Source organism: Nicotiana tabacum, chromosome 23, assembly GCF_000715075.1.
Source record: "Nicotiana tabacum cultivar K326 chromosome 23, ASM71507v2, whole genome shotgun sequence".
Lineage (NCBI taxonomy): Eukaryota > Viridiplantae > Streptophyta > Magnoliopsida > Solanales > Solanaceae > Nicotiana > Nicotiana tabacum.
In genome coordinates this window covers 123,467,177-123,539,265 of record NC_134102.1, presented here as the reverse complement: position 1 = coordinate 123,539,265, position 72,089 = coordinate 123,467,177, and the positions used below count along the sequence as shown (strand labels likewise).

At 39.8% G+C, this 72,089-nt stretch overlaps 2 protein-coding genes across 2 annotated transcripts; one reads left to right on the top strand and one right to left on the bottom strand.

Moving 5' to 3' along the window:
• The first annotated feature begins 55,288 nt into the window (after positions 1–55,288).
• On the top strand, positions 55,289–59,425 carry LOC107829164 (putative glycosyltransferase At5g03795). The gene is made up of 5 exons (XM_075246994.1): positions 55,289–56,889; positions 56,988–57,118; positions 57,376–57,724; positions 57,815–58,658; positions 58,743–59,425. The coding sequence occupies exons 1-4, from the start codon at positions 56,476–56,478 to the stop codon at positions 58,502–58,504; spliced, it is 1,584 nt and encodes a 527-aa protein (XP_075103095.1). The 5' UTR covers positions 55,289–56,475; the 3' UTR covers positions 58,505–58,658; positions 58,743–59,425.
• A 1,426-nt stretch (positions 59,426–60,851) lies between these two features.
• Positions 60,852–66,495, bottom strand: LOC107829165 (uncharacterized). Its single transcript, XM_016656626.2, is given in 6 exon segments — positions 60,852–61,809; positions 61,899–62,015; positions 62,884–63,030; positions 63,929–64,999; positions 65,001–65,137; positions 66,071–66,495. Coding segments are annotated over 6 exon segments (2,403 nt in total). The 5' UTR covers positions 66,366–66,495; the 3' UTR covers positions 60,852–61,173.
• Between the last annotated feature and the right edge of the window lie 5,594 nt (positions 66,496–72,089).

Genomic DNA, 72,089 nt, shown 5'->3' with positions numbered 1-72,089 from the left:
CAAGGGTCTTGCTAGTTGGGTGATAATTTCCCCTTTGCTTCATCCTGATGCATGAATATTCATTTCAGCACCAAGTGCCCCGGTGTGAATTTCCTTGATCTAACCTTTTTGTTGAAAGCCCTTCTCATTCTGTTCTGGTAGAGTTGACCGTGACACACTGCGTTCATTCTCTTGCTATCAATGAGATCCAGTTGTTCATATCAGTTTCGTATCCATTCCGCGTCGCTAAGTTCGGCCTTTTGTATGATCCTTAAGGAAGGAATCTCCACTTCGGCATGGATCACGACTTATACCATAGACCAGTAGATAGGGGGTTGCCCTAGTTGATGTACAAACTATGGTGCGATATCCGAGTAAAGAAAACGGTAGCTTCTTGTGCCATTGTTTGTAGCCGTCAACCAATTTCTTCAATATCTTCTTGATGTTCTTGTTGGAGGCTTCTACGGCTCCATTCATTTGCGGCATGTATGCTATAGAATTCCAATGCTTGATCTTGAATGTTTAACACATAGCTTTCATCAGGTCACTATTTAGATTGGCAGCATTGTCAGTAATGATTGACTCAAGTACTCCAAATTGACAAACAATGCGATCCCAGACAAAATCTGCTACGATCTTCTTAGTCACAGCCTTATAGGACGCGACTTCAACCCATTTTGTGAAGTAGTCTATAGCCACCAAAATGAACCCGTGTCAATTTGAAGCAGCAAGTTCAATTGGTCTGATGGCATCCATGCCCCAAGCAGAGAAAGACCAGGGTGAATTCGTTGCATTGAGTTCATTGGGAGACACTCGTATCATATCAGCATATATCTGGCATTGGTGACACTTTTAAACATATTTGATGCAGTCTGTCTCCATATCCATCCATAAAAACATGCTCTTAATATCTTCTTGGCCAAAACAAAATCGTTCATGTAAGGTCCGCAAGTTCCGGCATGTATTTCTTCGAATAATCTAGATGTTTCCTTGGCATCGATGCATTGCAACAATCCCAAATCAGGAGTCCTTCTATACAGAATTCCTTCGGTTAGAAAGAAATGGTTGACCAATCTTTGAAGCGTGCACTTCTGAGTGTGTGTGGCATTCTCTGGGTATTCTCCATTTTCCAAGTATTCTTTGATATCGTGGAACCATGGATTTTCGTGAAACTCTTCTTCAACATGAGCACAATAAGCTGGCTGCTTTTGAATTCCTATTAGGATATGATCGATGAAATTCTTGTCTGGATATTGTATCATGGAAGACAAGGTGGCTAATGCATCAGCGAACAAATTCTGGATCCTTGGAACATGTTTGAATTCTATATTTGTGAACCTCTTGATAAATTGTTGTACACAATGCAAGTATGGCAATATTTTAATGTTCTTGGCATCCCATTCTCCTAGTACCTGGTGTACCAACAGATCAGAATCTCCGATTACCAGAAACTACTGAACGTTCATGTCGATGGCCAACCTGAGTCCCAAGATGTAGGCCTTATATTCTGCCATATTGTTGGTGTACGGGAACCTGAGTTTTGCGGATACCCGGTAATGTTGATCGATTTCTAATACTACAACAACTCTGATACCCACTCTCTTGAAGTTTGCTGCTCCGTCGAAGAACATCCTCCAACCGTCGTATGCTTCGGTAATATCTTCTCCTACAAACGACACTTCCTCATCAGGAAAATACATCTTCAATGGTTCGTATTTTCTATCTACGGGATTCTCCGCTAAGTGATCAGCCACCGCTTGCCCCTTGACTGCCTTCTGATTCACATAGATAATGTCAAACTCACTCAGCAATATCTGCCACTTTGCTAACTTACCTGTAGGTATGGGTTTCTGAAAGATGTATTTTAGTGGATCCATCCTTGATATGAGATATGTAGTGTACGCACAGAAATAATGTCTCAACTTCTGGGTTATCCGTGTCAAAGCACAGCAGGTGCGTTCCAACAGAGAATACCAGGCCTCGTAAGGTATGAACTTCTTGCTAAGATAGTATATTGCTTGCTCTTTCCTCCCAGGTTCATCATATTGTCCCAAAATGCAGCTAAAGGCTCCATCCAACATGGACAGATAAAGCAACAGAGGTTTTCCTAGTTCTGGCGGGACCAACACAGGCGGTTTAGATAAATACTCCTTGATTTTGTCGAAGGCCTTCTGGCATTCTTTAGTCTAGCTTGTCGCAACATCTTTCCTCAGCATCCTGAAGATCGGCTCACATATCACCGTTGATTGTGCTATAAAATAGATGATATAATTGAGGCGTCCTAGAAAACTCATCATATCCTTCTTATTCTTTGGCAGTGGAAGGTCCTGGATAGCTTTGATTTTTGATGAGTCTAACTCAATACCTTGACGGCTGACGATGAAACCTAGCAACTTTCTAGCAGGGACTCTGAAGGCACATTTTGCGGGGTTCAACTTCAAATTGTATTTTCGAAGTCGGTCGAAAAATGTTTTCAGGTCTGCTATGTGATCCGAACTCTTTTTGGATTTGATGATAGCATCATCCATGTACACCTATATTTCCTTGTGTATCATGTCATGGAAGATAGTCATCATGGCCTTCATGTAGGTGGACCCAGCATTATTCAAACCAAACGACATCATTTTGTAATAATATATTCCCCATGGTGTGATAAAGGCTGTCTTTTCGGCATCATCTTCATCCATCCAGATCTAGTGATATCCTGCGAAGCAATCCACAAAGGATTGGAGTTCATGCTTGGCGCAATTGTTAATCAATATGTGTATGTTAGGCAATGGAAAATCATCCTTAGGACTTGCTCTGTTCAGATCTCGGTAATCGACACATACTCTAACTTTCCCATCTTTCTTCGGAACATGCACAATGTTTGCTAACCAGGTCGGGTATTTGACCACTCGAAGAACCTTGGCTTTGATTTTCTTGGTGAACTCCTCTTTTATCTTCAGACTCATATTTGGCTTGAACTTTCTAAGCTTCTGCTTTACCTGTGGACACATTAGATTGGTAGGTAGCTTGTGAGCTACTATGGATGTGCTTAACCCAGTCATATCATCGTAGTACCATGTGAAAATATCCTCATATTTCTTTAGGAACCTGATATACTCTTCCTTCTCCGACGATGATAGATGAATACTTATATGAGTTTCTTTGACTGCTTTAGAATCCCTAAGTTAATGGCCTCGGTTTCCTCCAAATTAGACTTTAGTTTGTTTTTAAAATTCTCTACTTCTTTGACAATTTTCTCATGTATTATATCATCTTCCAGATCTTCCAAATCATTGTGCTTATGTTGCGTTATCTCATTATATGTCACAGTCGTAGGTTCATCAAGATATGTAATAATCACGCCAGGTACTCGGCGAGCCAGGGATGGTGCAGTGGTCCAATTCTTGAGAACAACTCCTTCTCCCACTATCTGAATGGTAAGGTCTTCCTCCTCCACAATTACACTACAATCCATGTCTTTCTCGTCCAGAAACAGCTTTCTCATACCGGCCAAAATCTCATTTTTCTCGGATCCTCATATCATGTCAGCTTAACGGGATGTCTGGTGTAAAGATGGTATGGATTGTTCCAGCGGATAGTAATTGGCACACCATGGCAGTATCCAATCCTGATACTCTTGCATGATATATTCATACCCGAGTTCAAAGGTCGTGCCATGATACTGTGGTTGTATGGGTTTTGTGATCCCTTGAATCTTTCGGCCAAGTATCTTTCCTGGTTCATATCTCGTCCACATCAATATTCTTTCTATCTTGTTACTCCACCATCTATCCTTTTCAATTGTGTTAACCTGCTCAATACGGTGATATGTTTCTCCGCCCAACTTCCTCCTATTTTTGATGACTGAAATGGTCTGGTTGGTGTAGATAGGGTTGCTTCTGTCTCCATTAATGATCACCTCCTGATGATTCCACTCAAACTTCACTGCCTGGTGCAGAGTAGAAGCCACTGCCCCAGCTGCATGTATCCATGGTCGTTCCAACAATAGGTTGTAAGTAGCTGATATATCTAGCACTTGGAATTCGACATCAAACCAAGTCAGACCCATCTGTAGTTCAAGGTTGATTTCTCCTATAGTGGCTCTTTAAGATCCATAAAATGCTTTCACATTCATTCTTCCCATCCGTATCTCATGTAGGCCTTTACCTAATCTTTTTCGAGTGGTCAGCGGGAATATATTCAGGCTCGAACCTTCATCTATCAGGACCCTGGCAATGAACTTGTCCTTAAATTGCACTGTGATGTGTAATGCTTTATTGTGACTCAACCCTTTTGGTGGTAACTCATCCTCGTGGAAAGTAATTTTGTGACTCTCTAGTATCTGTCCAACCATGTTAGTCATCTCTCCACTAGTGATGCCGGCGGGTACATAAGATTCACTTAACACTTTCATCAAGGCATTCTTGTGTGCGTCTGAATTTTGCAACAGTGATAAAATGGATATCTGGGTAGGATTCTTGTTCAAGTGGTTAACAACAGAGTATTCCCTTGCTTGTATCTTCCTCCAAAGATCATCAGTGCATGTCTCAACAACAGGCGGCTTAGATGCAGCTTTTTTGCTCATTCCTCCCAGATTGTCAGGTGTGTAAACTCTACCAATTCTAGTCATACCTTGAGCGACACATGTTTCTTCTATCTTGGCTTTTCCCTTTCTTCTTGCTTCCGTAATATAATCCCATGGGATGACATCAGACTTGTAAGATGGTGTGGGAGCTACCATTACAGTGAAAGGTGTAGCTACCTCGACCTCAAATGGTGCCTGGGTTTGTACCATAATTGGCGTAAGGGTGACTGGAGATATTTTAGGAGTATCTCCCTATCGAATGAGTCCTATGGATCCTTCCTGATCCCATTGCTCGTCAATTTCTATCACGTTCACTCCCTCACTCCTATGATCCGGGAGAGGGTTATTGTGGATATTCGGTGTGACTTCCTTTGCTTGTATAACCTTAGTGTGTATCAGTATCTAAATTTTGTATTTTAACATGTGACACTCCTTAATGGTATGACCCTTCATGCCTGAGTGATAAACACAAGTTCTGCTGGGATTGATCCACTGGGAAGGTTTCTCGATAGTAACAACAGGAATATGGGTGACGTAACTAGCAGCCTTCAGTCTCTTATATAGTTGTGCTATGAGTTCAGCAATTGGGGTGTATTGTCTGGGATTTCTGCGGTCGAAGTTTGGGCGTGGCTTTGGGTAGTTTTGGTAGGCGGGTGGAGGTGTTTGGTATGTGAGGGGAGACTTAGGGCCCTGGGATACCATCAGAGCACCCACTTCTTTCTTTTTTGAGAAACCTTCTGATTGCAGGCTTTATTTGTGGCTTGCAGTACCTCGAAATTAGTCACCATCCTACTCTTGATTCCTTCTTCTATCCTCTCTCCTAACTTGATGATGTCTGAGAACCTGTGATTCTCGATGACCATCAACCGTTCATAATACTGTGTATCTTGAGCTCTAACAAAGAACTTGTTCATTTGTTCTTCTTCAAGTGTTGGCCTTACCTTTGCGCCCTCTGATCTCCAATGAGTAGCATACTCGCGTAAGGTTTTTTTCGGCTTCTTCTTAAGGTTTTGAATATAGAAAATGTCTGGCGCGTTCTCTGTATTTAACCCAAATCGGTCCATAAAATCCGATGCCATACTTACCCAATTTGCCCACTTTTTGGGTTTTGAGTGATATACCAAGACAAAGTGACTCCTGTAAGGCTTCACATGAACAATTTCATGCAGATTTGTTCATTCTTACCCACTCCTACGAGCTTGTCACAGTAGGTTCTTAGATGCACCTTCGGATCACCAGTTCCATCAAACTTCTCAAACTTGGGAGGTTTGTAACCCTCCGACAGTTCTACATTTGGCTGGATACACAAATCTTCGTAATTTAAACCTTCAACACATTTCCCACCTTCGACACTCTAGACTCTCCTTGTAAGTTTCTTGAGTTCCTCTGCCATGTTTCGAATGAGCATGTCCTTCTCAGTTGGCTCAGGTATGTATAGGGTTTGCTGTGGGGAATGGGGTAAGGTTTCCATATATATCAGATTGCTTTGATGAGTTCCTGGAACTTGGGTATATGGGTGATTATTGGTTGTGTTTTGGGGATCGGGAGTAGGTTGTAGTGCATTTTGGGGAGTGTGATAAGTAGCGGTTTGTGGGTATTGAGTTGGGTGATGGTGGTGCTTTTGAGGGGTTTGCACTGGTGGTGGGTTAAGGTTTTGAGGAGGTGCGAGATTATGATACTGGTGCGGTGCGGGAGGATTTGGAGCTATGGGTGGTGGATTCTGGTTTTGTGTATTTTGTGGTGGTGTTTGGTTTTGAGTGGTTGGATTTTGCTTGTTGATGTCCTGGAGTGCTTCTACCATTTGAAGTTTCAACATTTTCTGCCGCAGTAGCATTATCTTTCTGGATACCACTTAAATCATCCCTCTTCCCTTTTCCCTTGCCTTTGTTTTTGGATTGCTAGGTGGAGGAGGAGGTGGAGGACCTATGGATCTAGTATGGTATGATGATGATGTCAGTATGCACGAACCAACCTTTAGGAATGGGAATAAATAAAAGAAATAAAAACAAAAAGGTAACCACGTCAGTAAGGCGAAGTAAAAAAGTGTTTGCAATATTTAAACATGTTTCACAAAAGTCATGCAATAATTTGCGTCCTAATTTGGGGACTTCATTGTTCCTGAGGTAGGACTAAGAGACACATAGACTTGGAGAAAATAGATGCCAACGTTTGCTTCATTTCATTAGTGCGAAAATAAGCCAAAACAATTTTTTACTAAATCGACAATAATAATAATAAAATCACTAATGGCATTAGGCCTTATTACATCGAAATATAATCTAAACTAGAAAGAAGTAAATAACATCTCTCCTAATCTACTTGGTCCCTGAAGGACCTTCTCCATGCTTGTCTCTCTTGACCCCATCAATCATGTTTTCCAGATTGCGCATGTCCAGTAATAAGTAAGCCTTTTCCAGCTTTCCTCCTTCATCGTCGTCCATGCCTTGACAATCCCAAAGTCTCTTTCTCATATTCCCTTCTAGCTCCATCAGTCCTTGCTCCAAGTATTCAAACTTTTCAGTCGACTTAGTGGCCATCTATTTCCATTCTCTTATTGCCTCCATGTTCACTTTATGCTTTTCTAGATGCTTAGCCTCGGACTCGAACACCCTTTTGCGTAGACTCTTGTACTTCACTTGTGCCTCAACCACTTCATCTATGATCCTATCCTTCAGATTGACTCCTGGTTTGACGTCACCATCTATGTCGTCTTCTAACCATGATAGATAGTAGTATATATGGCCGACGTGATATCTGTCTGGCTCAATAGTTTCTCCTTCCACGGTGATCTTTTGGTTCCATATGTGTTGCGCTTCGAACTTAAATGGGATGACATCTTCCTTGAAATCTGCCTTGTACCTAACCATGTTGGAAACCTAAGGTATGACTTGTTTTCTTCCAGCTTGCCTCATTACCCTTATAGGAGCATAAAGGTAGATGCCTCGCAGCCCGATCAGTACCAAGTGAGTAGTTCCTTTTGATCTGATGATGAACTCACTACTAGGAAACCATTCAAACATCCAATGCACCTACTCGTCTGCCAGATTGCTGAAGAAATGCACCCAGCCTACAATATTTCCAGGCTTTGCAAACTTGTCTGGAATGAACGTCATTTTCTTTGGGTGATGGTTGGCTATGTATTCATTTAGTGGCCTTCGCAGAAGCTCTTGATGATACTCTCCCTTCTGAAAGTGTTCCAGCAGCCAAACTTGTAGCAATAGATTATAACCTTCAAAGTGTCTGAACCCATGCTTGCACTGATCCAGAGCACGGTGCATCTCATCTAAGATCATGGGGATGATAGTGTAAGTTTGTCCTTCCATGCCATCCATTAAGGTCCTGGCGAGGTGACCATGGCTAAGCGAGTATGAATCCTTCCTCCTTGCATCGGAAAGATCAACAATCCCAAAAAGCAGACAATGAAAACATAAACCCGGCGGTGCACTCATCCCAAAGAGGTAATGGCTAGTTCATCATGATGAAGGCGATATGATTTTCTATGCCCATAATGCACATAGAGAAACTCATAAGGGATGTATGATTTCTTTAGACAGAGCAGTTCATCGTTCTTCTTAAAACCCAATATTTTCAGAAAACCTCGTGGAGTACGATTTTCTAGCACTAGTAGTCCCGAACTATCCCATGCTAACTTGGTGAAACCCCATATTTATTCCAGGAGAGGAGTCATTTATATATTACCAAATCAAAAAACAACTCTTTTCTCGTCCCAGAATATTTTGGCGGCCTCGATCAGTTCCCTATTTGGTCGAAAGTTCAGCAAAGATGGCAGGTCACCAAGTACTCTCCTCACATGATTTATATCACAAGGTGCAAGGTCTTTCCACCAGTCAATTAGCAAAGGCGGGATATTTTGGACCATACCAAACCTGGGGATGTCATGCTTCATTTTCTACAAACAAACAAAGGTTAGCCTTTCCCCCCTCCAGATTTGACTACTTACGCAATAATGATCAACATGTTGGCACATTTTCTCCAAGTAATGCACATAACAAGATGGCGTTCTTTGGGATTATGGAAATCCCATCGGACTTTGGACAAGGTTTATCTAAGCGGGTTGTTACGTTAATGACGCCTCAATCCATACTAGGTTTAGCATGATGCATGTACATTTCAAATTAGAGTGGGGTTTCTAGAAGAGTCTAGATCGGTACACTCAAGTGGACAACTTGAGAGAGAAAGGCATGGGACCGTCGACTGTAACGGTGATCGACTAGTCTACCGCAAATAAGCCTTTCTGATTTAAAAGGATAATTTCAGGAAAGCGCAAACACTTATCAAGCACAGCTATGTTAATAATAAGTACGAGTGGAGTGTGATGTGGAGCATGCTTTATGCAGAAATAGTAACACGTTGCCAAGTATTTGCATGATAAAAGTTCATAAAAACAGTAAATAGCACGGTAAAGATGAAAAAGAAGAGAAAAGAAGAGAAAGACAAAAGAGAGAAGTTAGTTTAACTCAAGAAAATGTGCGAGAACGTAATGAAGCAAATTGGGAAATAGGGACGGAAGAGTCATGATATATCAGTCTTAGACAAGATGAAAGAAGCGGGGAGAGGGCGTGCATGTCATAGCAATAAAGGGAAAGAGAGAGGGGGTGTTCATCTCATAGCAATTTAGACAAATAAAGGAGAATAAGGGAAAGGATGTGCATGTCATAACAATTTAGACAAAGAAAGTAAAATAAGGGAAGGAATGTGCATGTCATAGCAATTTAGACAAATAAAGGAAAGTAAGGGAAAGGATGTGTGATCTCATCCAATTTCACACCTCAAATCAAGATTATGAAATGATCGATTGCAATAGTTGTACCCAATAAGAGTCGGGGTCGATTTCCACAGGAAGCTATGTATGGGAGTTAGAAGTATATATTGTAGTATGTGAGTTTGAACTACCTTAATTTACACTTCCACAAATTGGGGTTGATTCTATGTCTACTTTAAAACTAAGATTGCAAAGTTAATAAGTAAAACTAAGAGAATTGTTTTTGCTGTTTTTCAAGTTTTGTAAAATCCTAGGGCTATGACCATCACCTAGGTGTTTGCCTAATGAGATATAAACATTAATGCTTGTTTTATTGATGTGTATTATAGCTATCAACTCTCAATTACCCACTCAATACCTCTCGGTCAGAGAGTGATTTTGCCCAATTTGGCTTTCTCAAGTCCAAATGGGTATTGCACGAAACGGTTGATAAAAGCTCAAGTCGGGTTATTACTATCTCTAGGTCGAACCCTTTAATTGGTATTATCAATCTCTCGATTGACCCAATTTCTTGTTAGCCAAGTTTTTCTAGACTAAGTCTCTCTTTCTCAAGTAAAGACTAACTCAAATAGGCATGAACTAATGTTTGCAGCCATTAATTCCACAAATTAAAGCATGAAATAGGCTAAATAATAAACACCCAACCATAAACAAACATTAAATTAAACACCCATAAGGTTTACATACAAGGGTTGGGTCACAACCCTAGTAAAAATCTAGCTACTCATGCTTGAAATTGAAGAAATAGAAGAAGCAGTGCTAATTAAACTTATATTGTAAAATTAAAATGATAACATCTATGTTAAAATATCCCAAAATATGAAAAACTACTAAAAGAAGCAAAGAGAAACGGCTACTGTAGCTGCTGATGTCAAAAGTTGACCTAATTTCGTGAAACTCTTCTATTTATACAAAGCTGACAATTTCGGATAAAAATGCCTCTCGGGAGGTTCAGCAACCGCACAATTCCATGTGTGGTCCGTAGATTTCTTTAATTTGTCAGGAACTGGAGGTCTGCAGCCGTATAATTCTGATCTGCGGCCACGAGGCATTCTTTCTGCGGTCCGCAGATTTGTAACTGCGGTCGCAACTTGGTTATGCGGTCCGCACTTTTACTTCTGCGGCTGCAAGGCACTTCTTCTGCGGTCGCACAATTCTAGTGCGGTCCGCACTTCTGAGGGACTTGGAACTTGGGAATTTGCACATTCTCTGAACTTTGTTCCTAGCCCAGCTTTTGCGGCCGCACAATTCATGTGCGGTCCGCACTTTGCACAAAAGTTTGCTGGACTTTCCTTCATCATCTGCGGCCACAGATGAAATTCTGCGGTCCGCACTTTTTGAGCTTCTGTGCCTTTTGAGTTGGATTTTATCTCGGGAGTCCATCTTCCAATATTCCTGTAATTTAGCACATTTCATCAGTTTCGGTAATACAACTCAATGCTTTTAGACTAAAACAAAAGCTAAAAGGTGCTAATAAGTAGTCAAAATTCCCACTTATCAACTCCCCCAAACTTAAGTCTTTGCTTGTCTTCAAGAAAATAAAATCGTCCCCACCTCCACAAGTTAAGGGCCATTACAACCAATCAAAGGTGGGTCATTCACACATCAATTAGTAACAACAATTACCCACACTACTTCCGTATTATCAACAAGGCGAAAAGTTAAACTTTTATGCACATATAGTTATAATGCGACACTTGAGCATCAAGAGTTGACTTTATTCATCGTGGAAGCTTGCTCTTTCATGTAGGTCATTGTGGATCCCAAACTCCTCCTCCTCTACTCTCCGCTTGCCTATCTCACTTAAGAATTTTAGCACTCAATCCAAAGATTTGTGAAAGGTTCACTCATCTCTCTCAAGAGAATGTCGCAAGTACGACTTTAAGTACCATAGGCTTGCCCCTCATGTAGATCGTTACTAATGTAAGCTCACTCGGCTTGAAATCACGTAGGGCTTTTTCGGAATACAATGAAGGCTTTTGGACTAAGATTGGATATGCTATGATAGAGCGGGTTCATCTTTCCTTAAGCACTCCATTTTGTTTTCTCGGCTCATGCTTTGCCAATTCTTTGAGGCATTTTCTTTTTCTTGGGGGAACTAGAGAGACTTAGCATCATTCTTTCTTGGTTATGACATTCATTTTCTCCCTCTTTGATTTCTCCATGCTTTGTACCGTTACGTTTCCTTGAACCCCTTCAACTCCTTCACTTATTCACTTTCTTTTGCATTTTTTTTGCCTTTCCTTCTCATCATTTATTTTCTCTTTTTTTTTCCTTGATACCTCTTTCAAGCTCCTCATCTCTCCCCCAAACTTACATTTTTAGCCAATTATTTTACAAGAGTGTTAAGGAAAGCTCGGGTGCCAAGAGAGGGTCACGACAAAATGGGTACATGCTTGTAACATGGTTATCAAATAAGGCTCAAATGGGTTGACTAGGGATAAAAACATTGGTAGGTAATGGAGAATTCAAGCGGGTCAAGGAAAGCCTACAATCCCTTCTGATTTCGCCTTGAAACACATTCGAGGCAAGTTCTAGACCATTCGCACGGGTACTTGGACTTGCAACAAAAACATCTCACCTCTCACGCAACTAGATTGTTAAAGAGGATAGAGTCGAGGGCCCACAACGACCACATTCAAGATTGAAAATCACTATGATTCGATTAAACGACTCGATGATTGCCTAAGTCAACACAAGAGTCACAAAGTCACTAACTAGAGCTATTTCTTTCCAGAAGACTTGTTTTTAACCATAAGCACGTAGTTAACTGTGTTGGTATCAAGTGAATCATGTTTGACTCTTCGAGCATGACTTAATTAGGTCTTTTTATTCATTACTACCACTATTATTACCTAAATACCAAAATGAACTCAGTCCCTTAAGAAGGTTGTCATGCCATCCATCGTTGGGAAGAGTCACTCGGTTCACACAAAAACTACCTTTGGAAAGAACTGTGGCATTAAGAAAACCAAAGGCTTATTATCTACTAAAACACAAAAAGAAGCTATTAAATCAAAAAGAAGCTACTAATTAAAAAAGAACCTAGTTAGTTAAATACTAACTAATAAGAGAACACATGTAAAGAAGCAACAAAGGAAAAACTATCGAAAGCATAACTAATATACATAATGAAAGAAGATATATACATAATGAGGGAGGAAAAAAGAGAATATATACAGAATAAGGAAAAAGAAGAAAATACTGTCAGTTATTACAAACCAATTGTCTCAGAATCATCAAAATATATCAAATAAACTCCACCCCCCGAATAAAAATAAGCATTGTCCCCAATGCTTAACAAAATAAGAGTAAAGGAAGGGTAGAAGTGAAGAAAACTCCCTATGGCTACTTGGCCATCTCTGTGTCCATAGCAGTGTTACCGACCTCAGCCTCACCCAACTGGATCTCATCATTCTCAACTCCAGGAGTGGCTGGGTTGATAAACATCTAACGTACTACCTCAGCAGTGTCAGTAGTAAGGTCTGGCTGATCAGACTGGCCAGCTAGTGCTATAGGATCTGGGCCTGGGTGGTGCGGGTCAATCAACATGTCAAATGGAATGTCCCCTGCTGCCGCAAGCTTAGTAACTTGTCTCTGGAGCTTGTCCACTCACTTCTTGGAGGCCTGGTACTTCCGCATCTTCTTCACTTCTTGCCCAGCTTTTCTATTACTGACCCATGCTGCACCAAAGTGGCCATGATTGTGTTCTGATTCTCCAAGAGCTTCTTCAAAGTTTCTTCAACTGTGTGGGGGGGGGGGGGATCTAGGGTGCCGGAATGGAGGACTGTGCTGCAACCTTACTGGATATGTCATACAGCTTGTAGTAGTTGTCTGCATCCAGTGTTTGAGGCTTGCCAGTGTCTGGGAGACTCGCAGTGTAGATAGTGGAGCAGTGGGCATCGACACCGGCTTCAAAGCAGAGGTGGAGCCTGTAGTGGGGGAAGCTGGAGGCACTGAGGCTGGAGGTGAGGGTAATAGTTGTTGCACTGGCTGAAGGCTTGGCTGACGTAGATGGCATGTCGACTGTCTCTGTAGCTACCACCGATGGCTCATCAGACTAGCCTATGGTGGTAGTCGGCTGACCTTTTTTCTTAGGGTTGTGTGCATCCATCAACGAATACCATGGGAAGGGCTTCTTCGCTAGCACCTTGGTATCAAAATCTATCGGCTCCACCCGTGCATCCATAAGATACTCAGTAATGGTGTTGGGATACGGATATGAGGTATCAGCTCGCCTGGCGACCAAAGATATGTTGGCCGACATCACGGCACCCACATTGATCGGGTACCCGGTCATGATGGAGGCGACTAGAACTGCCTGCTGGATAGGAATATTTGTCTCATTCTGACACGGTTTGAGTCGGTTACATACAAAGGTTGGCCACCCCTTCGCCTCAAAACTCAGGGTGTTTTGTGAATAGATACCCCTGCGGTAATCCATGGTGGTGGTGGCCTAGGAGCAACCAAAATCTCAGCTAGCCATGGACGAGCTGCATCTCCCATTGCCAACTTCTCCAAATACTGTGCGGGCTCAACATCATCAAACCCCAAGTAGGTATTCAATGTGTGCTGGGCAAAACTCACCTTCAGGTTCCTCACTTTAGTTATCTTTGTCCCTTTCTTGATGTGCGCCACATTGGCGTAGAACTCCTGGATAAGATATTCCTTTTCATCCACTACGCTCTGGGTGAACCACATCCACCCCTTCCGCTCTTGGAACTGCCTCAAGACTGTCGGGTTATACTTTTCTAGATCTTGTAATTGGAACTGTCGCTCAAGAGTGAGCGACCTCACCGGCCACCACCCACGAAAGCTAGTGAAGGCAGCCAGACTGAAGAACCGGTCCTCCCAGACCTCTTTCTTCTTCGACCGCTCAAGGCCGGCAACTGTAGTATCTCCCCCTCGGCCATCATCTGGGATGTCATCAACTGTAGTCGTTGGTGCCTCAGGGACAGGTGTAGAGGAGGGATCGGAAGCCTGACTAGAACTTTTCGAACCCTCGGAGGTGCTATGTGATGTGGAAGGCTCGTCCTGTAGTTGATATCTGCCTGATGTCTTTGATTGGACAGCCGGCAGCTCTTGAACTGAGTTTCCCTCCGATGCTTCCCTAGACGGGGCATACGAACTGGATTCAGAGTGCTCTGCATTTCTCCCTCAGCCGGTTGTAGCCTTCTTTGTGATTATTTTTTAGAGGGTGAGAAGTAAATCACTCTTGCCTCGACCCCTAGAAGGTTCACCCCTTCCCTTTGAAGTATCACCTCTGCCTCGAGATCTAACTATTTTCATTACCAAGAAACAACAATTGTTAGTAGTAATTCAAGTGCAAACATACAAGAACACATCAGAGAGACAATGAACAATGCAGTGTAAAACCTGCTTGCAGGGTCGGGGAGTGCGGTCCGCAGAATTATCATTGCGGCCGCAGACTGAGCATTGCGGACTGCACTATTTAATCTTGCGGCCGCAGAATTGGATTTTTTGTCCACACAATTGTCAGTGTGACCGCAGAATTGGATTGCGGTCCGCACAATTGTCATTGTGGACGCAACTCAGATACCACCAATATGCCAATTCTCTGATAACAAAGAATGGGTTGTTTTGCGGCCGCAATCACTTTTCTGCCGTCCGCATATTTTCCATTGCGGCCGCACATATGAGTCATCAAATTGACAACTCTCTGATAACAGAGAACTAGTTGTTCTGTGGCCGCGATGGGATTTCTGCGGTCCGCACATTTTTCATTGCGGTCGCAGAATCATGCTTGACTAAAGTACCCTAATTTCAACTTCAGCGGACCACACAATTTCTTGTGCGGCAGCAGATTTCAACATAATTACGATCAGAGTTTTAGGGTTTGCAATTTTTGCACAAATTTGACATGGTGTTAGTGTATAATCATGAAAACCTATTTACCCATTCCCTATAGAGAAAGTACTAGTTGACCCACTACAGTTTTAACCCCACATGGTTGTATAATTGAATTCTACTGACAATTGGCCTAAAACTAACTAACACGTTGTAAATTAAACTAAAATTTGAAAAATTCTAAAAGTAATTGAGGCATACCAGATTTGAAGTTGTTCAAATGAGTGATCACAGATGTTGAGTGTGTGTGGCAGATGATTTACCAGATGATTTTAATGTTTTAGACTTGTGAATGCTTAGAGAGGAAAAAAAGTAACAGTAGCCCTAGGCCTTATATTTATACTGGACGATTTTGACTGAGGGAAAGAGAGTTGAGTGCGGCCACAGAATTCCCATTGCGGTTCGGACTCTTGTTACCTGGGCGATCAAATGCCCTTTTGTGCTGCGGTCCGCAGAATTTTCTGTGCGGCCGTAGAATTTTTTGCGGACCGCGAATTTTGTCTTGCAGCCGCAATTTGGCCATTTCTCTGACAAACCAACTTTAGAGAGTTGTCATTTTTCCCTTTCAAATTGTGCATTCCGCAATGTAATTGTGCGGCCGCAGATCACCTTTTGTTGTAGCAACCAAAATTTTGCGGTCCACACAATACATTTGCAGTCCGCAATTCTTCCACACTTAGCCAATTTTTGGGTATAATTTGTGTAAAGTACACTCATTCCTGCAACATACTTCAAAACCAGTTAGAACCAAAATAACACCCAACTACAAAAGACGAAAAGAAAAGAAAAAGAAACATGGGTTGCCTCCCAAGAAACGTCTGATTTAACGTCGCGGCACGACGCAGATTACCATCATTTGAAATGAATCACTGCCACAACGTGGCCATCATTAACCTTTCCCAAATAGTGCTTTACCCGATGACCATTGACTCGGAAAAGCTCATTGTTTTTTTTCTTCAAGTCCAATGCACCAAAAGGCGTTACACCCACAATTTCAAAGGGACCACTCCATTTAGATTTCAGCTTTCCGGGAAACATCTTCAACCGTCAGTTGAACAACAAAACAAGATCGTCCGCCTTGAACTTCCTGTTCTGAATGTATTTGTCATAGAGGTATTTCATCTTCTCTTTGTACAAGGAAAAACTTGCATAGGCATGGTACCGGAACTCATCCAATTCATTCAAATGTGCAACTCGCAAGTTAGCAGCTGCATCCCAATCAAGATTCAATTTCTTTAAAGCCCACATGGCTTTTTGCTCAAGTTCTACCAGAAGATGACAAGCTTTTCCAAACACCAACCGGTATGGAGACATCTCGATAGGAGTTTTGAAAGCAGTCTGATAAGCCCATAGTGCATCATCAAGATTCTTTGACCAATCTGTCCAGTTAGCATTCACCGTTTTGGACAAGATACTCTTTATCTCCCGGTTGGAGACTTCCACTTGACCGCTAGTTTGTGGATGATAGGGAGTCGTAACTTTATGAGTGACATCATACTTGCTAAGCAAAGTGTCAAAAGCCTTGTTGCAAAAATGCGACCCCACATCTCTTATGATAGCCGGCGGAGTACCAAATCTTGTGAAAATATTCTTCTTCAAGAACGCCACCACACTTCTCGCTTCATTGTTGGGTAGAGCAATGACCTCAACCCATTTAGACACATAATCAACCGCGATTAAGATGTAGGTATTTCCACAAGAACTCACAAAAATACCCATGAAGTCAATACCCCACACATCAAATATATCAATCTCCAAAATGGTAGTGAGAGGCATTTCATTTTTCTTTGAGATTCCACCGGCCCGTTGACATTCATCACATCTTTTCACCATATCACTTGCATATTTGTAAAGAGTGGGCCAATAGAAACTGCAACTTAGCACTTTGGCCGCCGTTCTTGCTCTGCCATGGTGACCACCATAAGGAGAAGAATGGCAAGCCTCAAGAATAACATTTTGCTCTTTGTCCGGTACACATCTTCTAATTACCTCATCTGTGCAAATCCGGAAAAGGTATGTCTCGTCCCAATAATAATCTTGACAATCCTGTTTGAGCTTCTTCCTTTGATTTGAAAAGAACTCATCCGGGATGATTCCACAGACAAGGAAGTTTGCTAGATCCGCGAACCATGGCACCTCCTTCATTGAAATAGCCGAGAGTTGCTCATCGGGGAAGGAGTCATTGATTTCAAGGACATCATGCGGCCTCCCCTCCTCCTCCAAATGAGACAAGTGGTCCGCCACTTTATTTTTACTCCCTTTTCGATCTTGGATGTCAATATCAAACTCTTGCAATAATAGCACCCATCTCATCAACTGAGCTTTTGAATCTTTCTTGCTCATAAGATAGCGAAGTTCCGCATGATCCGTATGAACAATAACCTTTGCAACCATCAAGTATGGGTGGAACTTCTCAATTGAAAACACAATGGCAAGGAGCTCTTTCTCTGTAATGGTGTAATTGACTTGGACATCATTCATGGTCTTACTAGCATAGTATACTGGATGAAAAATCTTTTTGATGTGTTGCCCCAAAACTGCTCCAGCCGCTACATCACTAGCATCACACATGAGCTCAAAAGTAATACTCAATTAGGAGCGGTGATAATGGGAGTAGTTGTCAACTTGAACTTTAGCAATTCAAAGGCTCTCATGCAATCATCATTGAAGTGAAACATAGCATATTTCTCTAAGAGCTTGCACAATGGGTTCACCACTTTAGAAAAATCCTTTATGAAGCGCCGGTAGAACCCCGCATGACCTAAGAAACTCCGCACGCCTTTTACTGAAGTCGGGGGTGGAAGTTTAAAAATTACCTCAATCTTCGCCCTGTCGACCTCTATGCCATTCTTTGAAATTTTGTGGCTAAGGAAAATGCCTTCCTCTACCATGAAATGGCATTTCTCCCAATTTAGCACCAAGTTTGTTTCTTCACACCTTGCCAATACTCTATCTAAATTTGCCAAGCAATCATCAAAGGAATCCCCTACCACCAAGAAGTCATCGATGAATACTTCAAGGTAGTCCTCGACCATATCCGTAAAGATCGCCATCATACACCTTTGAAAAGTCATCGGTGCATTACATAAGCCAAATGGCATCCGCTTGAAAGTGAAAGTACCATAGGGACATGTGAAAGTTGTTTTCTCTTGATCTTCCGAAGCAATAAGGATTTGGTTGTAGCCCGAATATCCATCTAGAAAGCAATAGAAAGCACGGCCGTCCAACCTATCAAGCATTTGGTCAAGGAAGGGAAGTGAAAAATGATCCTTCATTTTGACTTTGTTTAGCTTGCGATAGTCCATACATACTCTCCACCCGGTCACCATTCTTGTGGGAATCAACTCATTCTTCTCATTGGTGACCATCGTCATGCCCCCTTCTTTGGGACACATTGCACCAGAGAAGTCCATGAACTATCGGAAATGGGGTAGACAACCCCGACATCCAACCATTTGATAATCTCCTTTTTGACCACGTCTTGCATAGCTTTATTAAGTCTCCTTTGATGTTCAATAGATGATTTGGTATCCTCCTCCAAGTTAATCTTGTGCATGCAAAATGCGGGGCTTATTCCCCGAATATCTGTCAAAGTCCACCCAATGGCCTTCTTTCTCTTGTGGATCACCGTCAAACTATCAAACTATCACACCCCGAAATCGGGGAGCGCGACCGGCGCTCAACCGAGTGAACCCGGCCGAGCAAGCCTATTAGATTTCCTTCTACCCAAACTCACCCATAAATAAAGAGGAGATGTACTGCATTAATCAAACATTGAAAAGATTTCATTAACAACTCCCATTTCATTTCCATTAGCAGATTCATTCAAAATTTCCAAAATATTACAAGTTTATAACTATAATGAAAAACATGTTTGCCAAATACCAACATTTCTAGTTCAATTCCCAACATCGAATACCACCCACAACCTGTCTACAGAGCCTCTAAATACAACACAAGATTAGTATGGAAGTGCCGACAACAAGGCCCCGGCTATACCTCAAAACACAATGTACAACTCAAATGACATCAGGCCTGGAATAGAGTAGGGCTCACCAAAACCTATTGAATAGAGAGTGACTGCTAACGAGGACCAAAGCTACCCGCTGATAAACCACTTGCATCCATTGAAGATGCAGCGCCCCCGGCAAAAGGGACGTTAGTACATATGGAATAGTGCTAGTATGTAAAGCTAACTATCCTCTTTCAAAATAGAATGCCAATGTAAGAAAGGGAAAACCATGGAAACAACAATCAACAATCAATAATATCCAAATGCCAAGTTAGAACATAATAATTTCCAAAATACGAAGATAATATTATTTTTGGTTGGGAGATCTTTAGTACCGATATACCACTGTTCACAATACCAATATTCACAATATCAATACCATCGTACTTTTAGCACGGAGTCTGAGCACCACCCGATCGGCTAGGCCATCTCATTAGAGACGTCAATCGCAATCACTCTCAATACCAATACCACCGTACTTTTAGCACGGAGTCCGATCACGACCCGATCGGCTAGGCCATCTCATTAGAAAAATCAACCACAATCACAATTTTAATTACAATTTCCAGCACAATCACCACCATGTGTGCGGCATGGTGTCCGATCACAACCCGATCGGCTAGGCTATCTCACCACAATGTCGTGTGGATCGACATCATCCTTTTCTATCAATCATCTCATCCCAATTAAGGGGAATGATTTTATCATATCAATCTCATCCCAAATAAGGGGAATAATTACAATCCACTCTTACACCGACATATGTAGTTTTGGGGTTAGGTTATTTTAACCTATCATTCCTCGTTGACTATCGATACTCCCAAAAAAAATTTGATTTGCTTACAAAGGAAATAACAATACAAATGCATTTACCTCATAACCTTTCATACCGTATATAGCCTCATTGGCACTTTCAACATCATTATTCCATTGGCTCTCTTGGCCATACATATGATTCTTCATCCATGGCATAATGGTTGTAATTCATATTCCACACATTCATTTCTTTCCTTCTCATGGATCATCATCATAAATATCAACAAATAGAATATTCTGGAAATCACAACTTTAGGTTCATTAGTAATGAAGACTTTAAACACAATGGAATTCTTTCCAAGGAATGGAGTGAAATGATTGGCAATCAAAGCACAAGTTAAGATCATAAACGTGTAACACACCATTTCAACTCGTGATTATGTAAGAGCTCAAAACATGTTGGAAATACCTACCAAACATAGCATTAGTTAGAACAACCACATTTGGTTATGACTTGAGTACATAAGATTTTAGAGAATTATATTTTCGAAGTCAATTTTGGAACAGTTGAATCAAAGCTCATTTCATAATCTTTCTCACATTATTTCATTTCATTGGCACCATTGGCCACAAGTATAACTTTCACTCTTGGCACGTTGGCCACACTTTATATCCCCAATTCACTTATTTCACTTCCAACCATATTTATAGATTATCAACAATAAGACATTTTCAATCAAGACTTTAGGTACACATATGAGCAATTAAGAGTCTTAAGCATATTGAGTTTTCTCACACAATTTGGCATCATAGCCTTCATTTGAAACATGACTCAAAGACATAGCATTTTAATACACATATCATTCTTGAACACATTCCCAAAGGATAACATAATGTGATAGGAACATTCGTAACACATTTTGAATACATAATTCTCGACACTTTGCTTATTCGGGATAATCGAATTTATTGGGAACATCTCGGAATATAGAATAAGGAATTTGAGACAACCATACTTGAAACTTACGGGAACAACATGGAATTCAATTCTAATAGAGTAGTTTAGCCAACATACCTCTCTTTGAGCTTTCCTTAAATTACTACAATGTTTCAGAAATTCTAGCAATACCAATATATTTTGAGACATAACAAAATTAAACACAAATTAGGAAGGTATTCATGGTTTCAGCTCATTTGAGCATTTTATCAAACACTAGGTGTGCAAATTTGGCTACAAGATTCTTCTACAAGATTTCCTTCATTCCACAACCCAATCTTTACTTATTTGATCTCAACAATCTTCCCACAAACCTTATTGGTACAAGCATATATACATAATACTCTTACACCCAAGAATCATACTCCCAATCACCCATCTTTTACCCCAAACTCGAAATTGAAGACTAGGGGTTGAATCTTACCTCTTGAGTGAAGATCTTGTGAGATTTCCTTGTTGGATTTCAAGGATTGAACAAGATCTTGGTGAACAAAACACTTCATCTACTTTCTCTCTCTAGAACACTCTCACGTCTCTCTAAAAACCTCAGATAATTGCCCCAAAATAAGTCCCAAAGACTATTTATCAAAACGGGGTCGGGTTATGAAAATAGAAAAATTAACCCTCCGAACTCAGGTGTGCGGTCGCATAATGGACCGCACAATAGGTATATGGGTCGCACAATGGACCGCAAAACTGATGCCCAAAACTGGGCTGCACTGGTTAGGTCTGCAATCATTTTGTGGTCGTACAATCACTTTTGCGATCGCATAATGATTCTGCGGTCGCACATCTGACCGCAGAATCACATTCTTCCAGCCTTAGGTAATTTGGTCATAACTTCTTGTAGGAGTTACCAAATGACTAATGGTTTGAAGCATTAGAAACTAGACTCAAAGATCTTTCATTTGATAAAGCTTTTGATCACATAACTCTTTATATATATATAGATATGCTCATCCAAAATTTGGTCTTGCGCGTACTCATTTGGAACTTTAGTCTATCATGTAATTTCCAACTTGGCTTAGACTTAGGGCTTTCCTTAGACCCCACATAACTTATAATATGCCTCGTACACTTATTATCATATCCAATTGATATCCATCATATTAGTAGTCCTTGCCTACACAAAAAATAATATAATTAGCGCACATCAACTTTCTTAATAGCGCTTAAGTACTTCAAAATTTTTTTCCGGGGTGTTACACAAACAAGAGGAAAGAATAACCGGTAAAGTAGAGAAAGGACCAAAATATTCATACCGAAGATGTGGAGTCAATGGCTTCAACTCTAACATAGGAGGCTCTTCAATTGAAGGCTTTGTAGGAGGAGTTTTCCTATTTTCAAGATCCAAGGAAAGTTTCCGGGGTGCATAGTTATACGACCCCATTCCTTGCAAAGAATTCACACATTTCATGAAGCCATCCATCTCGTCATCATCAAAGTTGAGCAAGACAGCCTACACCATATCACCCACATTAATCGTGGCACTTGTATCATCAATAATCATATCGGTCACCAAGTCCACGAAAGAACACACTTCATTGCTATTTGGTTGCCACATAGATTTGCACACGTGGAACACCACCTTTTCATCACCCACCCGAAAAGTGTGTTCTCCAGCTTCCACATCAACAAGAGCCTTCCCCGTATCAAGTAAAGGTCTTCCAAGAATAATCGGCACCTCATAGTCCACTTCACAATCAAGAATAACAAAATCCGCTGGAAGAATGAACTTATCAACACGAACCAATACATCTTCAATCACCCCCAACATTCTCTTCATTGTACAATCGGCCATTTGTAATCTCATAGATATAGGTCTTAGTTACCCAATTCCCAAGGTCTTGAAAACCGAATAATACATCAAATTGATACTTACCCCAAGATCACAAAGAGCTTTAGCAAACTTGGCACTTCCAATTGTACATGGAGTGTGAAAGCATCAGGATCTTCTAATTTAGGAGCCATCGAATGCACAATTGCGCTCACTTGATGAGTAAATTTGATAGTTTCAAAATTCATCGACCGCTTATTTGTCACCAAATCCTTCATAAACTTTACATAACTAGGCATTTGCTCCAAGGCTTCAACTAATGGCACATTTATCAAGATACTCTTCATCATGTCAATGAACTTTTTGAATTGATTCTCGCCATTTTGCTTGGCGAGCCTTTGAGGATATGGAGGAGGTGGCTTAGGCAATGGTGCCTTAGCCTTTTGCACTACCGGTTTTGGTATGTCAATAACATGATCCCTAGACGGGTTCACTTCCTCTTGAGTCTCTTCCACAGTGTCATCAATATCAATCCGCACTTTATCATTTGCTTGCACCACATTGTCTGGGATCTCTTCTTCTTCTATCACTTGATCATCATCCACAAGTTGCCTTTGACTTGAGGTGGGTGCATTCCCACCTCTTCCAGTTCTTGTAGTAACGGCCATGGCATGCCCCGTATTGTTCCCACTATTTGGGTTCACCACCGTGTCACTTGGTAGTGCCCCCTTAGGATGATAATTTAAAGCTTGAGCGATTTGCCCCATTTGCACTTCTAAGTTGCGGATCGATGTGTTGTGTGAAGCAAGTTGGGCATCAGAATCGGCATTCTTCTCCATCATTTGCTTGAACATGTTCTCAATACGGCCCATTTCATTGTTGGAAGAACTAGGACCATGGGAAGGATAAGGAGGTGGGTTGCTCGGTTATTGATACATCGGAGGCCTTTGAAAACCCGACCCCCAATTTTCTTGATTGTTATTCCACCCACCTTGATTGTTGCCTCCCAATTGCCTTGGTTATTGTTGTTATGCCAATTCCCTTGATTATTGCCTCCACTCTAATTGCCTTGATTGTTGTTATTCATTTGGGTTCTCCATTGTTGTTGGCTTGGGCCTTGGAAGTTGTTTATTTGCCCTTGAAAGTTGTTCACATATTGGACCTCTTCTTCTTGGTCATTGTAGGAATCCTCTTGCTCAAACCCACTATCTTCTTGCACAAAATTTTCCACTCTTTGTTGCACTTGCGGACCCTTTGTTCTCTATTTGTTCACCATCATGATTACTCCCTCCATTGCATTGACTTGCCTCGGATTTTGCTCTTGTTGAAGTTGAGCCTTTGCCAATTGGTTCATGATGGTGGTCAATTCGGCTATGGCTTGCCCATGGTCATGCAATTCTTTGTGAAGGTGAATCACATTGGGATCCCCTTGTGGAACATTAGCTGGGATTGCCACGCCGATGAAGTATTTGCCATCTCATCCAAAATATCACACGCCTCTGCAAAAGGCATAGTCATAAAGTTCCCACCGGCAAGTTGATTCACTACACATTGGTTGGTTGTATTGATCCCCCGATAGAAAGTTTGTTGAATCATGTTCGCGGTCATATCGTTGTTGGGACACTTTTTCACCATTGTTCTATATCGTTCCCATATCTCATTTAGTAGTTCATTTGGCTCTTGCTTGAATACTAGAATTTCATCCCGAAGAATAGCCATGTGCCCGGGAGAGAAGTACTTAGAAATACATTTCTCTGCTAATTCATCCCAAGTATGAATGGAATGATTTGGCAAACGTTCCAACCAATCTAAATCTTTCTCCCATAGAGAGAAGGGAAAAAGCCTTAGCCTCAAGGCATCCTCGGAGACATTAGTTTGTTTACTCCCCCAACAAGTATCTACGAACCCCTTCAAGTGTTTGTATGCATTTTGACCCGGTGCACCGGTGAAGAACCCTCGTTGCTCGAGCAAAGTAAGCATCATATTGGTTATTTGAAAGTTGCCCGTCCCAATATGAGGAGGGACTATAGCACTTGCATACCCTTCATTCGGCAACACACGATGTGGAGATGCTCTTGGTGGAGATGGGAGTGGAGAGGGTACATTGTCTTGAGGCACTGGGCCTCGTCTATTTGCTTGAGGTTCAAGAGGGACCTTATCTATTTGATCATCCTCAACGTCCACGTCCCCCAAAGCTATGTTTTCGAGATAATTGTTTGCCATGATTGCACCTACAATTTCTCAACACGTTGGTAACAAGGAAGGAAAAGAAGATATTTCAAAAACACACCTAAATATATAGTTAAAACCGTTTTTAACTCCCCGGCAACGACGCCAAAAATTGATCTCGTCCAATTTCACACCTCAAATCAAGGTTATGAAACGGTCGATTGCAATAGTAGTACCCAATAAGAGTCGGGGTCGATTTCTACAGGGAGCTATGTATGGGAGTTAGAAGTATATATTGTAGTATGTGAGTTTGAACTACCTTAATTTACACTTCAACAAATTGGGGTTGATTCTATGTCTAATTTAAAACTAAGATTGCAAAGTTAAGAAGTAAAACTAAGAGAATTATTTTTGTTGTTTTTCAAGTTTTGTAAAAGCCCAGGGCTATGACCATCACCTAGGTGTTTGCATAATGGGATATAAACCTTAATGCTTGTTTTATTGATCGGGGTGTATTATAGCTATCAACTCTCAATTACCCACTCAATACCTCTCGGTTAGAGAGTGATTTTGCCCAGTTTGGCTTTCTCAAGTCCAAATGGGTATTGCACGAAACGGTTGATAAAAGCTCAAGTCGGGTTATTACTATCTCTAGATTGAACCATTTAATTGAGATTATCAATCTCTCGATTGACCCAATTTCTTGTTAGCAAAGTTTTCCTAGACTAAGTCTCTCTTTCTCAAGTAGAGACTAAGTCAAATAGGCATGAACTAATGTTTGCAACCATTAATTCCACAAATTAAAGCATGAACAAGGATAAATAATAAACACCCAACCATAAACAAGCATTAAATTAAACACCCATAAGGTTTACACACTAGGGGTGGGTCACAACCCTAGCAAAAATCTAGCTACTCATGCTTGAAATTGAAGAAATAGAAGAGGAAATGCTAATTAAACTCATATTGTAAAATTAAAATGATAAAATCTATGTTACAATATCCCAAAATATGAAAAACTATTAAAAGAAGCAAAGAGAAACGGCTACTGTAGCTGCTGATGTCAAAAGTTGACCTAATTTCGTGAAACTCTTCTATTTATAAAAAGCTGACAATTTCTGACAAAAATAACCCTCAGGAAGTTCTACAGTCGCACACTTCTGATCTACGGCTGTGAGGCATTCTTTCTGCGGTCCGCAGATTTGTAACTGCGGTCGCAACTTGGTTCTGCGGTCCGTAATTTTACTTCAGCGACCGCAAAGCATTTCTTCTGCGGCCGCACTTCTGAGGGACTTGGAACTTCGGAATTTGCACATTCTCTTAACTTTGTTCCTAGCCCAGCTTTTGTGGCCGCACAATTCATGTGCGCTCCACACTTTGCACAAAAGTCTGCTGGACTTTCCTTCATCATCTGCGGCCACAGATGAAATTCTGTGGTCCGCATTTTGTGAGCTTCTGTGCCTTTTATTTCCTTGAGTTTAGATTACTCCTTTTTGAATTGGATTTCATCTTGGGAGTCCATCTTCCAATATTCCTGCAATTTAGCACATTTCATCAGTTTTGGGAACACAATTCAATGCCTTTAGACTAAAACAAAAGATAAAAGGTGTTAATAAGTAGTCAAAATCCCCACTTATCAATGTGCATGTCATAGCAATTTAGATAAATAAAGGAAAATAAGGGAAGGGATGTGCATGTCATAGCAATTTAGACAAATATATAAAAATAAGGGAAATAATCCACATAAGTCAATTTCGTTATGGTAAGATCCTAAGTATATCCCCAGTAGAGTCACCATATTGTCGCATCCCGTTTTCTCGCGAAAGTGGGTTTCGATGTGTGATAACTCTTTTAAATGGGTGTTAAAAGAGAAGAGTCGCCGCCTAACGGTTTAAGGTGCGTTAGGGCACCTATTTGAAAATAACTCTATTTTGACTAGTCATCGCCACCAAAGATCGGGTAAGGGCTCAAATTACCTCAGAGAGAAGGTGTTAGGCATTCTTCGAGGTCCACAACTGTGGTTCCCGAATGAAGCTTAAACTATGTGGATTAGAGAATTAAGCTAGGTGATCAAATAAGCAAAGAAAGATGTAGAAGTTGAAAACTCTATTATAACATAAGAATTAACTATATGGCTAATTTATACAAGTCTTAAAAAATTACAAGGAGTACAAATGACTAAATGCAGACAACAAGCATATAAAGAAAGGGGGTCCTAAGTTTTTTAGCCTAAAGGATCACCCCGTGCAACATAAATAATACTTCGCAACTCCCTTGAGTTAGGGGTTGCTCATATTATTCAGCGAGCATAGACTATCATCTCCTGCTACCCAATTACTATGTTGAAGTTATTACTTAAAGGTACTCTAATTCAATTCTAAATCGTATCCTATGCGTGCACTACCCGTCCCGTACCTATGGTCCATGAGGCTTTGGACCTACTATTAGGTAGTTCTAGACTTTACTTAGGTTTCTCAAAATGATAAAACTAGGCGACATTCAAAACAGATAGGACTGCACACAATGGCAATAAAAGGCTCAAGTTGACCTCCACACATAAGCACAAAAGCATGTGAAGTGAGTGCGTGATTCCTATAGTCATGATCCCTATCAGTGTGCGATACACAATAAACGAAATAACAAATAAGGCTTGTTGGACGTAATAGAAAATAGACCACATGGAATCTATAGGCATATTTTCTACCCTTTCATGCAAGTATTAGAATACCCTATCCCCCTTTTTATTAATATACCCATCATTCATTATTACAGAGTTAGTACATACCATATTGAATGATTACATGCCCAAATAAGAATATAGAATAACCCTGTAATACATATGGGCCTTCAAACCGGTTTAGGACTTCATATGGACTGCAGGCCCAAACTCCAGATGCAGACAGTGCATTTCAGACTTTCAGTCCCACAACAGGTTCAACATACCAGGCCCAAACGAATAACTTACTTACCCAAATGGATGCCAAATTCAGCCATACAGGTGACAATGTGCTTATTAGATTTAACTAAACAACTTAAACACTTGGATCTTAAAACTATAGCTAACAGCATCTCTAGTCAAGACATATAAACAGGATCAGGGTAAATTGAAAGGTACACAAGGCACATATGAGGCAAGTTTATGCTTGTAATTCTAGAAAGAAAGTTTAAGAGTGCCAAGATTGACCACCATAGGATAGTAAGCCATTACAAAGAGTTTTAAAATGAAACATGATTCAGAATCAGCCTATAGAACCTTAGATGAGAGTCTAGCAGAATCAGACAAGAAACAAGCAAAGCACCACCTTCACATGAAGGTATCTATCATGAAAAGCCTAATAAAAGGAATAGCATAACAGATTAAGTTCATGATCAAGCAATTATCTAATGTAGAAGAGGAAAAACTTTAGCATGCTAAACATTAGCCACAATATAAGAGACATATCAAGCTTCAACAGTAAGAGAAGCAAGCATCAAGTCTAATACTATTTGGCCATGTGTGGTGAAAGAAGGTCAGTCATTAGGTTTATTCCTAAGGGCCTAACTGGTACTAAGAATGCAAGGTTGAGCAAGTCAGCAAGCATACAATGATAATAGGTCCTTATGAACAGCAGGACCAGAAGAGTAATGAGTTAAGCATGAATTCAATTACTTCCTAAGGTTGGCATAATAATCCAGAACAAGGCAGAAAGGCAAACTCGGGATTGACAACAAACATCAGCATAACATAGCAGACTAAACAGGTTTAGTAAGCCAGAATTTATAATAGGCAAAGACACATTAAGAACCAGATTGCCACATAAAGGCTAGATATTGCGTCTCACCTTATAGACTATAAGTAGTATTAAACAACAACGGATTGAACAAAGCATGTAACACACATTAAGCTCACAATTGACTGACACTATAGTTAGGAATTGGTCATAGTAGAGTATCAGATACGTTAGAACACATTAGTTGATCTATCACAAGGATGCAGAACAAAGTAGGGGGATAAACTCAGAAAGAGTAGCAGGTGATAAGCATTCAAACACACATTAGGGTAAACATGCTTAAGAGATCCAGAATCAAGATTAAAAATTAGGCAAGTTCAGATACTAGAGAAGTATAGAGCCTCAAGAATAACTTTAGAGAAGACAAGGATACGAATGATAGCATGTTGATTCATAAAAGCTTCAGGGACATAGATATACAAAGCAGGAACTCAAACGAAAAGAGAATGAAATTGCAAGGGCCAAAGGTACTTACCCATTACTAATTGACAAACAAGTAGACAAGAAGAACAATTTCAAAAATATCTCAAACGTCAGTAGCAAGACGAGCAGTAGAACCCAGGAATCTCAAGGCGTTAGAGTTCCCAAGGATTTCGAATGAACCCCGGGCAGTGCTCACACTGAGAAAGGTCTGATAATCGAATTACGGTGGCATTGGCTTTCAGTCGGCCAAAAGACAGTAGTATAAGACAAGTGAGAATGAGAGAATAGTGGTAATTTTAGTAATTGAGGTCCCTTTTTAGGGGTTTGGGGGAAGGGTTTATATAATGTTCAAATTAAGCGGACAAACATGGAAAATTATCAATCAAACACAAAGAAGGAAAGAATATATCGCATGCAATCAAAATTGGCAAAGGAGAAGGAGATTCTCAAACCCTAGTTGGGTCCAGACGTATGAGAATCGAACCAAGAATCAATGATACTTCCTTGTGTGATGTATATAGATGAGACATCGTCCAAATCTCCACAGAATCAGAGTCAACCATGCTATATCTCGGAAGATAATGCTTGCCAAAAATAAGGCAAGAACTTAAGTAACACCACAAGTGCGTATACACCATCGTAGTACCTCAAAATAGGTAAGTAAGTCATGGATTGACTCCATGTTTAGGTTGGAATCGGAGAGAATCAGAGGCGGCTTATAGGGTTTCTTTCAGAGACGAGAGAACATTCGAGAGGGTTTGGGCCGACTGTTAGGAGGGAAATGGTCTTTAGGGTTAGGGGTTTGGTGGATTAAAAAAGGGGATATGGTTTGTGGACCATTGATCTCTAAGATCAACGGCCAAGATTGAAAGAGAGATGGGGCGGGTCATAAAGCGAGTCGTGACCGGGTTGGCTAAAAAGGTCGTTTGGTCTGGTGTCACGACCGAAAAATCCCACCACAGGTGTCGTGATGGAACCTAGTCTCTAAGACTAGGTAAGCCGATTACAATTACATTTCCAGCCTTTTTTTTTAAACCTATAATTTAATACAAGTGTCAAAACCTACAGCGGAAATAATAATAATAACAACCTCCCAAAACTGGTAATACTGAGTCACGAACTCTAACTGAATACATGCAATGATCACAAGGATCGAATATACAATATTGTTCGAATAAGAGTTAACAGTACAATAAAATGGAAAGACTCCAAGGGACTGCGACGACCAAGCAGCTCTACCTTGAATCCTTGCGATCACACTTTAATCTCTGTCCGCATCCGATATCTCCAATACCTGGATCTGCACAAAAATATGCAGAAGTGGTAGTATGAGTACACCACAGTCGGTACCCAGTAAGTATCAAGACTAACCTCGGTGGAGTAGTGACGAGGTACAGTCAAGACACTCACTAGTCAAATAACATATGCAATATAGCAGTAAAAATAGTACTGAAAAACAACTAGCAGTGATAGCAACAAAAACCAACCAGTGATATAAATAGCAAGGCAACAAGAACACCATAATTATTGCTCAAACGAATAAGGAACATATGTACAACCAATTATTCAAGTCCTTCAAATATAAATCTTTCACATATAATTCTTTCGAATAAATACCTTCCAAATATACTTCTTTCAAATAAATATCTTTCGAATATAAAATTCTTTCAAATAAATATCTTTCGAATATATTTCTTTCAAATAAATATCTTTCGAATATAAATTCTTTCAAATAAAAGTCACTATGTGACACCTCATTTCAAAATCATAAAACACGGGTCTCGGTCCACTTTCATATTTTCGTAACACAAGTCTCAGCCCACTTTCATATTTTCACGGCACCTCGTGCCCATATTTCTATCAAAACCGCACGGACAACTCACGTGCCAATAATAAAAATCATCATATTTTTCCCGGCACCTCATGCCCATATTTCATATATGTCGCAGGCAACCCGATCTCATATGACATTAATCATACATGTTACGGCGTGCAACCCGATCCCATATAACATAATCCGCTCGGCACTAGCCACATGCTCACAATTTCAAGATAAATCAGTCTATTATCAAGTTTACCGAAACAACAAGACAAGTTGCACAAGATATAAAAATAAACACAAGGAAAATCACAACATCACATAAAAATTACCAGCACAATAACCCCACATCATCACATATCATCCCTGACAATAGCCACCCTTATCCCTCATATAGCCACCCTTATCACTCCTATAACAGACTCATTTATCCCTCCGCCCTGACAATATCAATAGCCACCTTTATCGCTCTTATAGCCACCCTTATCGCTCCTATAGCCACCCTTATCGCTCATATAATAACCTCATTTATCGCTCCGTTTAATAGCCTCCCTTACCACTCCGCCCAGATAATATCCCAACACACATAACAATAATGAAATACCACCCTTATGCCCGCATAATGTCAACAATGGAATGCCGCCCTTATACGCCGCATAACAGTAACCCAAATCACACAACAATTCACACAGAATATTATCACAACAGCACATCATCATCAACTCGTATTGACAAATTTCCCATAGGCCACAACCATTACAAAGCTATAACAAAGTCAATTAATTTCACAACAGATAGTCCACGGCTCCACACAATGTATATAAAATCTCAAAAACAACCACAAGGATGGGAAAATAACTCATCATAGGACAACGCCTTCTTTAATCCAAATTTTAGATAAATATATAAATGCCTCAATTTAAACTTATTTAATTAATTATTTACAGATAAAAAATCCATAATGTTATTATTTCCAAGAAATATCAAATCAACAAACACACGAAATTCACATAAAAATCCAAGTGGCAATCACACAAAATTATAATATAAAATACAAACTCTATAAACAAAAAATGAGGCATGACAAATCAAGGATTTACTAAGTTCCAATAATTTTCCAATTTAACACATAAGGGCGTCTACGAATTTCAACCGGTTTAATTTGCACATATAAACAAAGTACGTACTTGTCACCTCGAGTATATGATTTTCAATTATACAATTTTCACATAAGACTCAATGCCTGAGGGGTAATTCCCCCACTTACTGTTAGGCAAGATACTTACCTTGACGAAACTAAACTGAGTCTTTAAATGATCTCCGCGAGTGAAGCCACCTCCGGACGGCTCAAATCCCGATGATTTCCTTGATAATCCCTCGGAAATAATATATCGCCACAAATTGAGCTTTCTTAATTCAGCACTTTAGTGGTATTAAAACCTCCCACTACTCTTACAACTTCAATCCACATCAACATAATTCAATTGGACCAATATTAGTAAATAAATTTCCAGATATTTGGTCATTTAGGCATTTTATCAAACACCTAGAGTACATAGCATTTTACTACCTCTAGTAATGGTGTTTCTTCATCCAGCAATCCCTTCTTCCCACCAACAAGATATAATACAACATCCTTTGTCCACTAACTACCTTCTTAGCACCTTTATAATCATCAATGTACTCACATCTACCAAATTTTTCTAATTAACTCATTACAGAATCTCTACAACACCCAATAATCTAGATTAAGTAATTAAGGCTTCCAATCACCATCTTATAAGTGCTAATACTTATTTGTTGCTCATATATTCACTAACAATCCAAGCATGTAGGTTTAAGGGTGAAAGATTACCCCTTGTAGAAAAATTCTTGAAAGTTAACTTTTGGGGTGTTCTTGAGATTTTGAAGAAATCCTATGGAATCCAATACAAAACCTTGTTGTAACTAGTGATTGAGAAGAATCATCATAAAAACTCACTTAAAAACTCACCTTAGGTAGTATGAGAAATCTTGGATGACTTGAGGATGAGAGGGGAGATTTAATCTCTAAAGAATGAGGCTATTTCTCTCTCCCCATCCCTTTTATTTCAATTTCACACCTTTGGCATCCCGGTCCGCGCCCAGCACCAACCAAAATGCCCCAAAAATCTTACTTCTAACTTTGGCGTTTTGATTCGCGCCTGGCGTCCTCCTGGGCGCCCAAAATGCGGCCCATTTTTCTAACAGGATAGTCTTTAGTAAAACTCCTATAACTTTTTATAGGAACATCGAAATGACAAACTATTTGATGCGTTGGAAACTAGACTCAAAGATATTTAATTTGATAGTTATATAACAACCTAAGCCTTTATATTTTGGTAGTTGCATGTATTTGAAGTCGTATCTTGTGCGAAAATATTCGAAACTTTAGCCCATTGCATAGCTCTCAACTTGTCTTAGTTCTAGGGATCTCCTTAGACCCTAACAACATCCAATACACCTCCTACACTTAATATCATGATCATCTAAGTTGTTCCAGTCATTAACCTCTCGTGGAAAGGCAAGACGATACTTAAGAGACATGTGAGCGTGCTTATGGCCTCGGACTAATAGGAAATTCGAGGGGCCTCACATCCTCCAACAACACTAGAATCACGAATCGTGCATCAATTCAAGCCTAAAAAACTTATGAACTTTCAAATTTCCAAAATCAACCTTGTACGCAAGTCATATCACATATTACGAAGCTGCTCGAGACCTTAAGTCATTGAACGAGACGTAAATTCTCATAATGACAAGTCGGGTCATTACATTCTCCCCCTCTTAAACATACGTTCGTCCTCGAACGTTCCAAGAATCTTTCTGAGGATATTAAATTACTAAGTGTATTCTTACACACATACTCGAGAGTGATTCTACTTCGCCGCAAACTAACATGGGTCCAACAACACCATCTCAATTGAGATTATTCCTCCTGTTTACACTTACAAGCCTTAAGAACAAATTTCTTACACTCCCATCAATTTCAAAAAGACCTAATTTTTCACATCGACACACGGTATTAGACTCAACCGACTATAGCAACTTGTGACTACACTCGCACGGCACATTCATACAACGTAACACATCATACATAGGCCCATAATCAATCTCAACTCTGGAAAATAAATCTGATCTCAATTAAAGCCTAGTTTTAACTCTTCACAAGACTGATAAATATTTGAGGAACATGAAAACCTCGTAATTATTCACCCAAATTAACGAGTCACATTTAACGCCATCTGCACACACCTCGTAGGCTAAAACACAACAAGCACAACACAATTATGACCAACATGCGGAGATAAACATACAAATGAATTTTCAAGCAAGCCCAGCAGGCATAGCTCCCTGTCTGTATTATAATGCAAAAAATTTCACAAGGGAGAATTTAAAACATATGAATTTAACCACAAAGATCTCATCTCGGTATAACTTCCACCGCGGTACATAGCCCAGTTTAAACATATCAATTCACATTAAAACGCGAGGATCCCATCCTCAACTCTGAATCACAAGTATTATGCACATCGTGCCAACTGAAACTTTTCCATTTCTTTTTCCTTCTTTTAAATAAATCTCGACAGCAATTTCACAACACATAATGAACCCTCATACCGGTAGGGCATATAATTCACAAATTTTTACTCAAGCTATCTCGAATTTATATCAAAACCCACTGTAGTGAGTAATAGAAAGTCACTTTTGGACTCATAGTCCATAATAGTGTGCAAAACAAAATGATAGACACGGGTTAATACCATCAAATCTCCCAATAGGGATAAACACGGGAGTGGAGTACAAATTCACAAACTCACCATATAAGGAGCATGAAAGGAGATTTCACCTCGATAATCGGAATCGAATCAAAATAAGAATAGTGCTCCTCTATTATGAATTAAATCATACTTGTAACGACACCATCTGGTGTAACGGCCTCAGCCAATTCATAACAATTATATCAACGGGTCGGGCCTTCCCCTCTAGGACGCCCTCTACTCGCCTGTCATCCACCCCTAACTGGCAGTGCATGTGGGGTAGTAACTGGAATAGAGCCTATAGCCTGAGTGTTTTGATGAAATTCTCCTCTCCCAAGTCTGGGACAATATCTTATGATGTGCCTGGTATCACCACACTCATAACAACCCCTCTGAGGTTGCGGCTGCTCGTACTGAGTCTGTGCCGGATGATTAGAATAACCATTATAAGAACCTCGTGCCGGTGGTGCACTAAAAGTATTAATTGGAGCACTACGAGTACTCTGAATTGAGGACTGGGCTGACCGATTGCCCGAGCCTCCTCCATGATGAGTTCAAGATGCAAAGTAGAATCCATTGAATCCTCTATAATTTCGAGACCTCTTAGTCTCCTTAGACTCCCTTTCCTCATTCCTAACACGTTCTAACATTCTGACAATCTCTACCACTTGCTGAAATGGAGTATCAGACTGCAATTCTCGAGCCATGCATATTTTTAAATCATAATCGAGCCCCTTAATGAATCTGCGGACTCACTCTCTGACTGTAGGAACCAAAACAGGTGCATGACGGGCTAACTCACTAAACCTGATGGCATATTTTGACATTGTCATGGTGCCCTGATGCAACCGTTCAAACTCCGTGCGCCACGCATCCCGGAGAGTCTGGGGAACAAATTCTTTCAAAAATACCTCTACAAATTGAGCCCAAGTTGGTGGTCTTGCGTCGACTGGTCTACCCTATTCATAAACTTGCCCCCATTGATACGCTGCTCGTGATAGCTGAAATATAGTAAAGGCAACTCCACTCACTTCCACAATACCCATGGTGCGGAGAATACGGTAACACTTTTCCAGAAATCCCTGGGAATCCTCGGTAGTTGTGCCACTAAAGGTAGGTGGACTATACCTCTTAAATCTCTCAAGTCTCTTTTATTCTTCTTCTGATGCCTCTGGCCTGACCTCAGGCTGAACCGGAATAACAGGTTGTACCGGAACCACACCCAAAACCTGACCAATGTGAACTTGTTGCTCTGGAGTATGTGCGGTAGAAGTCTAAACTCCTCCCCCAATATGTGAAATATTTGGTGCAACAGAGATCAATCCTGCCTGAGTTAATGTACCAAACATGTTCAGGAACTGTGCTAAAGTCTCCTGAAGTTCGGGGGTAACAACAGGTGCTTTCGGTACTTGTCCCCTAACCAGAGCTACTGGCGGCTCCTCAACTACTACTCTGACAGGTGCTCTAGCTGCGGCACGTGCCCTTTCTCAGCCTCTACCTTGGCCACGGCCTCTTGCGTCCCTAGCAGAATGCGCGGGTGTATGCTTAGATGACCCGATAGCATGTGTCCTCACTATATGTGAGAGAATAGAGATACTAAGGCTCAACTCCAAAATCAACAAATTCCGCATGACAGGAATGAAAGAAGTGGAAATTTCCTAACAGTTCTGTAGCCTCTAGAAGATAAGTACAAACGTCTCTGTACCGATCCGCAAGACTCGTTCGTGACTCGTAGAACCTATGAACCTAGAGCTCTGATACCAACTTGTCACGACCCAAAAATCTCACCACAGGTGTCGTGATGGCACCTAGTCTCTAAGACTAGGTAAGCTGATTACAATTATATTTCGAGCCATTTTTTTTTTTGAAACCTATAATTTAATACAAGTGTCGAAACCTACAATGGAAATAATAATAACAACCTCCCAAGACTGGTAATACTGAGTCACAAACTCTAACTGAATACATGCAATGATCACAAGGATCGAATATACAATATTGTTCGAATAAAAGTTGACAATACAATAAAATGGAAATAATCCAAGGGACTGCGATGACCAAGCAGCTCTACCTTGAATCCTTGCAATCACACTCTAATCTATGTCCGAATCTGATATCTCCAATACATGGCTCTGCACAAAAATATTCAGAAGTGTAGTATGATTACACCATAATCGGTACTCAGTAAGTATCAAGACTAACCTCGGTGGAGTAGTGACAAGGTACAGTCAAGACACTCACTAGTCAAATAACCTGTGCATTATAGCATTATACAATAGTACTGAAAAATAACTAGCAGTGATAGCAACAAAAATCAACCAGTGATATAAATAGCAAGGCAACAAGAACACCATAATTATTGCTCAAACGAATAAGGAACACATGTACAACCAATTAATCAAGTCCTTCAAATATAAATCTTTCACATATAATTCTTTCGAATAAATACCTTCCGAATACACTTCTTTCAAATAAATATCTTTCAAACATATTTCTTTCAAATAAATATCTTTCGAATATAAATTCTTTCAAATAAAAGTCAGTCTGTGACACCTCATTTCATAATCATAAAACACGGGTCCCAGGCCACTTTCTTATTTTCGTAACACTGGTCTCAACCCACTTTCATATTTCCACGGTACCTCATGCCCATATTTCTATCAAAACAGCACGGACAACTCACGTGGCAATAATAAAAATCATCATATTTTTCCCGGCACCTCGTGCCCACATTTCATATATGTTGCGGCGCGCAACCCGATCACATATAACATTAATCATACCCATTGCGGCGTGCAACCCGATCCCATATAACATAATTCGCTCGGCCCAAGCCACATACTCACAATTTCAACATAAATCAGACTATTATCAAGTTTACCGAAACAACAAGACAGGTTCCATGAGATATAAAAATAAACACAAGGAAAATCACAACATCACATGAAATATTACCAACACAATAACCCCACATCGTTACATATCATCTCTAACAATAGCCACTCTTATCTCTCCTATAGCCACCCTTATCACTCCTATAATAGCCTCCCTTATCCCTCCGTCTTGATAATATCAATAGCCATCCTTATCGCTCCTATAGCCACCCTTATTGCTCATATAATAGCCTCCCTTATCACTCTGTTTAATAGCCTCCCTTATCACTCCGCCCAGAAAATATCCCAACACACATAACAATAGTGAAATACCACCCTTATGCCTGCATAATGTCAACAATGGAATGCCACCCTTATACGCCGCATTACAGTAACTCAAATCACACAACAATTCACACAGAATATTATCACAACAGCACAACATCATCAACTCGTATTTACAAATTGCCCGTAGGCCACAACCATTCCAAAGGTACAACAAAATCAATTAATTTCACAACAGATAGTCCACGGCTCAAGAATGGTTTAGGGTCTAAGAAGAGCCCTAAGGCTAAGTCAAGTTGAAAATTATATGATGGATAAAATTTCAAGAGAGTTTGCACAAGATCTAACTTCAAACGTGCATAACTCTCATGATATGAAGAGTTGTATAGTTTATAACCTATCAAATTAAAGACCTTTGAGACTAGTTTCCAACGCATCAAACCGTTTGTCATTTGGATGTTACACCCCATATTTCGTACGTGAAAGTATGCCATAAATAAATTAATGGAAGTTTGGGAATGGGATTATTTAGAGATTATAAGAATTATGCTATTTCAAACAAATGATGAGTAAATTCGTAAAGGTGAGAGGGGAAGCAAGTCAAAGAAAATAAATTTTCGTCCAAGTTTGACATGTTGGGATAAAATACGGCCCGAGCTAAAATACTTGGTATTTATGGACTAGTGCCATACAGGGTACCACATGACCATGATAGTAAGATGTATAAGGTATGTGAAAAGTGAGTAGTATTTTAAGTAAGTGAAAATAATTCTTAATTATGTGGGTAATGGATTAATTATTGGGTAATGGGACATTACCTAGTTAATTAATAATTAGTGGTGGATTAATTGAAGTCTTTGGATAAAGATTAAAGCAAACAAAAATCATGGCAGCCCCTTGAAACACATTAAGTGACTCATAATTAGGCATGAAAGGTGGCCATTTAAATGTTTGTGTGTCATCTTTATTTGGAAGTGGGGCTAAGATTAGTGGCATTCAAGGGGTGACGGTTTGTCCATCACTACCAATTCAAAAGGATACTACAAATTATTTGACAAGATACACCATATTGGTCTCAAATGGGAACTTAGAGGTCAGGGGGAAGGAGACAACGGTGAGAAAGTTTTTGACTAAAAAATATCTTTGTTTGGTGTTTGTTTCGTATAAGTAATGCAGCGCCATCTTCAGATTCCAACGAGATTTCTTAGCACCTTAGCAACGTGAGATTTTGCGACTCTAAAGGAGTACGGTGCAACCTTTTTAAGAATATTATACGTATTTTTCCCTACTCCGGGTATGTTAAGGCTAAGCTCTTCCTTCATTTTGCATGATCTCGTATTTACACAAGTTTGATAACGAGGCATAAAGAAAAATTCATATCCCGGAATTTACGTATATTTTCCTAGTCTTGTAAGTTATAATATTCTCCATATCGGGACTTCATATTCAATTGAATATTTTTCCTTCTTCCAGTCAAGAGAGCAGAAAGCCTATATATACAGTATTACAGTATTTTCATTACCATCGAGCTATAATCAATGGGCATTCCCCTATTAGGAAATCTCTGATCAAATGGTAAGTTATATACCGAGCCTAATGTAGCTGAGCGCCTATGAGCGAGCCTAGTTGCGCCTATGAGCGAGACCAGTTGGTCGAGATACAGAGCCTAGTCTGGCCGAGCACCTATGAGCGACCCTACTACGGCAGAGCAGTTATATATATATGTACCGAACCTTATAAGGCCGAACAACTATTTTACTTACTATTGAGAGAGTTGAGTCAGTATCAGCAGGTAAGCATATCTTCAGATTATCTTTGACTCCCAGTTACTTTCAGTTATTCTATTATCAGTTCAGTTTTAGCTTCCAGTATATTGCCTTACATGTGTGCAGGTTCAGACAGACAGACGGGTAGACCTCTTCATTAAGTGTTGCCTGAGTTCAGCTTGATCGGTAAGCTCCATGTCTTTCAGAGTTGTCGGGTCTAGAGCTTTATGTATGTAACGACTCGACCGGTCGTTTCGAGAGTTATAGCCATGTTTTCTCCATTTCTACTTCTTTTGTGTTATTCAGCTATATTATGCTATATCGGGTTAGTTGGTTTAGGTCCGGAAGGAACTCGGGGTGAATTGAGACACTTAGTCTCTTAAGTAGAAACTTAAGTAGGAAAAGTCAACCGGATATTGACCTATGTATAAACGATCTCAGATTTGAATTCTGATGGTTTCGTTAGCTCTGTTAGGTGATTTTGGACTTAGGAGTGCTTCTGGAATGTGATTTGGAGGTCCGTGGTAGAATTAGGCTTGAATTGGCCAAATTAGAAATTTAACGATTTCAGTCGGCAGTGGAAAATTTGATATCGGGGTCGGAATGGAATTCCGAAAGTAGGAGTAGGTTCATATTGTTATTTGTGACGTGTGTGCAAAATTTGAGGTCATTCGGACGTGGTTTGGTTGGTTTTGGCATCGGTTGCCGAATTTGGAAATTTAGAAGATCTTAGGCTTGAATCCGACGGTAATTTGATGATTTGATGTTGTTTTGAGTGATTCGAAGGTTCGACTAAGTTGGTATGTTGATATATAACTTATTGGTATTTTTGGTTGAGGTCCCGAGGGCCTCGGGTTGATTCCGGGAGGTTAACGGATTTGTTGAAGTTGGAAATTGCAGCTGGAGCTGCTGCTGCTTCTGCTATTTCCGCACCTGTGGAAGAAAGGGTCGCAGGTGCGAGGCCGCTGGTGCGCGTGGGGAGTGCGCAGGTGTGAAAGACACTGGGCCAAGGCTGGGAACACAGGTGTGAAGAATTGGCCGCATCTGCGAGCCCGCAGGTGCGAGGCTTTGAGCGCAGATGCGGAGATGAGAAGCTTGGACTAGTTTCGCAGATGCGCACCTGGGACCGCAGATGCGAGTCCGCAAGTGCGAGGAAGGGGTCTACAGGTGCGAAATCTAGGTGATTAAGTGATTTGCGCAGGTGCGGCTTCTTGGACCGCAGGTGCGGTCGCGCGGGTGCGAGAAAATGGCCGCAGGTGTGAAAAACCTAGGCAGAAACCATAAATAGAACCCTTCGCGAATTTTGGTCATTCTTCACAATTTCAACTCGGTTTTTGGAGCTTTTGGGAGAGGTTTGAAGAGGGAATCAAGGGGATTTCGTTGAGGTAAGTTACTTGAGCCCTAATACTTGTATATATGGTGATTTTTCGTTGTTTTAATCATGGTAATTTGTGAAAAAGAGGGGTTAGGGCTTGGAAATTTTGGAGAGTAATTTAAGGATTTGAAGGACCAAATGATGTCGAATTTTGATGAATTTGGTATGGTTAGTCCTAAGGGTATGAAACCCCGGATTTTTGTATCATTTTACTATTTTTAGTGACGCACATGCTAGGTGACGGGCGTGTGGGCGTGCACTGTTGGGGATTTGTGACTTGGTCCGTCCCGTAGCAACTGTAAAGCTGCATACTTTGTTGAAACCATTTGATACTTATATGTTTTAGAAAGAATTTCTGTAAATTGGGCTGAATGCCATGTTTGGGCCTTGCGCCAATGCTGTTTGGACCCTTAGGGGCTGTTTCTTACCATCCTCTCATTATTTTCGATTGAAAATCTATACTCAGTCATGTTTATACTTGTTTACCGCATAACTCAGTTTTATGACTCTATTTTGATGCATATAAATATTTTGGGCCGAATGCCCTGTTTTACTGAAATGCCCGAGAGGCTTGAGTTACTTATGACTGAGTGAGGCCGAGGGCCTGATTTGTAAGGATGAGTGTGGATCGGGGCTGCCCGCCTGTAGTATACTTATGACTGAGTGAGGCCGAGGGCATGACTGGTGAGGATGAGTATGGATCGGGGCTGCCCGCCTGCAGCATACTTTATTATTATCGCACGTGAGTTGTCCGTGCAGATTATAGCGCTTGGGCTGAAGGAGCCCCTCCGGAGTCTGTACACACCCCCAGTGAGCACAGGTACCTACTGAGTGCGAGTGCCGAGTGTTGAGTGACTGGGAGGCATGAGTGATTTTGAGGTATGCCCGAGTGGCAAGAGTGATTGTGAGGTATGCCCGAGTGGCACGAGTGAATGTGAGGTTTGCCCGAAGGGCTGTATATGAGTGATGTTTTGCCCGAGGGGATGTTTATGATTTCATCATTTTTGCTCACTTTTGCATTGATCCTTCGTTTGAAAAACTGTTGGAAAAATATCTTTAAATGATTTTTACTGGAACTGGGTTTAAACGAGATGTTTGATTCAAATCCTGATTTTAAAAGCATGTGATATTTTACTGAGATTTCCTGATATGAACGTTATATGCTTTATTGCTCACCACTACTGCTCAGTCTTTATTTATTGTTGTTACTTACTGAGTTGGCGTACTTACGTTACTCCCTGCACCTTGTGTGCAGATTCAGGTATAGCTGGACACGGTAGCGGTTATTGAGTGTTCTGGTTGCAGATTTTCTTGGAGATTGCAAGGTAGTTGTTTGGCGATCACAGCCCCTGATCGTCTCCCACTTATCTTCCTCTAGTTGTATTTAGCTATTTTCTAGGGTGAGTTAGCCTTGATATTATTAGACAGATTATAGCAGATGTTCATGACTAGTGACACCCCGATGTCGGCTTTTCTTTTTCTGCACTTCTGTTTTTCTTTGATTTGAACTCTTTAAATGGAGGTTTTATGTTAAATAACCTTGAAATTATCTTTAAAATGAAAATATCGGTTTGTTTTGGAAATGATTCAGCTTGCCTAGTTTCACGATAGGTGCCATCACGACAGGGGTTAGTTTTGGATCGTGACAGATTGGTATCAGAGCCTAGGTTACATAGGTCTCACGAGTCATGAGCGGGTTTAGTAGAGTCTTGCGGATCGGTATGGAGACGTCTGTACTTATCTTCAGGAGGCTGCAGAACCTTTAGGAAACTTCACATTCTTGGATTCTTATCGTGCAAATTTATTGATTCTAGTAATTAAACATCTGTTATTTCATTCTCTCACAGATGGTGAGGACTCGTACCACCGGTCAGGAGGGCCAGCCACCAGTACCACCAACCAGGGCCGCGAGAGGCCGAGGTCGCAGTAGAGGCCGTGGTAGGGGCAGAGGTACAACCCGTACAGCAGTTGGGGAAGTACCTATAGATCCACCGGTTGTCCCAGATTAGGACCAAGTTCCAGTTGTTGATGCACCAGCTCAGGCACCACCTGTGCCTATTATGATTCCATGCCTTCAGGAGGCCCTAGCTCAGATTATGATAGCGTGTACTGGCCTTGCTCAGGCGGTCTCTATTTCGACGGCCGCAGCCACTTCTCAGGCCAGGGAAGGCACTCAGACTCCCGTCGCTCGCACAACCGAGCAGGTTATTCAGGGACTTTGGACACCAGAGGCACCACCAGCCCAGCCGGTTGCTGTTGCTCGGGATTATGTGGTTCCTGCTATGCCTGAGGATGATCAACGCAGGTTGGAGAGGTTTGGGAGACTTCAGCCACCACCTTTCAGTGGCACAGAGAGAGAGGATGCTCAGGACTTTTTGGACAGGTGTCAGAGGATACTCCGTACTGCTGGTATTTTGGAAACTTGTGGGGTCTTATTCACTACCTTTCAGTTTTCTGGGGCTGCACTCAGATGGTGGGAGACTTACGAGAGGCATAGGCCTGTTGGCGCAGCACCCCTTACTTGGCAGCAGTTCTCCGTGGTCGTTTTGGAGAAGTTCGTGCCTCGATCCCGCAGAAAGGAGTTGCGTAGACAGTTTGAGCGGCTCCACCAGGGTGATATGTCTGTGACGCAGTATGAGATGCGGTTCTCTGAGTTGGCCCGTCATGTTATCTGGTTGGTTCCCACAGACAGAGAGAGGATCATAAGGTTTATTGATGGCCTCACTTATCAGTTATAGTTGCTCATGACCAGGGAACGGGTTTCGGGTGCTACCTTTGATGAGGTTATCGACATTGCTCGGCAGATTGAGATGGTTCGCGGTTAGGAAAGGGTTGAGTGGGAGGCCAAGAGGCCTCGTGGTCAGGGTGGATTCAATGATGCTCCTTTTGGGGGTCAGTTCCAGCACGGTAGAGGTCGTCATTTCAGACAGGCTCAGTCAGCTCGTCCATTTCATCGGGGTGCATCATCTGGCCATGGTTCTCACAGTTCTCATCAGGGCCACTCATCACTTAGTGCCCTTCCAGTTCAGAGTTTGTCCCGTGCTCCACCTGTTCAGGGCTCTTCCATGCCAGGTTCTTCTACTAGTCATCCTGGTGCTAGGGGTTCCCTTCAGTTTCCGCCGCCAGCACCAGGGAGTTATTTTGATTGTGGGGAGCTTGGGCATATGTGGAGTCAGTGTCCTCATTGTCATGGAGGCCCATCTCAGCAAAGGAGTTAGCCCCCGACTACAGCACCAGTTACCTCACCACCCGCCCAGTCAGCTCGGGGTGGAGGTCAGTCAGCTAGGGGTCGCCCTAGAAGGGGAGGCAGATCAGGGGGTGGTCAGGCCCGTTTCTATTCTCTCCCTTCCAGACCAGATGTTATTGCTTCAGATGATGTGATTACAGGTATCGTCTTAGTTTGCCACAGAGATGCCTCAGTATTATTTGACCCTGGTTCCACGTATTCATATGTTTCTTCGTATTTCGCCCATTTTCTGGATATGCCCCGTGAGTCCTTAGTTTCATCTGTACATGTATCTACTCCTGTGGGCGATACTATTATTGTGGACCACGTATATCGGTCATGTGTGGTGACTATTGGGGGTATGGAGACCCGAGTGGATCTATTGTTGCTCAGTATGGTTGACTTTGATGTGATATTGGGTATGGATTGGTTATCTCCATGTCATGATGTTCTAGATTGTCACGCTAAGACGGTGACGTTGTCTATGCCGGGAATTCTGAGGGTTGAGTGGAGCGGTTCTGTAGATTATGTACCAAGTAGGGTGATTTCATATTTGAAGGCTCAGCACATGGTTGAGAAGGGTTGCCTATCTTATTTGGCTTTTGTGAGGGATGTTAGTGCAGATACTCCTATCATTGATTCTGTTCCGGTGGTACGTGATTTTCCGAATGTATTTCCTGCAGACCTACCGGGCATGCCGCCTGACTGGGATATTGACTTTGGTATTGATTTGGTGCCGGGCACTCAGCCCATTTCTATTTCATCGTATCGTATGGCACCGGCGGAGTTGAAGGAATTAAAAGAACAGCTTCAGGAACTCCTCGATAAGGGGTTTATTCGGCCTAGTGTGTCACCTTGGGGTGCACCAGTTCTATTTGTGAAAAAGAAGGATGGTTCCATGAGAATGTGTATTGATTACAGGCAGTTGAACAAGGTCACAGTCAAGAACAAGTATCCTTTGACTCGTATTGATGATTTATTCGACCAACTTCAAGGAGCGAGGGTGTTCTCCAAGATTGATTTGAGGTCCGGCTATCACCAACTGAAGATTTGGGATTCAGATATTCTCAATACAGCTTTCAGGACCCGATATGGCCATTATGAGTTCTTGGTGATGTCTTTTGGGCTGAACAATGCCCCAGCAGCATTCATGCATTTGATGAACAGTGTATTCCAGCCCTATTTGGACTCATTCATCGGTGTATTCATTGATGACATCCTGGTGTACTCTCGTAGCTAGGAGGAGTACGCTCAGCATTTGAAGATTGCATTACAGAGATTGAGGGAGGAGAAGCTTTATGCAAAGTTCTCCAAATGTGAGTTTTGGCACAATTCAGTTCAGCCACGGAGATTAGGAGCTTTCTTGGTTTGGCGGGTTATTACCGTCTCTTTGTGGAGAGATTTTCATCTATTGCATCGCCCTTGACCAAATTGACCCAAAAGGGTGCTCCATTCAGGTGGTCGGATGAATATGGGGAGAGCTTTCAGAAGCTCAAGACTGCTTTGACCACAGCTCCAGTGTTAGTTCTGCCATCAGCTTCAAGTTCTTACACCATGTATTATGATGCCTCAGGGATAGGCATTGGTTGTGTTTTGATGCAGGGGGGTAGGGTGATTGCCTATGCCTCGCTCCAGTTGAAGACCCATGAGAAGAACTATCCTATCCATGATCTTGAGTTAGCAGCCATTGTTCACGCCTTGAAGATTTGGCATCATTATTTGTATGGGGTTCATTGTGAGATCTATACAGATCACCGGAGTCTGCAGTATCTGTTAAAGCAGAAAGATCTTAATTTGCATCAGCGGAGATGGTTGGAGCTTCTTAAGGACTATGATATCACTATTTTGTACCATCCAGGGAAGGCCAATGTTATGGACGATGCTTTGAGTCACCGGGCAGAGAGTTTGGGGAGTTTAGCATATCTTCCAGCAGCAGAGAGACCTTTGGCATTGGATGTTCAGGCCTTAGCGGGCCAGCTTGTCAGATTGGATATTTCGGAGCCTAGTCGGGTATTGGCTTGTGTGGTCTCCAGGTCTTCTCTTTATGACCGTATCAGGGAGCGTCAGTATGATGACCCTCACTTGCTTGTTCTTCAGGACAGGGTTAAGAGAGGTGATGCTAGGGATGTGACTATTGGTGATGACGGGGTGCTGAGAATGCAGGGCTGGATATGTGTGCCTAATGTAGATGGGCTTCGATAGCTGATTTTTGAGGAGGCCCACAGCTCGTGGTATTCCATCCATCCGGGTGCCGCGAAGATGTACCAGGATTTGAGGCAGCACTATTGGTGGAGGCGGATGAAGAAGGATATAGTTGGGTTTGTGGCTCAGTGTCTAAACTGTCAGCAGGTTAAGTATGAGCATCAGAGACCGGGTGGCTTGCTTCAGAGGTTAGAGATCCCAGAGTGGAAGTGGGAGTGGATCACTATGGACTTTGTAGTTGGGCTCCCACGGACTTCGAGGAAGTTTGACGCTATTTGGGTGATTGTGGATCGGCTGACCAAGTCCGCGCACTTCATTCCAGTTGGTACTACTTACTCTTCAGAGCAGTTGGCTGCGATATACATCCGAGAGGTCGTTCGCCTGCATGGTGTCCCAGTTTCCATCATTTCAGATAGGGGTACTCAGTTCACATCGTAGTTTTGGAGGGCCGTGCAGCGAGAGTTGGGTACTCAGGTTGAGTTAAGCACGGCTTTTCACCCTCAGACGGACGGGCAGTTCGAGCGCACTATTCAGATATTGGAGGACATGTTGCGTTCTTTTGTCATTGACTTTGGGGGTTCATGGGACCAGTTTCTGCCACTCGCGGAGTTTGAATATAACAACAGTTATCAGTCGAGTATTCAGATGGCTCCGTACGAGGCTTTGTATGGGAGGAGGTGTAGATCTCCGGTTGGATGGTTTGAGCCGGGTGAGGCTAGGCTCTTAGGTAGAGACTTGGTCCAGGATGCATTAGATAAGGTGAAAGTGATGCAGGAGCGGCTTCGTACGGCGCAGTCCAGGCAGAAGAGCTACGCGGATAGGAAGGTCTGTGATGTGTCTTTTATGGTTGGGGAGAAGGTTTTGCTGAAGGTATCACCCGTGAAGGGTGTTATGAGGTTTGGGAAAAGGGGAAAGTTGAGCCCCCGGTTCATTGGGCCTTTTGAGGTGCTTCAGAGGATAGGAGGGGTGGCTTATAAGCTTGCCTTGCCACCCAGCTTGTCGAGTGTGCATCCAGTGTTTCATGTTTCCATGATCCGGAAGTATATTGCATATCCGACCCATGTTTTGGATTTCAGCACGGTCCACTTGGAGGGTGATATGACTTATGATGTGGAGCCGGTGACTATTTTAGATCGGCAGGTTCGAAGGTTGAGGTCAAAGGATATAGCTTCAGTGAAGGTGCAATGGAGAGGTCAGCCTGTGGAGGATGCCACCTGGGAGACCAAGCGGGAGATGCGGAGCAGATATCCACTCCTATTCGAGACTCCACGTATGTTTCTAGACCCGTTCGAGGACGAACGGATGTTTAAGAGGGGGAGGATGTAACGATCTGGCCGGTCGTTTCGAGAGTTATAGCCCCGTTTTCCCCATTTCTACTTCTTTTTGTGTTATTCAGCTATATTATGTTATATCGGGTTAGTTGGTTCTGGTCCGGAGGGAACTCGGGGTGAATTGAGACACTTAGTCTCTTAAGTAGAAACTTAAGTTGGAAAAGTCAACTGGATGTTGACATATATGTAAATGATCTCGGATTTGAATTCTGATGGTTCTGTTAGCTTCGTTAGGTGATTTTGGACTTAGGAGTGCATCCGGAATGTGATTTGGAGGTCCGTGGTAGAATTAGGCTTGAATTGGACAAATTGGAAATTTGACGATTTCAATCGGCAGTGGAAAATTTGATATCGGGGTCGGAATGGAATTCTAGAAGTTGGAGTAGGTTTGTAGTGTCATTTGTGACGTGTGTGCAAAATTTGAGGTCATTCAGACGTGGTTTGGTTGGTTTTGGCATCGGTTGCCGAATTTGGAAATTTAGAAGTTCTTAGGCTTGAATCTGACGGTAATTTGATGATTTGATGTTGTGTTTGAGTGATTTGATGTTACACCCTATATTTCGTACGTGAAAGTACGCCATAAATAAATTAATGGAAGTTCGGGAATGGAATTATTTGAGATTATAAGCATTATGTTATTTCAAACAAATGATGAATAAATTTGTAAAGGTGAGAGTGGAAGCAAGTCAAAGAAAATGAATTTTCGTCCAAGTTTGACATATTGGGATAAAATACGGCCCGAGCTAAAATACTCGGTATTATAGACTAGTGCCATACAAGGTACCACATGACCATGATAGTAAGATGTATAAAGTATGTGAAAAATGAGTAGTATTTTAAGTAAGTGGAAATAATTCTTAATTATGTAGGTAATTGATTAATTATTGAATAATGAGATATTACCTAGTTAATTAATAATTAATGGTGGATTAATTGAAGTCTTTGGATAAAGACCAAAGTAAAAAAAACGTGGCAGCCCCTTGAAACACATTAAGTGACTTATAATTAGGCATGAAAGGTGGCCATTTAAATGTTTGGGTGTCATCTTTATTTGGAAGTGGGGCTAAGATTAGTGGAATTCAAGGGGTGACGGTTTGTCCATCACTACCAATTCAAAAGGATACTACAAATTATTTGACAAGATACACCATATTGGTCTCAAATGGGAACTTAAAGGTCAGCGGGAAGGAGACAACGGTGAGAAAGTTTTTGACTAAAAAATATCTTTGTTTGGTGTTTGTTTCGTATAAGTAGTGCAGCGCCATCTTCAGATTCCAACGAGATTTCTTAGCACCGTAGCAACGTGAGATTTTGCGACTCTAAAGGAGTACGGTGCAACCCCTTCAAGAATATTATAAGGATTTTTTCCTACTACAGGTATGTTAAGGCTAAGCTCTTCCTTAATTTTGCATGATCTCGTATTTACACAAGTTTGATAACGAGGCATAAAGAAAAATTCATATCCCAGAATTTACGTATATTTTCCTAGTCATGTAAGTTACAATATTCTCCGTATCGGGACTTCATATCCAATTGAGTATTTTTTCTTCTTCCAGTCAAGAGAGCAGAGAGTCTATATATACAGTAATACAGTATTTTCATTACCATCAAGCTATAATCGATGGGTGGCCCCTATTTGGCAACCTCTGATAATATGGTAAGTTATATACCGAGCCTACTATGGCCGAGCGCCTATGAGCGAGACCAGTTGGTCGAGATACAGAGCCTAGTCTGGCCGAGCACCTATGAGCGACCCTACTACGGCAGAGCAGTTATATATATATGTACCGAACCTTATAAGGCCGAACAACTATTTTACTTACTATTGAGAGAGTTGAGTCAGTATCAGCAGGTAAGCATATCTTCAGATTATCTTTGACTCCCAGTTACTTTCAGTTATTCTATTATCAATTCAGTTTCAGCTTTCAGTATATTGCCTTACATACTCAGTACATTATTTCGTACTGACGTTCCTTTTTCTAGGGGCACTGCATTTTATGCGTGCAGGTTCAGACAGACAGACGGGTAGACCTCCTCATTAAGTGTTGCCCGAGTTCAGCTTGATTGGTAAGCTCCATGCCTTTCGGAGTTGTCGGGTCTAGAGCTTTATGTACAACGTGTATATATGTATATATGTTATGAGTAGGTCGGGGAGCTGTTCCGATCGCAGTATATCTACCAGTAGAGGCTTGTAGACATATCTTGTCAGTTAGTGGAGCATATTGGGCTTGTAGGCCTTGTATGTATATTTGGTTGGTTTGTTAGCTGTAGTAATTATGACGGCCTTGTCGGCCCAGATTTATATTGATATTTAGTCAGCATTCGCAGTTGTCTTGCAATGCGGCCCATGGCCAAAGTATGACATCATATGTTCAGAGTCTCTTAGTCGCAAGTTGGTACGCAGGGATAGGTGAGGCACCGGGTGCAGGTCTTGCCCCCAGGTTTGGGGTGTGACATTGGATATGTATACAGAAAGTTATGGCAATTTTACTGGACCTGTGTCATATGCGCGGCCGCACATATTTGAGACTTTCTGCCTCAGGTGCGTGGCCGGATGCGCGGCCACTAGCCCAGGTGTGCGGCCGCGCACGTAAAAGCCCATTTAATACACCCAAGGCCGGGTAGGGAGAGGGGTTAACTCATTTTTGAGCTAAAACTTGATATTTTTAGAGAGAAGTGAGAGTGTTCTAGAGAGAGGAAGAAGCTCAAGTGTCTTGTTCATCAAATCTTGCTCAAACCTTGAAATCCAACAAGAAATCTCTCAAGTTCTTCATCTAAGAGGTAAGGTTTCATACCCTAGTTTTTCAATTTCGGATTTGGATAGAAGATGGTTAATTAGGAGTATGATTCTTGGGTGTAAGAGTATTATTTATACATGCTTATACCAATAAGGTTTGTGGAAAAATTTTTGAGTTCAAATGGGTAAAGATTGGGTTGAAAATGGTAGAAATCTTCAAAGACTTTAATTGAAGATTTGAGGGTCGAGTTGATGTCGGAATTTAGTAAATTTGTATGGTTGGACTCATGGTTGGATGGGCGTTCATATTTTGTAACTTTTGTCGGGTTCCGAGATATGGGCCCCAGGGGCAATTTTTGAGTAATTTTGGATTTTTATTGGAAATTAGTATTTTCTTATGGAATTAATTACAATAATTGGTATTGACAGAATCGAATTAATTGTTCGGAGACCAATTCTCATGGCAAGGGTATAGTGGAATAAAGAATTACACGGTTTGAGGTAAGTAATATTTCTAAACTTGGTTCTGAGGGTATGAATCTCTGAATTACATGTTGTATGAATTGTTTGGAGATGACGCACACGCTAGGTGACGGGCGTGTGAGCGTGCATCATAGGAATTGTGACTTAATTGATTTCGTGGAGTTGCATAATTAAATAAATATCATTATCCGCACATCCTCCACGTGTTAGAGAAATTGAGCTGAGACTCATGTTAAAGATCATGATTTGGTGATGCGCCGATATATTTTGGGACCCACATGGGTCGTATTGTTGTTGAACTATTTTTTAAAATTTATAATTTTGTACTGAGTCACATCTATCACTTGCATATCATATCTCAATCTCTGTTGTCATTCATTGATACTTAATATCATCATGTCGGGTTGATTTTTCATGTTTTTGAGAGCCCGAGAGACTGGAGATTCTGAGTGATAGTTATGTTTATTTATTTATGCTTGGATCTGGCTATTATAGCGCTTGGGCTGAAGGAGCCCCTCCGGAGTCTGCACCCCCACAGTGAGCGTAGTTGATATATGTGTGTGTGTGTGTGTGTGTGTGTGTATATATATATATATATATATATATATATATATATATATATATATATATATATATATATATATATATATATATATATATTGAGGGACATGGATCTTGCCCAAAGTATTTATATTGAGGGATGAATTTTTTCTGGACATGGATCTTGTCTGAATCATTGATATTTGGGGATGGATCTTCCTCTGGGTTGGATTGGCCTTATACAGTACTGAGCGACTGACTGTCAGTTGATGGATATACATATATATTTTGGGATGGATCTTCCATGTACTAGATTGGTCATATACAGTACTGAGTGATTGAGTATTTTAGATTGTGAGTACACGGAGTTTTCATTAAGGTGCATCATATACAGTACGTACATTGGCATGTAGATACAGAGATGTCATATTCCTCATATTGTTCAGAATTGATCTGTTTTATTTGTACCGAAAGCAAGTGTTGAACTTGAAAGTATGCCTACATTTATGTATTGTTATTATTTATACTGGATTGTACATGCGGAGCTCGTCACTACTTTCAGCCCAGAGGTTAGTTTTATTACTTATTGAGTTGGTTGTACTCATACTACACTCTGCACCTCGTGTGCAGATCCAGGTACTTCCGGATACGGTGGTTGCCAGATTTGAGGATTTATCTGTTGGAGACTATCAAGGTAGCTGCTCGGTGTCTGCTGATCTTGTCTCTCTTTTCTTCAGTTATTGTATTGTTCCATACTTTCAGACAGTGTTTTATCAGTCAGACTTTATATTCATATTAGATACTCATGTACTCAGTTAGATCGGGTTTTGGGGGTGTTTATATATGTATTTTTGAGACTTCTTCTATTGCATTTAAATACTATATTTTTAAACTTAAAAGATATGGTGGTTTATTGAGATTGTCGGCTTGTCTAGTATTGAGATAGGCGTCATCATGACAAGTGAGATTTTGAGTCGTGACAATTTTTTTCCGACTAACTTAGTCAGAACGCTGGCACGCAGAATTTTGCGAGAAAAAATTCCGACCGATGTGGCCGGTAACTATAAAATTTAAAAAAAAAAAAACTTTTTCTAAATTTTCGACGGAATTCGACGAAAACTTCCGACCACTTTTTTCAGTTGGAAATTCCGGTCGGAATCTAGTCGTTTTCTAGTAGTGTTTTCTGTTAATTTTCTGAAGTTGGCTCCTCCTGGAAAAAGTAAAAGATAAGCCCTAATGAATGAAGAGTTTTATTCTCTCACTTTCCTTTCAGTCTCTATTTGAACAAAACCAATTAAAAGTGAAAATTCTACTTTTCTACTTTCCCTTCCATAGTTGCAAGAATAGTGTGGAGAAATGGAAGTTAACGTCTTTTTCTTTCCCATGTTTGGTTTACAAAGATAGAGATAGAGATAAAATGGTGTACTAAAAGTTTTAATTACCTGTAAAAAAAATTAAATTCACATTTAAACGAACGTATGGTCAAAGTGCAATCATAAAATTCGGAATGAATTATAGATTGGATGGTTGGCCCATGAAAAGGGAGCCCAGTACACAATATCGAGACAAAAGTGAAAAGGGACTTTTTCGTATATATACAAGATTTTAAACTTATTTACCCGATTTTGTCTAGTTTTTATATTTATAGGAAGTAACAAAAGTTTTTTACAAAATATATACAAATTCGGTCAGAATCTATAATTTATCTACAACATAAAATCATAAATACACATTTGTTGTACAGAATCCGGTCAAAAACTACAATTTATATACAATTTATATACAACTTATATACAATTATGTAAGTTGTAGATATTTTGTATACCGTTTCAACATTCGACATAAAAAATATATACAATTTGTTCACGTCTTCTTTTGCGAGTTTCAATCTGAAATTTCAACCAAAACCAACTCGAATCTTCACCAAATTGTCTCAAATTTGAGATATAAACTCCAACGGATATTCCCAATCATTTGCAACAACACTCAATCCAAACAAAAAATAATTTCATAAAATTCCATTTTCGAATCCAAAGCTTTGAAACTTTTTAATGGTTGTCAATGGAGTTTTTAATGGATTAAAATAGTTTTCAATTCAATCTACTCGCTTCTAATTAATACTATGTTGTTTATTGATTCCAAAAAGCTAAAAAAAATGATAACTAGCATGATTCTCTTCATCAGAGCTAATTTCTTTCTTATTTACTTCCTCGTTTTCATAGGATCTGAGACATGAACTTTGCTAGGTACTAATCTTCTCTCTCTTTTTTCACTTAACATTAGTATAATTTCTTCAGTTAATCCACATGAAGATATTAATATAAGAATACTGATAGAGAATGAGAGAGAGACATAGAGAGAGATCAAAGAGAGATAGCGAAGAGGGAATTCCCTGTTAAATTCCTAATATAATGGGATACTCATTAATACTAATTTGTATATAATTTGTAAATTGTATATCAACTTGTAATTAAGTTAAAACCTAAATAATGAGGGTAAATAAGTTTCTAATGTAGTACATATAGGTAAAAATCCCAAGTGAAAATAGCACGGGCTAGCCAGTTGTCAGACTTTTAATCGAAAAATAGTCAGCGTTTGCAAAGTCATTGAAAAATAGCCATTATTTTATGCGGAGATAAAATTTGGACAAAAATACCCTAAATAAAACAAGGAAAGTTCCAGCATATTATGCTGGATTATGTAGCTTCTGCATATAAACTTTCAGCATATTATTTTGGAACTCGAGCACATTATGTTGGAATATCTTTTTAAAAATATTCGAATTCCAACATATTATGTTGGAATTTTTCCGAATTTTTAAGGATATTTTTGTTCAAATTTTATCTTTATATGAAAATGTGACTAAATTTTGGTTACATTTAAAAATATGACTATTTTTCAATTACCCGTTGTAAATCGGCTTATTTCTGTTTTTTTTGTTTTTCTAGAGACAAAAGGGAGTGGATAAGTTTACCCCTTTAAGCGAGATTTAGATAATAAGGTTGTCTCCAACAAAACTCAGTATTTTTAACGCGGACTAAGCTTAGGTATATATATGTATGAAAAGTCACTAAATATTTCAATAAATATTATACTGTTTGAACTCATAATTATAAAATTACAATGAGCTCGACAGTAAGAACATAAAATTTAAACCTAATTTATTGAAATTTTGAGATCCGCCTTTGTTTAAGATGAGGAAAAACATACAATAAACACATAAGTTTTCTATTAAAACATAAGTAACCAGGGGCGGATTTAGGGGCGGATGGGGGTTCACCCGAACCCCATTCGCCGAAAAATTACACTTTATATATAAGGCAAAATCTTTTTTTTTACCTCTATATATTAAGTTTTGAATCCCCTTGACACAATCCAAAAGTGTAGCTTAGTGGTCAAAGGGTTCAAAACTTTTGTAAGGTCATAGGTTAAATTCCCAGTAGTTTTAACTTTTTTCTTTTTGAACCCCTTAGCGAAGATCTTGCCTCCCCCACCGTCATTAATCCCTCAATGTTGAAAATTATTAATATAACCACCTTATATGTTTTACGTATGACTTATATATATGTGCAATTGGAAATAAGTTTATATTGATATTGCGAATAATTTTTAAGTATTTATTAAAACCATACATATTCTTGCAAATTGCAAATTTGCAATACAAGTTTTTACTTTTTAATTATCTCCTCTGATCCTTTATCTACGGAAAAATTAAAAAGAGAGGCGCAGTTGAAAGGAATTGACAACTGACAACGGCCAATACAAATATGGAAACAAACAGTTACCGCCAATTTCGCTCTTTCCCTTCTCAGATTAACTTTCTCTTCCAAATTTCCATTCCCTCTCCAATTTCTATTCCCTTTTTTTGTTACAATTTCTCCGGCGACTCTTCGGCGTCGTATGGCTGCCGTCCGTTTATCTTCCTATAATAAAGTTAACAATTACACAATTTGACATCTCTAAAGTTTAGTTGCCTTTGTAATGAAATAAGTCATACTCCATTTTTTATGCATGCATTTTGTTTGATTATAATGTGCAAGTAATTCATTTTCTGAATTCATACTTATTTGGCCACATTTTTACTTCTTTACTTTGGGGATAATTATGCATATCGTTAGCTTGTGATAATCTGTTATATTGAAAGTTATTAGGACTAAAGATTGCTTTATTATGTATCAGAAAAAGGAATCTCTAAGGTTGCTGTTAACATTAGATCGTGAAAAGATTAGAGTTGTTTACTTCCAGCAACTAATGTGTTTACACAAAACGAATGAATGCAATATGTCTTTTATACACACATTTTGCACTTAATCATGGTTAAGTGATATATATTCCACATTTATCTATAACTGCTAAATTTGGCATAAACACCGAGTTTAGACCTATATTTACTTATCCTGTTGGTGTCGTCTTATTCCATCAAATGATCTCTCTTCTGTTTTTACTCATGTCGTACTAATTGTTGTTGTCATAGTTGTGGCTATTTTCTGTAATGATTCCAAGATTTTCTATCCTATTACGGTCAACAGCTACTACGCCTCAATCCAATACATCATATTACCAAGACTTAGAAGAGTAAAATTCTCGGTGACAGAAATTTCCTTTTACTCTTCAAAGAATAGTTAATTTCCTTACCTAGAATGGTTAAATAAGTTTTTGATTTTCATGTGCCATAGTTAAGGCATTTTCCGGTGGATTCATATCCTTGCATGTTTGAATGAACTTATTGATTTCTTTCATCCTATTCTTTTGACAGATCTCCTACTTTGCGCTGAGGAACTTGTTGGATGCATGGGATGGCTGTTTTAGGTTGCCAATTGGATTGAAATCAGATTTACTTCAATGTACATATCATTTCATTAACATGGTCAGATATTTGTAGTATAGGCAGGAGAGTTAGTAGATGGTTGGATATTTGTAGTATAGGCAGGAGAGTTAGTTTGCTAAATGAGATGAGGAAATTCTTGCGGCCAATAATTGTTGTTCTGTTGTTCAGAGTTAACTGGAGGAAACTGTTTGTTATAGGCACTATTTTAACAGTGTTTAGGGTCATTTTTCAAATTTCCACACTCCCTAATCCTTTGACTGAATGGGTTGTATCTCCACCCTTGGATGTTTCATCTTACCAACACTTCAATCGTGGAAAAAATTCGAGGGAACTTTCGGTGACATCAGATAACCAGTTGAAAATGAGTAGGCATTTGCCCACAGTTGTTTCACTCCAATCTACAGCCACAACAAACCGATCAAAGCGAGTTCTGGAAAGACGAGAAAGACTTCTTAGGCGTAGGAGACACAGGAAGCATGCACGCGTAGTAGAAAAGATTATTTATCCACCTCCACCTGTTGTGCCCGATCACTTGCAGGTAAGTCTGATAATGTGCTTATATTCCTCAGGAGCGATTAGTAAAGTCATTCTTCCTTCTTGTTATCTTGTTTTTAAATCTAATGTAGTCATCTCCAGAGATTTATAGCTTCTTTGACACCAAATGAGGCACTTGCATATGCTAAAAGCGAGATTGAGAAAGCTCCTCTGGTCACCAATGATACAGACTTATATGCTCCGCTGTTTAAGAATATTTCCATCTTTAAGAGGTATGATGGGTTATAGTTCCTTACATAGCTCTTTATCTGATATGATGTTACTCAATGGTTGTGTGTCTGATTTTGTTAGGGTAGAGTTACCTTTAACCACTCATCTCTTTGCCTATTTGTGGTGCAAACAAATCACAATTGTTTTCTTCCCTCAGCAAGTATAGCCTAATAAAAGCTTTATAGTATTGTACATACCTTTGGCATCTCTTTCATAATGGTTCTTTTTGTTTAAGCACAATTTTGGATTGACATTGCAGGAGTTACGAGTTGATGGAACTTTTACTCAAAGTTTACATTTACAAAGAAGGAGAGAGACCTATTTTCCACGAACCTCATCTTATGGGAATTTATTCATCTGAAGGATGGTTCATGAAGTTGATGGAGGAAAGCCGCTACTTTGTCACCAGGGACCCAGAAAAGGCTCACCTATTCTATCTGCCATATAGTGCACGTCAGTTGCAGCTGGCACTTTACATACCTAACTCACACAATCTTAAGCCGCTGTCAGTATTCCTGCGCGACTATGTTAATATGCTAGCTGCAAAGTACCCGTTCTGGAATCGCACACATGGAACAGATCATTTTCTAGTTGCTTGCCATGATTGGGTATGCATCAAATTCTTAATTAAAAATATAATCTTGGCAGTATAGTATCCTTTAATTTCTTACAACGATGTGCATTACCAATTGTTACAGGGGCCTTACATTTTAAAAGAACATGAGGAGCTAATTAGAAACACTATTAAAGCTCTCTGCAATGCAGATATATCTGAAGGAATATTTAAAGCTGGGAAAGATGTTTCCCTCCCAGAGACCGCCATTAGGAACGTTCAGAAGCCACTTAGAAATCTTGGTGGAAAAAGAGTGTCACAACGCCCAATTCTTGCCTTCTTTGCTGGAAATATGCACGGTCCAGTCCGTCCCAAACTTCTCCAGTACTGGAGCGACAGAGATGAAGACATGAGGATTTACGGGCCTCTACCCAATAGAGTCTCAAGAATTATGTCTTATCCTGAACACATGAAATCAAGCAAGTACTGCCTTTGTCCAATGGGCTTTGAAGTGAACAGCCCAAGGATCGTCGAGGCAATATACTACGAGTGTGTGCCAGTGATCATTGCTGATAATCTAGCCCTCCCATTTGACGAAGTGCTCGATTGGAGTGCTTTTTCTGTGGTTGTTGCTGAGAAAGATATTCCTAAACTGAAGGAGATTTTGTTAAGTATACCTCTAAGACAGTATTTGGTCATGCAAAATAATGTCAAAAGGCTGCAGAAGCATTTCCATTGGAACTCAATACCTACTAGATATGATCTGTTCCACATGATTTTGCATTCCATTTGGACTAGCAGGCTCAACCAGCTTCAAGTATCACAGATATCATAATCCCTCTCGAGTTCAGACTGCTCTCAACTTGCCCGTCTGCTCGATTGAACATCAACATGAACCATAAGGGCTCTTTTTGACATTTATAGGCCGATATTTCAAGAATTGCTGGTGACTAATTCTCTTCACTTGTACACTCTTGAAATGATATGAGGTATTGAAAGCTTTTTCCACTTCACTTGAAAGAACACAAATGAACATAGCTTTATTGATAAGACCAATTTCTTTCTGATGGCAGAGGTTTCACCGATTGGTTATTCCTGTCCGTTCGTATCTCTTTTTCCAACTGCAGACTCTGCTGCGATTCAGGTAGTACTCAATAGTGGTGCAAGGATTACAGGTCCCAAGTTGCACATGCACATTACAGCCGGAGGAGGAAAGATATCGCAGTTAAGACTTTGTCTCATGTCATCAGCATTTTCACACATTTTCCCTATTTTCACAGTTCCTGAGCCGAGGGTCTACCGGAAATAACCTCTCTATCCTCATACGTCAGGAGTAAGCTCTGCGTACACTCTACCCTCCTCAGACCCCACTTGTGGAATTTCACTGGATTTATTGTTGTTGTTCCCTATTTTCATAAGGTTTCCGCTGAAGTTGAATTTTCTTCGGTATAAACCAGGTTATCCGTAGATGATCCTTGATTTTATTTTCCAGAAGATACTCTTAGAAATGAGCAGGGAGTTCATTCTCATAGAATTCTAAAGTTATAGTAGTATATATAGAAAAGGAATTTACATTTTTGAATAATGCTCTAATGTCCGACACAGTAAGACTGGAGAATATTCATCTAGTTGGTAATTGTATTGAATACAATGTAGAATATTCAAGTATACCAGGGAGAGAAATTCCCATCTACTTTTCTGCTGTGAATATATGTACCAGTGTATATTTTTTCAGTAATCACAAGAACAAATAGTGATTTCTACATTTCTGCCCTATATTAGTCGAGTTTAAGTTTTATACACTGACGGTGTAATGTATTACAACTACTAAAATCACTGGTAAAATGACTTGCTATTGCAAGTTAAACTGCACTAATATCCGTTTCAACTACTTAGATGCCACTCTGGGGCGAATGCAGCTCATTGTCATTGTGTTTATTTAAACCCAGAACTTTCAGCGCATATTACAAATTTATATGTGATAAATCACGAAAAATGCAACAAATAGTAGATATGAACTCATAACTTAACAAATATAATGGGTTCAATTATAAGAACTTCAAAGATTAAACCCATAAAATTTAAATCTTAGATCCGCCTCTAATGCAACATTTACTAGATGATTATCCTTCGCTGCTTCATATTTCATACCAATGACGACCCCTCTTCGTTGTGGAAATGCAGGGAGAGTTTTATAATTAACACTTTAGATATGATGCCATAAGTACGTCCGAGATCTGACATTGAAAACACTAGCTCACATAGATACAAACGTGACACGGCTTCGTCAATTTTTTTCTACTAAATTTATATGTTAGATAATATAAAATAATATATGGGGTAAAAATACCTTTTCAAATTGTGACGCAGCGGCGAACAAAATTTCCTGCTTAAGCCACTGAGAACTAAAACAAAGATAAATGTTGGTAAGCATTCTACTCACTGTCTAAAGAAAAGAGATGCCAGAGTTTCACGACAACTTCCTTTATCAAAGAGAACGTTATCGCTCAAGTTATTAGGATTAATACGTCTCGTATAAAACTCTCAAATGACAAAAATGTCCATTGTTAAGAGTCTAAATATCCAGTATCTTAATATAATCAGGCAACTGCTTGACTAAGATAGTTTGAAAAACAAACCAAAAACAAAGAATTTGCCTTTTGCACCAAATGACCAGTTTAATGTGCTTATGTACACGCTATATAAAACTATACTTAAATTATATACATCGCCGGGGTAAAAAATTTAACAGTAAGAAGTAGTTATCTGTGACAGGTTATTAATTAACCTGATAGTGGAAAATGGTTAACTTGAAAGCGAATGTTTACCTGTGAGTTTACCAAAAATTCGTCGTACCAAGAAAGGGGCAAGTATGATGAGGCATGTGAAGAGGTGAGTTTCCCAAAGCTCCTTAGGGGTCATTTGATACGCAGATTAAATTATTCCGGGGTTCTAATCTTGGGATTATAATCACTTGATTAATTTATCTCATATCCTGGGATATCCTGCGGAATAAATTTATACCGTCAACCAAATATGGTATAAATTTAATCTCACACCTTATCCTACCTTATCCCGGGTACCAAACGACCCTAAATGAACTTCTCTGATGAGTACCAAGCTCCTTAAGAATCTAACAAAACGATCTGAAGAAAAAACGAAAACAAAAAGAGCAGTAATAATCGCTTCAAAAAACGCAAAGGCTTTTGTAATTCCTACGCAAAGACTTCTCTGATGACTGGGTGCACAGTACTCGATAAGGCACATCAAAGCTTATAGCTTCAGCTAGGAGCAAGAACTATATAACTGAGTCGAAGGACTCAAGGCTTGCACAAAGGTTGTTACATCAATTCTCCATGCTGCACAAGATAAGCTCATTTACAAACAAAACAAAACAAAACAAAACAAAACTTTGGAAGACAGCAGATTTTTAATTTCCTTTCTTTTTGCTCGAGTATTTCTATTCTTTTTTCGTTCACTCCTATACCTATCTTCGTAATCTTCTTACTGTAGTGTTGCTTGATTTACCATGTACACATTGCCCGACGCTGCAAAAGCTCTCTTGAGTAGACTGAAAGCACCAACGATAAGCAACATCACTACTACCTTCTTTGATGCGAAGACCCTGAGATTCACCCTGAAGCCATGCTTTCTCATGAACCTCACCCCAGACACGCGTAACACGAGAAGCCAGGAAATGAAAGAGCACAACACAACTTTAATCATCTCCGTCAGTCCACATACACTCCTTGCATCATTGGACAAGTCAACATATGGCCAAGAAGGAGCCTCTTGGCTGCTATCGACCTGGATCAACCCAAGACTCTCGTTCAACCAGCCTGATAGCTTTACAAGCACCCTTGCCAGCCACGCGATTTCATCATCTGAGATGGGCCGCTTCATCCAATCACCCTTGTATTTAATATCGGCCATTGTTCTGTTGCCAAAACTTCTGGGTGTAAAGATTTCATCCCGTGAGTGCTCACACTGTACAATTTCTGGCGTATTCAGGGGCTTCAAGATAGGGCCACCAAATAACTGGCCAAGCTCAGATTTTAGTCTGTCCAAACACTGGAGGTTTTGTGTAAGATTTTCCCCACCAATTGATTGCAGTTCAGATTCTGCTCGCAATACAAAGAGCTGACAAACAGGTTGGACTGAGTTAGTAACATATATACACAAGCACAACCTACACGGAACGGATATCTAGAGTGCTAAATATTGATCACCTGAAGCAACTTTTGTCCACCATCTTCACCATCACTGAAAAGTCGTAAATCTTTGTTCCAGTTCTCATGCAAAAAAGAACCATCAGCATCAGTCTCAGATAGGCCGTCCTCCCAGTCCTGACACAACAGGAAAAGAACATAAGAATTGTAAAGAAGTGATATTGGAGCTCACATGGATAAGCATAGAATTTAGCCTTACTAGAAAGGTCACACAAGAAAGACAATACTTTATGGAAAATCTGATGGGCCTTGGGGCATGGGCATGAAGAATCTCATTAGACAAACTTGCACATTTATATTACAAACCCTTAATCATCGTCCTAGAACACTTGCAATCAGAGACAGTTTCTCGTATAATTCCCAGCGCATGACCGATTTTAGGAAGACGATAATAGGTTTCATAATGGTAAACGCAGTACACATAAATCACTTTCTTCATGAAAAGAAACCAAGATTCAGGCCCTACAAAAATCAGTGCCAACTCATTTCTCCAAATGGCCCAGACAGGTAGGTTGGAATTTTGCAAGTGAAGATCGGAAAATATAAATGAAATAATATAAAGTAATGCATATCTTTTTCCTATTTTCCATTCATTACTTTAAGGGAACTACACACCATCTACAGGTATCATATTGTACTATTACAATGCAGGGATCATCATCATCAACAACAACAACAACAACAATAGACCCAGTGTAATCCCATAAACGGGGTCTGGGGAGGGTAGTGTGTACGCAGACCTTACCCCTACCTTATAAAGGTAGAGAGGATGTTTCCGATAGACCCCCCGCTCAGTGAACAATGGAGATAAGATAATGCAAGGATCATCATTTCTCCAATTACTTGTGATACTTGCTGACAAGATGCTTCTACCGGTCAAATGAGGGTACATTTCGGGTAATAACTCTAAGAGAAAAGATCAACATAAAGTGCGCCAGCTGCTATCAATGAATTAAGCAACTGGTAAGAAGAGAAGTTACAGCACCTGTAATTGCTCACGAATAGCAGGAACATGTCTATGCAAAGCATTAAGCACTGATTTAGATGATCCAGTTGGTTTCGAATGAAATACAGTGTCCACATTTTTTATGAGGTCCATTAGTTCTGTGGATGAAGTTAATATTCTTATCACCTGCATAAAAAAGCATAGTTTAAGAAGGGATGAGAAGAACGAGAGTAAAATAAAAGCATGTGGAGTACCTAACTAATCTGATTGTCAATCAGGATAAAGACAAGCAACAAACGCAGAGTTTAACAGACCACTGGAAAGCAACAACACATGCTCTGAGAAGCATATGATTACAGGACTTGGCTCAAAATAATTTGATCACCAGCTCCTGGCGAATTCTAGTCTGTTGACAATTTTTTCATAACATTAGCAAAGTCAAGATCCCACAACTCAAGGCTCCTATGTCATTAGATCTTACAGTTCACCAACGTCCAAGTGTATCATGATTTATTGTTCTAGCAAGGCAACTAAGACAACTTTCCTCTGTCATCTAACATCATGCGATTTGTTACACCAAACTCTTCAAATGACTCATTGCATAGCATTTGTTTCATCACATATGGCAGGCATCTAGGCCGATCTGTATGTTTCATTTGTTCTCCAATTAATTATCTATCTTAGTGCAGGGAATGTTTATATTTCAGGTTTAAAATATGGAGCTGGATATGCAGTTGTGGATCCCAGACCCTCTAGGATCAAGGAGTTGGGCAAAATCACTTCAAATTAACCCCCCCCCCAAAAAAGGTTAAAGTGGTATCTCCATTAATTTCCAAAATAACAATCGACAGTTTCTGTTGAAACTGAAACACCAGACTCGTGTTATCTGGAACAGTTTTCATTTAGCTAGTTGAAAGTTAAAGAAGCCCTATCAGAGAAATTGATGACCAAACATGCCAAACTAAGACCGTACACATGTCATGCATTCAGTCACTCATTATAGCAACAAACACCCAAATAACATGCACTGGAAGCTTTCGTGCAATAGTAACCACCAAAGGAAAGATGTGAAAATGGAACAGACCTTTGAAATCATGTTGACTATCACTTCTGGATCTGTATGAAGAAACTTGTGGGCGAAACCAATAAAATGCATGACCAAAGAGCTGTAGTATAAGTAGTTAGCTAATACAAAAACTTGCCAAGAAGAGGTATAGGCATGTGGAGTTGACTGGGTAACCTCCTTCAGTGTACTTGCATTAGACTTCCCCAAATTTGCATCAAGTTCTGCAAATTCTTCCATACAAATGGTCCAGGGCTCCAGGTAACTAACCCACAAGGTGAACACCTGTGATGCATTTTTAATAGAACTTTCCACTGGACAATACAGGAATGTCCTCAATATAAATCTGTATAATGGCCTCTGAATCCACGAGTTCCAAGAGTTACCAGAATCCACAATGGTAACAACATTTCTAGATTGAACAGCGTTAAATGTCCCCCCGACTTTCCACCTAGGACTTTCAGTATAGTCAAACTGGTCAGTTCCATCAGTTGGTGCAACTGAACTCAGATTAAGATACTTAACAAACACATTTACTACTTCGCCTAATCCTGAAGTAGGAGGAGTCTCGCCCAATACTGTCCGAAAAGGGAACGACACACCAAAGGATTTGCACAAATTCACAGGCAACGGTGAGAAATCATTATCAACTAACCAAAATTGTATTAGTGTATTAACCAAGAACTCTGCTTTTTCAACAACTGGAGTGTCATAAGCAAAAGAGTAATGAAGCAGTGAGCTCCTATATGGTTGATGTGCCTTCACATCACCTACAGGCACATATGCATGGAGATATGCATACAAAAGGCGCATATACAAATTACCCTCATTCTTCTGCTCCGTCCCACGTTTGGTGCTTGACAAACCTGGAATTGAATAAGCCCAATTCTCCATTCTAAACCTTCTGCTTCTCTTAACTCTTACAGTTTGAGGACCCTCACTATTACCTCGACAAACAGGGTAATAGGTAAACCAGAACATGTAATATTCAAACACATTCAACTGAACCTGAAATGAAGAACCCTTAACTGAGTCCTCCTTCAACCTATTTTTGAACAAGGGGCATAAGTCAGACAAAACCCGTGAATCTCTTATCATTTTGAAGCATATAACGAACCCATTCGGGTAACCTTTCAACAGGAAATACATATTTAACTAGAGACGACCCATCTGCAGCCGCAATAGAAGATAGCAACACGCCATTGGGCGACAATAAGCTGAAAATTCTACCTGTAAACAACAACATTTGTTACCAAAAAACTAAAAAATAATTAAAAACATTGCAAAACATAAAGAAACAGTAAGAAGCTTCTGGAATCAGAGGAGGATTATAAATTCACTTTGGAAATGTGTAATTTACTATAGCCAGCCAAAAATGGCAGATCAATCAAAATTAGTTAGATGAAGACTCTACCATGAAACCAGAACATTTGGGATGATAAAAATAAAACGATTAAGAATATTATAAAGCATAAAGAAATTGTAAGAAAACTCCAGAATTCAGGAGGTTTATAAATTAACTTTCATGATGAGTAATTTAGGTAATCACCATATGACAAGAGAAAAGAAATTAATTAGATGAAAATTCTACCTATAACCCATAACTACTGTTACTATAAAACCTAAAATTCTGAAACTCGAAAGGAAATTGTTAGAAAATTCTAGAATATGAAGAGGATTCACTTCACAAAATGAGTAATTTAGTTAGTGACCGAAAAAATGGCAGAGAGAACAAATTAAATAGCAGAAATTCTGCCTGTAAACCACAACATTGTAATGATAACAATATTAAGAATAAAAAAATCCAAAAAGCACAGAAATTGCGAGAAATTTATGGAAGCTGATGATGTTCACAAAATAGCATTTAAAAACGAGTACATTTTCCACACTAGCAAAAAAAATGGAAGTGAAGACAAAATAATTAGCTGAAAATTCTACCTGCAAACCGTAACATTTAATGATAAAAACAGAACAATTATAAAAGCATTATAAAAAAAACTAGTTGTAGCTGAATATTTTACTTGCAAAGCATAACATTGTGATGATAAAATAGAGACAATTATAAGAAATTGTTCCTTTTCGGAACGACTAATCCGAGAAAATGGAAGAAAAGACAAAGTCATTAGCTCGGAAATGGAAAGGCGTGGAGCTTGAGAAGCAAACCTGCGAGCTGAGAATCGTTGGATAAAGCGGCAATATCGATCCAGCCGGAAGGAGAGAGAGACTTGACGGCAGCCGGAGCAGAAGCTGAGTCGTCGAAGCCGAAGAGTTTACAAATTAGGGTTGGGAAAGTGATGTAGAAGAACCATCGGGACTGGTCAGGTGTATGCTTGTGTAAGAACGACTCAACGGCGTCGCACGCGGCGAGGATCTGAAGCGGAGACGAGGCGGCGAGTACGGTGGCGGCGATATCGGAGGATTTCGACTGAGTGTCCGTTGCATATACACGAGACATCATTTTCGCATGACACACACAGATAGAGAAGAGAGAACTTGAAATGCAAAATGCGATGTGCGTGAGTGAGGGTTTAGGGGTTTTTAAATGGGGGAATGCGTATGCAAATGGCGCCTTTATATGGGGAAGAGAAGACGGACGAATTTGGGTATTCTGGAAACCCGTGGGTTTTACTACGTGGCGTTTCGGTCCTGCTTCTCTGCGATTTCCTTTTTTTGGGTCCTACTATGAGTTTGAAAAAACAGATTTTTGAATGCTAAAAAGGGGCCTGCTGTGTTTGGAATTAGAGTACTATGAGCTATGAGCTATGAGCCTATGACTATTTCTTTGTCGATGGGATAAGAAATTTTAACTCTCAAATTTACGACGCGTTTTGGGTAAGATTTATATTTTTTTTAAATCAAACTTATTTTAAAAAATGTACTTCTCAAAAGTAATTTTGATAAAAACAGTATCTAATTTGAAAATCACTTTTGAGCTGAAATTAGTATTGCCAAACTTCTCAAAAATAATTTTGACAAAAAACAATTTGTGTTAGAATCTAATTTGAAATGCACTTTTGATCAGAAATTAGTATTGCCAAATTTTTAAAAAGTACTTTTGATTATATTTTTTTCAAAGCTAAATATATAAGTCATTTAATATTAACACGTAATAACCTATTAGTATTATTTCGAAATTTAGTTTGAGTTTCAGAAACTTAATTATGTTAATACTCAGGATGATAGCAGTGCAAGCTTCATATTGTATTAGTCGGTCTAGGATATACTTGAGGTCCCAACACCGAAATAAAATCAGTTTTATCTATAAACTTGTTTGTTTGGATAGTTGTTACGTATCGTTTCATAATTTATCGTATTGTATTGTATTGTACTGTATTGTATTTGTATACGGGCAAAACCGAGTCCATGGGACACATCGATTTCCGATGAAGTAAACGGAGCGAGAGACGTGACAGTAAGGAACCGAAATCGAGGCAAGGAGCCCCTCGAGCGGGGTTCCGGACAAAATGCCTGCCCTCGGGAGTATCGGAACCATGACCCCCAGGTTCGGTTCGAATCCCAAAGGCCTCGGAGAGCATTACCAGATAATCGAGCACGACCAACAAAAGGCTATGATATCCGTAACCACCCGGATGTTACGGCGTGAATCTCGGTACGTATCGGCAGAGAACCGGTGATTAGTTAAACAGAAGATTTTTACCGAATTGTACTTAGGAGGTAAAATTCCCCTACTATATAAAGGGGGTTTGATTATTCATTGTACATTGTAACACGCACATCAAGGCAATATACTCTTATTTTCTCTGTTATTCAAAGTTCTTATTCTTGTTCATCAAATCATCAGTAACATGAGCCCGGGATCGAAGGCAGGCATTTTATTAAGCTGTTACTAAGTCCGGGATCACTCCTCTTGATTGGTTTAATAATTTATTACGTCCTTTATCTGTTTAATCTAACGCAATTTATCATTTGTATTGAATTAACCCACGTATCCTTAAAATCACTTACAAATTTAATTGTTATCCATTTTTTTAGGATAAACAGTATTGTATCATTTGATGAATACAATATTTGGATAAATTGTATCGTTTGCCGTTGTTTTATGATATCACGCACCAGCAATATAAAAATAAACTTGTAATATTATAAAGAAAAATTTTGATACAGGGTAAAATTATTATATAAAAAGGTAAGGTAAATGATAAAATAAAATTATTAAATAATAATTAAGGGTGAGATGAGACAAAAGGACAAAGTAACGACGGATTTAATAATACGATACAATAAAATTTAAATAACAATCAAAACAAATATCGTATTTAAAGTAACAATACGATACAATACAATAGGTAACAATCATCCAAACAAGTCATAAGAGTACCACAATTACATTGGAAAAAGATTGTCTTAAAAAAGTTTTTATTAGGAATTACGAACGATTACAGTTTATATTTAATATTAAAATATTTGTTCCGTAAAAAGTCATGGTTTCAATCAATTGTACATAATTTGTGATAAAATAATGAAGATTGTAACAAGCAATAAATTGCATCAAACGTTAGTTGCGTAGCATGTTATTTGTGTGTGTACGTTGTAGACACAGAAAAACCAATTACATTACGTATACTTTACAGCTTATTTATTTAGTTGTCAAATTAGCAGGTGAACAAAAAGACTGGTAATTTCGAATGTTAACATGACAGATTGACAATTATCCTCCCACGCCGCAATTCTTTCCTTTTTAACTAAAAGTATCACTTGTGTAGTTTAATGTGTCAATCTAATGGAAAATCTTGAGAATGCCGAGATTGTCAACCTGAATACTTAATTTTTGCACTATTAACACCTCCTAAAGTCACTAAGAGTCGTTTGGTTTGAATACGGTTTATGTCGGGATAAGTTATACTGGGATAAATTATTATAGGATTAATTATCCTTATATTATTTTTTATGCATTGTTTGGTATGTTGTATTAAAAATGACAATTGCATAATTTTTAAGAAGAATGTATAAGTTATCCCGACACTAATTACCCCACCCTCTATAAGATATAAGTTATCCCGGTACTAATTATAATCCCGGGATAACTTATACCAGGTTTGCTAAAGTATTAAGGTGATATTAAATTTTTATACCAGCACTATACCTTCTTACACCTCATACCAAACGACCCCTTAGTGTTTTGTTATTTTAATTATTTTTCTTAATTTTTGTGTCTTTAATTGCATATTTTCTATCATAAAAATACCCAAAAAAAATAGTTCTTTCTTCATTCGTGCATTTTAATAATTAACTAACTGTTCAATTGGTAAATTATCTAGTTAATTGATCATTTGAATGAGTTATTTAATTAACTATTTTGTTTGTGTAAATTTAGTTTAATAAGTAGGATTGAGGAAATTAGGCCAAAATTGAAATGATTTAAGTGGCCAAAAGTGCAATGGCTAATCCATGAAGGGGCTGCCAGGGAAGGGGCTAAAACGACGTAGTTTTTGCTTAAACTATGTCGTTTCGCTTAATGAAATCAAAATCAAATCTCAGCCTTCTATTATCCTTGATTCAACGGCCTAGAATCGATCTAATTTGTGCTATTGTGATTTGTGAGCAATACTTATTTTTTGGGTCTAAAACATCAACTTTCTTTGTTAATTGTAGGCCTGGATTATGCAGATCCAAAGAAGAAGAGCAATTTTGTTGGTAAAATTCTTATGGCTGTTGTGCTAACAACACTATGCATTCTTATGCTCAAGCAATCCCCATCTTCTAATACCCCAAGCAGTCCACATTCTCATGTATGAGACGATAATCATCCACTTGAATGTAGTTGATATATATGTATGAGAAATGTTGACTGTGCTGAAGTATGTTAAGTTTCAATCAACTGAAAATAAACCGATAACCCCCGATAATAGCTAAACTGATACCAATCTGCCTGATATCTTATCGGGTGGCTAGCGGATTAATACATTTAAAAGCCGATAACCGATAAGCCAAACCATTAAGAGTAAATAATCGCACGATCCGCCCGATAAGCAGCCCTAACGTGGTTGTGTGTCTGTGAAATTTTTTATCGTCGGTACACTGGTGGATCAGTTGTGACTAAGGGAAGAGAACATTAGAGGTAATTCAAGCAAGGGATTTTTATGGGTGTGTGCTATATTTTTGCCTTATCGGTTTATGTGAAGGTTGGGGAATGACTCAAAATTGTTATTTCTTTGAGAGTGATGTACAAGGAAAATGACTCTTTCGGTTGCTTCTTAGGAGTGTTCATGTGCTAACGGAGCACTAGTTATCTTGTTATATATAATCGGGACTGGATTAGAGTAGGCGACTCTCAATAATGGTACTAGTGGATTCGAGATTTAAGGTGGTGCTCGAGGATTTTTGGGCTAATTATGTGGATGAGGATTTGAGTTTTGCGGCAAAGTGTGAAGGGTACTTGGAGAATTTCTATACTATCATCGGGTTTGCGGTGCGGTGTTAGGAAGATGGAAAGGAAACAATTTTGGAGTTGCAGAAGGTGTTTCAGAATAAGTGTGTCGGTTGGAGATACTATCGAGTGCATAAGGAGAATATGAGATGGCTTATGTGTATTGAGACGATGTGGTCTCGTGATTTGGGGTCACTCGGGATGAGTGTTATTTGAGGTTTGTTAAGTATTTGAATAGAGCTATTATTTCAAAGGCAAGTCAAGAGTAAATTGGAAGAAATTGAGTCAGTTAGTAATAGTTTGAATCGGCATGGTTGTGGAAACAGTCGGTTCCCTCGGTATGGTAAGGCTACATAGGTGATTCGTGGATGTACGTACAGGCTTGACAGCCGCCGCAATTTGATTGATTTGGAGGCATTTGATTTTGATGGCTTTGTTATGTGTAAATGAATTTCGGAAGAATTATGGTGGTTTAGAACACGACTTGAGTTCTGCATCTTTTGTGGGGTAGGGAAAGTTGGTTGTGTGTGGCGATCCTTCTTCTGAAATGTGCTAAGTGAAAGGGCTTCGACCCGATTAAGTGTTTATTCTACTAGTGGTTCAGGAGAATATGACAAAATTCTTGTACTCTCGCGTAGCGGCATGATATGTGTAGTGAACGGTATGGAGATTCTAGTACGGTCGCTGGTGAGAGAGTTTACGTCTGAGAGGCGCTCTATTTCTTTGGTTACGGACTGTGAAAGTTTGTTCCTGATTTAATGGTTAATCGTATGTGTCATGGATATAGTCATTGTGGATCTTTAGGAGGTTACAAACCTATTATCGGAATCAGCTTGAGGTCCGTTGGTAGGCCTAATGTGAATGTATATTTCATACCAGATCATATATACTTATTTGGCATAGCATCGCTTATGGACGGGTCTTCAGGCATAATGGATGGTATTCCTGGCATTGTCTATTTCAAGTGCTAGTTTTTTTTATGCGACGTGAGTTGTGAAACAACTTGATTCTTCAAACATGTGTTATGGTCCTGTGTAGCTTGTCGTTTATTGCGCCTTAGTCGGGTCGAGTTTTGTAGCGCATGGCGCTATCCGTCTCTCCAGGGTTGTATTTATGTACTTGGCGTGTTTGTGGTCGACATTCGGGCATTTCGTGGATTTGAGCATTAGGGCTTGGTAGGTATTTCCTTATTGATTGTTATGTGAACCTGGTGGCACGCCGCCACGAGTGTGATGTTTGGATTCGGTTGCACGCCGCAACAATGAGATGTTGAGTACGTTTCCTTGTGCTTATTTTGTGTGCCTTGTTTTTCATCCATGAGATAGGTTCATGATATTTGTTTGGCCGGTTTATTCGTTACGCGGGCTAGGTAATACAAGAGCTCGTTCTTCCTTATGGGTCATATTTGAGTTGTAGCTCTTTGGCACATTGACTGCGTCATATGAGATTTTAGACGGTGTTTGAGGTGGCTTACTGCCCGAGCAGCTTGTACTAGGTGAGGCGAGGTTATTAGACCTGAAATCGGTACAATCAGATTTATGCAAGGTATATTAAAGAGAAAATATCACTATTCAGTTCAGAATGAGGTAATGGTTATTGTCAAGTGAAGAGACTCCATGATTTATTGATTGGCAGGTGGTTATGAGCTTTTACGTGTCGCTTTCATCGTTGCAGTATCACAAGGATTGGATCAGGGCTTATACGTGTTATTGTTAGTCTCAAGGTTTCACGTATTAATTTTGATGATAACAAACCAACATAATTATTAATTAAAGAATATTTACTTGTGTTAAT

Coding starts and splice junctions, on each gene's coding strand:
- LOC107829164 (XM_075246994.1), top strand. CDS start 56,476: ATGAGGAAATTCTTGCGGCCAATAATTGTTGTTCTGTTGTTCAGAGTT. Junction 56,890..56,987: donor TTGTGCCCGATCACTTGCAG/GTAAGTCTGATA, acceptor AGTCATCTCCAG/AGATTTATAGCTTCTTTGAC. Junction 57,119..57,375: donor AATATTTCCATCTTTAAGAG/GTATGATGGGTT, acceptor TTGACATTGCAG/GAGTTACGAGTTGATGGAAC.